The 63,116-nt window shown below is 41.2% G+C and overlaps 5 protein-coding genes across 6 annotated transcripts; 3 read left to right on the plus strand and 2 right to left on the minus strand.

The window, feature by feature from the left end:
• Window positions 1–8,854: 8,854 nt before the first annotated feature.
• Window positions 8,855–10,348, plus strand: LOC310986490 (potassium voltage-gated channel subfamily A member 2; the record flags this gene model as incomplete). The annotated part of the gene is made up of 1 exon (XM_083972419.1): window positions 8,855–10,348. The coding sequence occupies one exon, from the start codon at window positions 8,855–8,857 to the stop codon at window positions 10,346–10,348; it is 1,494 nt and encodes a 497-aa protein (XP_083828545.1).
• Window positions 10,349–31,116: 20,768 nt separating this feature from the next.
• LOC310986489 (potassium voltage-gated channel subfamily A member 10-like) lies at window positions 31,117–32,805 on the plus strand (the record flags this gene model as incomplete). Its single annotated transcript, XM_083972418.1, has 1 exon — window positions 31,117–32,805. One exon carries the CDS (start codon window positions 31,117–31,119, stop codon window positions 32,803–32,805), a length of 1,689 nt encoding a protein of 562 aa, XP_083828544.1.
• Window positions 32,806–41,838: 9,033 nt separating this feature from the next.
• LOC310985868 (uncharacterized protein) lies at window positions 41,839–45,753 on the plus strand. Of its 2 annotated transcripts, none has more exons than XM_083971529.1 (6): window positions 41,839–42,036; window positions 42,955–43,562; window positions 43,702–43,812; window positions 44,060–44,121; window positions 44,918–45,178; window positions 45,328–45,753. In XM_083971529.1, exons 2-6 carry the CDS (start codon window positions 42,965–42,967, stop codon window positions 45,364–45,366), a joined length of 1,071 nt encoding a protein of 356 aa, XP_083827655.1. In that variant the 5' UTR covers window positions 41,839–42,036; window positions 42,955–42,964; the 3' UTR covers window positions 45,367–45,753. The 2 variants fall into 2 exon arrangements, with proteins under 2 accessions (XP_083827655.1, XP_083827654.1); XM_083971528.1 differs by having other exon boundaries at window positions 41,839–42,032.
• A 2,572-nt stretch (window positions 45,754–48,325) lies between these two features.
• On the minus strand, window positions 48,326–50,908 carry rplp2 (ribosomal protein, large P2). Its single transcript, XM_083971047.1, has 5 exons — window positions 50,792–50,908; window positions 49,051–49,174; window positions 48,895–48,943; window positions 48,699–48,803; window positions 48,326–48,457 (listed from the first exon to the last, which is right to left on the minus strand). Exons 2-5 carry the CDS (start codon window positions 49,171–49,173, stop codon window positions 48,381–48,383), a joined length of 354 nt encoding a protein of 117 aa, XP_083827173.1. The 5' UTR covers window position 49,174; window positions 50,792–50,908; the 3' UTR covers window positions 48,326–48,380.
• Window positions 50,909–54,200: 3,292 nt separating this feature from the next.
• Window positions 54,201–57,712, minus strand: LOC310985803 (adenosine receptor A1). Its single transcript, XM_083971466.1, has 2 exons — window positions 56,239–57,712; window positions 54,201–55,199 (listed from the first exon to the last, which is right to left on the minus strand). The coding sequence occupies exons 1-2, from the start codon at window positions 56,592–56,594 to the stop codon at window positions 54,563–54,565; spliced, it is 993 nt and encodes a 330-aa protein (XP_083827592.1). The 5' UTR covers window positions 56,595–57,712; the 3' UTR covers window positions 54,201–54,562.
• Window positions 57,713–63,116: the final 5,404 nt, after the last annotated feature.

The following is a 63,116-nucleotide window of genomic DNA, read 5'->3' on the forward strand; positions in this document are numbered from 1 at the left end:
GCTGTAAGACAGTCACAGCTGGTGTGCCTGAATGCATCATAGTCCTGGGGAGGACGTGTGCACACTCTGCACCGAGTCCGAGGCAGAAGGCTCCCACATATACAAGCTCACATGTGTGATACACAAACACACACACACCGAAGCAGCAGACAACTGCAAGCAGTCAGCTCCGCAGCTGGTCCTCTGTGACACTGCTGCTCCAGGCAGACCAGGGGATCGGAGTCTAGGATTGTGCTCGATTGTGTCTGGGTGGAGTGGGTGGGGGGTTGGGGTGGGGGAAGGGAGCCGGTTGGAGGAGACCCCGGGCTTCCCCCCCTTCGCGTCGTCTCCTCGCTGTCCTCACCATACCATCGCTCCCTGCATGAGAAGAACGATGCCTGGCAGCAGCCAGCTACCTCTAATGATACCCAGCATGCTAACACGGAGAGCGTGTGCCAGGAGAGGTGCCGCTCGTCGTCTCTGAACTTTACCAGAGCGCGTTTATGACACGCCGGTGGGGGGTGGGTGGGAGTGGAAGGTAGTGGCTGCATCCGGTGCAATTATTCACAGCGTTGCACATTTTTCTTCCTGCTCTGATGATATTTTTATGTGGTACAGTATTTGCCCTAAAACTGTAACTCACCGCTGCCAAAAATAGAAACCAGGAGACATATTGCCATTATTTCTCTGGGTGCCATTCATCCATCTGCTCTTTGGAGAACATGTAATGGCACTCTGGGGGGTATTCATAAAGTTCACTTTTCTGCATCAAGACTCACTGTTCAGGGCTTTCAGTGAGACAAAGGAAAGCCCAGAGAGCATGTCACAGACAGCATATAGCCCCCCTCCCCATCCCCTCCCCCCCAGAGGGCAGACATACTAAAGCTTGACAGCGAAACCCAGTCTCATATAGGCAGCTGTGGGATATGGTGGAGAACACGTCCCAGGTGTCTGGCTTTGGATACAAGGAAAACCAATAATCTACACATTGGACACGTTTTCTAATCCATCTTTAACCAGAGCAGCTGACTGCAGGGGAATGAAAAGTGCTTTGTCATCGTGCTGCTGTAACTTTACCTGAAATATCCCAGAGGCACCAGAGACGCTGTAGGCGTGATGTCACCACCCAGCCTCCTCCCACTGCTGCCCCCAGAAACGGTCTCCATAGCAACCAAATGAGGCTGAGCAAAAGATTCGCCCAACTACAGTAGCAATGCTGACCTCGAACAATTTCTTTTGAAGCTGTGTTTTTTTTAATTTTTTTTTTTAAAGGCGCTTTCCAGGAGTGTGTTTGTCTTAACCTTGACAGATGACATTAAAATTGTTAGCTGGTCGTGGGGGTCAGATGCTTTGTCAGGACCTTGTGACCCTGGAAACTGTGTAACCCTGGCTCGTCCCTCAGGTGTCCTGTGAGTCAGAGTGGCGGCCGGGCCCAGCAGCAGCAGCAGCAGCAGCAGCAGCAGCAGCAGCAGTGTTGAATGCAGATGAGACTGCTGCATGACGCTGAGGCAAATATTTTGGTGCCTTGAATCACTGGCGAACAAACAAACAAACAAAAAAAACCTCAAATCCCGGCTTTGCATCATCACAGTGACACAGTTGCTGTCACTGTAAATGCCACAATGTGCATCAGTGCCGCAGCAAACAAACACAGCATATCACAAGCAAACCTTAAAGCAGAGCTGAGTATGTTTTGACGATTGTGCTTTCATGCCAGATTATTTCATTTACATTCCAGCAAGTAAAAGTGAAGCAAAAGCACTGATAAGCTAAAATATTCAAAGTCAATGCTGTATACGATGCAAGTGAACCACCACCTCTTTCACAGCTTTGCCCTCTATGTAAAAAGCTTAAGACGCACAAACAATCGGCTTTATTTTTATTCTCTCGCCCTCACACAGAAGGGATCTTGTTTCTGGTGTGACCTTGGTGTAATGTAACCCTCTGTTCCTGAAGCAAGCACTTACCTTGACTTGAATTTCACTCACTCTTCCAGACACATGGTATAATGCAGCATAGGGGTATCCCTGCAACATTGACACTGACTCACTCACTCACTCACTGACTCACAGTCTCTTCAGCATCAGCATGGCACACTGCATTGACTGTAGCCAAGTTTTTTTCTTTCAGTTCTATTCATTTTTTTTTTGGCTGTCAGTGCAAATGACAGATGAAGCAGCTGAATGCACTACAGTGTGACTGCCTGTGTGTTCATGTCAGCCAAATGTTGCATGCTGTAACTTCAGGACATCCAGAGCAGCACCGTGTGTCAATGCAGTAAACTGCTGTCGTGAGGGGGAAACGTCTACAGGCAGCGACCAGCGATCTACAAACCCACAGGTTTGGATCTTAAGCTGGTGCGGTGGGCGTGTGTGCAGATTTCTGAGAGGTTATCAGTCTTAAGTGAGCCACAGCTTGGCAGTATACTGCAGTGGACCAGTCTCCTTGTGTCTCTCCCCTAGTTTCTGGCTCTTTTCCAGCGTCTGCCCTCATCCTGCTGGGCCTCAATCTGACGCGCCCAACTCTCTCTCCTTTCCCTCCCTTTTTCTTCTCCCCCCTCTCTTTTCACAGTGCTCTCTCTTCCATATCCTTCTCTTGTTCACCTCTATCTCTTTTTGTCTCTACCTCAGATGTACTGTACTGTTAGCTCCAGGACAGCACAGGGAGCTGAATTGCTACATATTTACCTGATCCACTTTTCTATTTCTTTTCTTTTTTTTTTATTGCCTCCACTTTACCAGCCCGCTCCAATAGCTGTGTGTAACCTGGCCTCTTTTACAGGGCAATGATGCTGGAATGACTCATCTTCCAGAGGGTTAAATAAATTGAGTCTCAGTGAAGATACATTTTGGGGGGAGTGTTTAGCAGCAAGGTTACAGGATTGCATGATGTTTTCATCCAGCTGGGAAAAAAACAGAAAAAAGAAAATTGTCAAATATATATGAGATAATTTTAGCATAAGATTCTCATTAAATATGGTGATGATTTTGCTACTGAGGAGTTATACACAGGAGAGTGTTGCATCATCATATCTAGAAGCAGAAAACCTTTTTTTAATGCAGCAGCAAATCCAAAGTGATGCAGAGTTCATCAGTTCCATCTTACTGCATTTCCTTGACTGTTTGACTGTGAGCTTGTTATAGGCAGAACAGGGTCCTGAGGTTGAATCATGCTGGAATTTTGACCTTTTTGTGTGCATCCCATTTCATACTGTGTCTCTCTGTGTGTGTAGTGGAAACCTGTGGCTGCTGCAATGCAGTATCACAGAGCAAGGAGGTACAATAGACCTCTAGCCTCTATAAAAACAGTGCTGCACTCTAGAGACAAGGCTTAACAGCACTGACACCTGCCACTGAGAAACACACAAGTCAAACATATACATTGAAACTTTAGGCACAGGTAATGTTCTGGTAATTTTGTGATGCTAAAATGTACAAAATAGATTCTGATCCGCTGCAGGTCGTCAGTAGGACTCAGTATCGAACCTCAGTACAGTTGGGAAAGGAAAATGTTCTTCAGACACTTACCGCTAAATCAAGGAGAGCATATATATTAAGCCTTTCTATAGTCAGCCATATTGATTTAAACCACTGACCTCAGAGGACCTTCATCTGGATGGAAATACTAAAAGCAGATTGATTACACATCAAATTCTTCTACAAATAGACAGTACACTATAAATAAACATTCGCTGCTCCATCGCAAAATGTTATGTTTTTGGTACAGACTGAAAATTTGCATTGCATTATTCACCTGTCCAAAAGTTGGCATTAATGTCTGCCAACTTGCTTTCTAATCAGATAACTCTTGATCAAACACGGCTTTAATGGGAACGAGCGCCATAAAGAGCACAGTAGAAACTGGACTAACAAAGCTTTTTAATTTGGCGTAATATCTCACTGTAAGGCATGCCCTACAAAAGCAGCTACTAATGGAGCACCAGCCGTAGTATTTCAATGGTACAAAATTTCAATCAATCCAATTACCATAATCAACTATAGCATGCAGAAAACTGGGACTTTTGATCTCCTTTGGGGTCTAATGACCTCAAGGCATTTGTCCGCTTGACCCAGTTGGTAATGGAACTTTGGTACGGCATTAGAAATATTTCAAATGAAAGCTGTTGTCAGATGTCTGGTCAAATTTAAGTCTTGTTAATTTGCTTTTCAGCCCGTGATCTGATTCTGATTCTTACTCATTTGTGGTTTGTGGTTTATGGAGCCATTATGCTGTTGCTATGCATTAGTAAAAATGGTCTAATACCAGTAGTGTCCAGCAGTAATATTTGTCTCTATCACATCTTTTCTTCTATTGAAGTTGGCATGCTAACTAGTAGAGATGCACAATAATTATCGGTGGTGTTTGTGGAAAAATACACAATTTTTATTGCTCTGATAATGTAGCACTATGTTATGGCTAAATCATGGAAAATGAGTCTCAGTCATCCGGAGGAAAAAAGACAGCAAGTGTCAACACGACAAATCTTATTAATCACCCTAAAAGGTTGTCATCGCAGTGAAGCTGTGTGTATCGTTGTGGTGCTCTATTCATTAACAAATTAATTGATATTTGAAGAGCCAGGACTGCTGTTTGCTGTTACAATTTGGTCAAAATTGATTGGCATATTTGTACTGGCACGACCTCTCATGTTTAGTCGACTTATAATGTTTGGAGTCTGTTTACAGCGTGCAAGCTTTCCACTCTTATTCTCAGTCATTTTTTCGGTAATATGCACACCTGAATATTTGCTTATTTATCGCAAGTCATATATCGTCATCGCAATATTGAACAGTAGTCATACTCTTCTCTTCTCTTCTCGTTATCAGTTATATTGGACATCAGAGGCAGTTATCAGTATCGGGTTGAAATTTTTCATCCTACTAACTTGCTAGCTCTGGACTGTCTTTGTTTGCCCTGAAGACGTATTATAACCTTGTAAATGAAACAATGGCCGGAGCTCTCTTTAAGTGATGATCAGCAGCACCAAATGCCCCCAACAAGAAGCCAATTAAACTTGCAAATAGCCCCTTTAGGACTTGCACCATTTGATTTGCATATACCTTTAATACATATTCTTCTTTTGCAACACACTGTTTTTCTGTTTCCTCACTATCACCTATCCAATTAAAAAAAGAAACAAACAATATAATCTGAATAATATTTTTACCAGTTTCAGAATTTCCCAGCAGAGTTGAGGCATTGAGCTTCTGTAGCTTTTGTACAAAAGCATCTTAACCTCAAACGAAGGCAGTGTGTGCAAATGTGTGTCATTGTTGTGCAGCTTAATTTCCGATGAGACACAGCATTGTGTTTGATCAACAAAAGACACTCATATAAGTAAAACTGCAGCAGGAAAAAACCTCAGTGTTGGGTGAAGAAATGACCTGTCACTCTGCATTAATGAACTTTCAGCTTCATCAAGTTCATCATCTCTGCTCCTTCTCTTTGTGCCAAAACAACTCCTGAAATCAATACCTCTTGGAAACAAATTCACCATTGACGCCCTCACCTGCCAACTTACACAACCAACCATTTTTACGTCCCGCAAATGACTTAAGCACGCACACCATTTACAGTGGTGGGACTCTTCGCTTTTAATTAAAGCAAGCCAGATAATGCAAAGTGAACTGAGCTTGAGAGCCTGCATTAACAGTCTTTGTAACGGGCCCCCAGCTCATAAATAATGGCTGTGCTGTCATGAGGAACCTGGGAAAGCCATTAAGAGATAGTGAAAGAGGTATCCTGCATGTGTGGCAGCCGGCAGGCAGCCAGACAGGAGGGACATCGCTGGGAGCCGTGCTGGTCTCAGGTCTGGCGGGAGTAACCTTGGCAAAGCCGAGTCGCACACAAATCAACCTGCTGGCCTACCCAACCCCCTTCCTTTCTCCTCATTCACCTCGCACCCTTCCATGGCCAAGGGATTCCCGCTGACCTTTGTACTCTCCGGAGGTCACTTCTTGGCCGCCGCTCTTTCATTCCCACCTCCAATGATGATAATAGGGACAGGAATCGCTATCGATCAGTCCTTTCTTCATTCTGAATCCAGCAGCCCACCATGATGGAGGGTTCGCTCTATTTTAGTCACCCTGCCATCTATTATTAATGAAGCTTGTTGCCAGGAAAGGTTACAAATATAACCGCTGTGCACAGAAAGCAAAAAGAAATGAGAATTACAGGGCAGATGGCGAATGGAAGATTATTATAAGAGAATTGCCTCTGTATATAGTAATAATTCCAACATTTAATCTCAGACTAAAAAACCTGAATGAGAAATGGGGTTCATTGTTTGTGGGACAATTGAATGAGCAAATTGCAGCCCCTGTCTAAAATAATGATGCTTTCACTTATCGTAATGCAATGTGGGGTGGGGGGGTGTAATAGGCTGGGGGGGGGGGGGGGGGGGGCTGTTAATCTGGAGTTGGGGATTTATAAACGTGAAACCAATTGACCCACAGCACTGCTGCTGAACAATGCAAGAGAAGTGTACCCCTTTAAATTGCCCACACTGCAGATAAGGTAAGGAGTGGTTGGCTACAGTGCGGATGGAGAGCGCGTTTTTTCTCCGCCGTAGCCTTCTTCTCCATCACCAGCACGTCTCTTGGTATGCATAGCAATGCCCGACTGCAGGTTTGACTAAGCTTTCTACATCAGCCCAGCGGCCACTGCTGACTACAGAGATATCCCAACCAGAAATGTGTCTTTCACAAACACCAACCAAAAAAAACAAACTCCCACCTCCTGCCCAGCTGAGACCAGGCAGGTCCAATACAAGCCGCTTTATGTGTTTGTGTGTAATGTGTGAACACGTCGCGGGGCTGTGGCTCGGTGAAATTGCATAATCTCCCAGCCCCACCACGTAGGGCGATTCTTTCATCCATGTCGCGTCAAGTCAGTGTCTGAAGACGCGGCTCTGCTCACCATGTAGGCTATTAGAAAGACTCACACTGCTGTGTCTGTGCAGGAAACGCAGGGACGCACTTGACTCTACAGCTCACACTCTGGAGTCTTTTGCCTTGACGAGATGCTGTGCTGTGATTAAATTAGAAAATTAAAGGAAAATGCAAATTGGCGGAGTGACGCATGAATACATTTAAATTCTCTGCGCGCGGCAGACTTATTCTCATTTTGAGATGAAGAGAGGATTCATTATTGATGCATACGTCTCCGAGCGGGTCTAATTATTAAATCTTGGTAATAAGATGATCTGTTTTAAGCTCTCGCTCTCCCACCCCCTCGCCTCACTTTACCCAACCACCCGCCCCTCTTTGCAGATGTTGCCTCTCTGAGCACTTCTCAGGACTATTTACCTTTGCGGCTGTCTGCAGCCGCGGCTCGTCACACAGTCACACAGGCGTTGGAGGGGAACAGTGGAGGCAGATCATTCTGCTGATCCCAGCACCTTTGGTTATTAAGGGAAGCACCAGCACCTCCTTGATCGGTTCCCTCCTCCCTTTTTTTGTTGCCAATCGCCATCCCACGACAGCCTACCCGGAGTAAAGGAGTCGGGGAGGGGAAAGCGAGGACACACCCGCACATACTGTACCGGTGTAGGCGGCGAGGATGCTGCAGACAACATGAGGTGAATATCATCGACTGTCCCACATTGGAAATTTCAATTTTTTTTTTTTTTTTACCCCTGACTGAGAACTGAAGACCCGATTGTCGCAGCTGGTTTTTCACCTGCCTGATACCAGTGTCCAGCAGGAGCCTACACTCACATCCAGATATGAAGACGATGTCAGCAGGTATGTATGGACCAGAGATACGGCAGCTGAGGATTACCTATCATCTCTTAATTTCGATTGAATGTGTTTTATTCAAGTCGTGGCCTTTCATAGCTGATGCATTGATTAACTCCTCAGGAGAGATCGTGATAATGATCAGTAAACATGCAGTTACATATTTGTTGTATGCTTCATGAGGATTTTTCTTTTCTTTTTCCTTTTCTCTGAAACTGTGCGCCCACTCTGAGTGGAGATGATGCAGACAAGAGATACAGTTTTTTCTCTTGGAACCTATTTCCTTCTATGGATAAATTATTTATAGATGTTTTTGAATATTTCAGAGACAGGCACCATTTCAAGACTAAAATGCTCCAGCAAAACTAAAACCGAAGTCAGTTAATATGATGTGTCGGTGTGTTTGTGTGGCAGTGGCACAGCAGTAAATCTTAAAAGTGCCTGGTACGTTTTATGTGTTTAGACTGCAGTGGTTATCCATGATATTCTAGACAGGATGCTGTCTGTATGAATTTGATGCCTGCTGCATTGCCATATTCATGCATGGCTTCACTGTGAAAGGTATTCCCATTCATTTCATTGGATATTGTCCATTGCAGCAGATCAGTGTCCTAATGTATGAGCTTCTGTATGGGTTCAATGCCAGTTAGCCTCTGAGTGTACCTGCATTGAAGCAATTCATATGCAAGGCGGATTGTTATTTGCATATTAATTTTCCCAAGTCAGGAGCAGTAGTTTCCATGAGCTGATTCATTTTGGTATCGACTGGCTCCTCACGACAGTGTAACTTTACATAACGCATATCTAATGATCAAATGACAATGACAATGACAATGACAATGTTCTAGACGGTGGCTCTATTTTCATCTGTTTTGAGCTGTTTGATCTTCAAGCTAGAGCAAAGTGCTGTTGTCTGTGGATTCAGTATTGAGTGCTGAATCATGTTTCAGGTTTACCTGACCTTGTTGTCTGTCTTTGCTTTATCTGTCCTACATGCAGTCAGATCCTAGGTGACATCCTGTGGCCGTCAGGTCTTTACGGTGTTGAGCCCCCTCCCTCTCCTGGCCCCTGCCTGCAGTTCTCCAGGCTGCAGGACCCAGACTCACTGAAAAGTGCAGGCCTCCTCCTCCTGCAGAATGACTGTTGCCACAGGCGACCCCTCTGATGAGGCGGCTGCACACCCGGGGCACCCGCAGGACTATGACCCAGAGGCCGACCATGAGTGTTGTGAGAGGGTGGTCATCAACATCTCAGGGCTGCGCTTTGAGACACAACTCAAAACCCTCTCCCAGTTCCCAGAGACTCTGCTGGGGGACCCCAAAAAGAGAATGCGGTACTTTGACCCGCTGAGGAACGAGTACTTTTTCGACAGGAACAGACCCAGCTTTGACGCCATATTGTATTATTACCAATCAGGAGGCCGGCTAAGAAGGCCGGTCAACGTCACCCTCGATATTTTCTCAGAGGAGATTCGCTTCTACGAGTTGGGTGATGAGGCCATTGAGATCTTCAGAGAAGACGAGGGTTTCATCAAAGAGGAGGAGCGGCCCCTTCCTGACAACGAGTTTCAGAGACAGGTGTGGCTGCTGTTCGAGTACCCTGAGAGCTCAGGTCCTGCTAGGATTATTGCCATAATCTCTGTCATGGTCATCCTGATATCTATAGTCAGTTTCTGCTTGGAGACCCTCCCCATATTCCGCAATGATGAGGATGACATGCACAAGTCTCACTCGGAGGTCTATTCACCCGAGACCAACACCACAATCATCAGCTACACTAACACCTACTTCACCGACCCCTTCTTTATCCTGGAGACTCTTTGCATTATATGGTTCTCCTTTGAGTTCCTGGTGCGCTTCTTCGCCTGCCCCAGCAAAGCAGGCTTTTTTGGTAATATAATGAACATTATTGATATTGTTGCCATCATCCCTTACTTCATCACTCTCGGCACAGAGCTGGCAGACACGCCAGAGGATGGTCAAGCGGGTCAGCAAGCCATGTCTTTAGCCATTCTCAGGGTCATCCGCTTAGTACGAGTCTTCAGAATTTTCAAGCTCTCGCGTCACTCCAAGGGGCTTCAGATTTTGGGTCAGACCCTGAAAGCCAGCATGAGAGAGCTCGGCCTGCTCATCTTCTTCCTCTTCATAGGGGTCATCCTCTTCTCCAGTGCCGTCTACTTTGCTGAAGCGGATGAGCCCGAGTCACAGTTCGAAAGCATCCCAGACGCCTTTTGGTGGGCTGTGGTGTCCATGACAACAGTCGGCTATGGTGATATGGTCCCGACTACCATCGGTGGTAAGATCGTGGGCTCCCTCTGTGCCATTGCAGGTGTGCTGACCATTGCCTTGCCTGTGCCTGTCATTGTGTCCAACTTCAACTACTTCTACCACCGTGAGACGGAGGGAGAGGAGCAGGCGCAGTATCTGCAGGTCACACCCAAAGCCGATTCAGCGGAGGAGCTAAAGAAGAGCCGGAGCGGCTCTACCATCAGTAAATCGGACTATATGGAGATCCAGGAGGCTGTGAACAACAGCAATGAGGACTTTCAGGAGGAGAACCTCAAGACGGCTAACTGCACGCTGGCCAACACAAACTATGTAAACATCACCAAAATGCTCACAGACGTGTAGTCTGCTGTTTTACTTCCCGTGACAGCGGGAAATGTGGAGCTGAGCAACTGGACGGGACAGGTGTACAGCCTCCCACCTCACGTGTGCTGGAAAAATCAAGGCAATAGAATTCTGGATGTTGATGATGATGATGAAAGACAGTGAAAAAAAAATTACATAGACCATTCGCTCACTCTGCGCTCATCTTGTCTTCACTTCTCACAGCCTGCCCCTTAAAACTTCTGGTCACTGTCAAACAGAGTAAAATTTCAAATTATGTATTTCTGCATGGAGTTGGCTTTGTCTGTGTGGCTGTTAAAAAAAAAAAGGAAAAAAAAGTTAATAACGATACGTAAAAAAAAGATCCTGCTCACAACAGTAGCCAACAGTAGTGCACAAAAAGAAAAGAAAAAGGGAGAAACACTGCAAGATAAAAAAAAGAAAAAAAGAAAAAGTTAATTATTGCTGAAAGAAAGCAACACAACACAAGCTCTGCTTTAGTCTCCCTGTCCCCTGGTCCCTCATTTTACAAGGCACACTACTCTGCCATGCGCTTTCTGAAGAGCCCTACTCGCGCACTACATATGCTGCTTCCTGGAGCCAATGAAACAAAACTGTCTTATGCTACACCATTTAGTGATAAGAGGATGTGTGAGCATAACACAAGCCCACTCCAGTGCTGATGTGGCCTGTGGGTGACTTGTGACGAGGTTCGTGGTTAAGTACACCACGCTATTTCAAGGATGTATGACAGCCATCAGCGCTAAGCTTATGGTTCGACGCCTTTTTTTTCCCAGTAGACATCAGTATCTGATGAATGACTGAGAATGGCCTTGACTTTTCACTGCTTTGGTCTTACATGTACTGTATGTATTGCAATGCAAGCTTTCCCCCTTCCATTCACCCAAACTGGTCTTACTGCAGAGCTTTGAGGACAGCTTGAATGTCTCTTCTTGTTTTTTTTTTGTTTTTTTTCACGGTTTCACACATACGGTACTTATTCATATAGATAGGTATAGGTTAACTGTGACTTAACTGATAGCCGGTAGGTAGGTAGGTAGGTGCTGTTAGTAGTAAATGTAGTCAATAGATTATTGCATGACATTTTTACTGAATGAGAATTTCCACGTGTTTCTCGACTGCCACTTGCTTCATCACACCACTGTATATTTGTCTGTACACTGCCTTCTATACAAATTCACAGTTTTAAGAGTATGCCTGCAGGTAGCTGTTTCAAAAACCTAAAGCTGTATGTTAGAGGATTTCTTAAGGAATAATCACAAGCTCAAATCCTACGCTTACCAGGATACGACGTCCCCGTCAATAATAACATTCCATGTAGGAGTCATTGCTGTTCAACCTTTTTGCTGTAGCTGAGCGGTGATTTCAGGCAGAAACTCACACTCCAGTTTTGGACGTTAATCCCAGCTGCAGATACGATAGACTTGCAGTGCTGTCTCCTTCACGGGTTTGTCACATGATCACATCCTCCTGATCAAAATAGTAACTTTTAAGGACTCATGTATAGAACAATGCTTCCCCTGAACTGCCTTTTTATCTGGGTTTACGCTACTCTCCTAGTGTTGCATGACCTCAAAAACATTCCTAGAAGCATGCGTTTAAACTCAAAGAAGAAGCCTCTGAGACAAAAAATAATTCTATACAATAGATATATTTATTTCTTATATATATATATATATATAATATATATATTAAAAAGATATATGTATACAGACAGAACACATATACACATACTTTATCAGACAATTAAAAAAAACTAAAACTAAAAAGAAAGGGAGCACCTTTCCACAGGTCATCGCCATGTTTTTACTTCTAATAGTAACTGTTCTGAGCACTGTTCTACGTTCTCCTGTTTCAGAGCCTATTCGGAGTGCCAAAGAAACACTCTTACTAGCCATTTAAAAAAAAAAATTACCTTATTGGTGAGTTTCCCAGCAAACCTGACACATGTCCTGGATTTATATACCGAAAGTTTGCTTCACTTATTTCTGTACTGCCTTCTGTGAAGTAGTTGTTGAGAGCCACGGCACTGTTTAAAACTGTATCATCCCTAAACCAGAATCTTACATCAGAAAAGCTTTTTATTGGCATTAAAGTGGTCAGAATTTAAACAGAGTCTGGCCGTCCTCTGGGAAGTCTTTGATGCCAGAAGCTCAATCTGTCTTTTAAAAGTTGGCATCAAACGTGAATTAGGTTCTGATTCTAGGATTGTATCCAGCTGAGATTTCCCTTCGTTCGCTCAACACTGCCAAGGTAACAGTCAAAGGCAGTAACGTCAATATGGGAAGTGATAATTAGCAGCAGTGTAGCAGATATTGGCTAGGGGTCCCGTGACTTCAGTCCTGAGTCTCTTGCCTTTCTCCATCTTTTCATGGATGTCCTCAGTAATTAGAAAGGTGACGGATTAGGAAGAGGTCTGTAGCACGAACTGTCCAAATGAATTCTGTCATGCCAGGATGTACATATTTATTCTTAGGGTTTCATTCTGCTCACTACAGTCTCGAACCTGCAGTAGCAAAATGTTTTTACACAACATTGCTGCCAATATGTGCTCAGGATGCCTCGTCCACCTGCCTGACATGAGGCTTCTGAGGTCGTCTCTCTGTCCAGATCCCTGTTTGTCTTCATGCATCTTGAAAGGATTTCTTTTTCTTTTTTTAAGAGAGAATTGTGGTAGTACAGGAACTGGAGCGGTTTTATTTGTTGCGTTCCCAAGAGAAGCATGAAAAGTGGATTGACACGATAAAATGGTCAGTAATCTGATGTAGGACCATAATAAGTAGTTTAGCAATATTCCAACAATCCTTTGGTGGTCTGTGTAGAACATGGATGTTTTTTTTGTTTTGTTTTTTAAGAATGAACCTTTATGGACTTCCACAGTCTAACCTGGAACTTGTTTATCATCAATTGGGTATTGATGTGTTTGAGTTGATGCAGAGCTATGTATGGTGTGTGTGTGTGTGTGTGTGTGTGTGTGTGTGTGTGTGTATTAACGAGAGAGAGAGAGAGAGAGAGAGAACCACTGAATGTCAGTGTCTTAGCCTGGTTGTACAGCTGCATTTATGCAACAGCCATTTGCATATCTGTCTATGTGGGGGGAAAAAAACCACACTCACAGTCTGACCAAAAATATTTGTCTATGCATGCTTTTGTCTTCATTCCACTCTTTTTTTTCCTTTCGGATAAATGTTGCAGATACGTGTCAACATTTATCCGTTAACCTTTTTAAATAGTGAACGTTACTGTACCTCAGCCAAATTCACTGTAGCAACTCGTACACTAGAAAAACTCAATGTTGTAGTTGACGAGTATTTCTGCTTAAAGCACAAATACGAGTAGAATCATCCTCATCTGTTCGCAGATCTGAACCTGTACAATGTTTTTATCCGGTGGAAACAAAGTCAATTAATAACAACAATCTTGTATTGCTTTATAGGGAGCACCACAGCCTCTAAAAAATATCATCTCTCACCTGCTGAGGGACCCACCAGCAAATTCACTCCATGAGAAGGGTGCCCAACAGTGAATACACTGAGAAATCTATGCAGAGAACGATTATTAGCCGGTAGTTCATTGGGGAGGGGGAAACAGTTTAAGCACAGATTTTTTTTGTTTTTATCTGGCACTAATTATACGTTGATCCTGAGAGCTGACAGAGCATTTGAACTAAACCTTGAAGCAAAAGTGAAACACTTTGCAATATTCTGCTGCTGCATGTCAAACACTCACACGTTAGCTGAATGTGAATATGAGCTTTCTGAACTTTGGGTTTGTTTGAACTGCGCTGTCAGCTCTTTGAGACAAGACAAGGCTCCTACATGAAAAAAAACTCATACATACGGGAAACAAGATGATCAATATGCAATCTGTATGCATGTGTGTGTTTGAGAAAGAACTTTGTTTTTTTCTGTTTTTTCTTTTTCATTTGACCCCAGAGCCTGATAGTGTGGCATCCACTGAAACAATATGTACAGTTGTTCACCCCACCTCCCCTTCCCCTTTGTCCCTCCCTCCCATATCATAGAGGCCTGAAAACATCCATCAACATTGGTACAGTGGATAATTGATTTTCTTTCTATGAAATGAAATGTGAGAGAATAATGTAAATACTAACCAGTGGATGATGGAGCAAAAACCATGTACTATATACTGTATGTGAAGTCTGGATTTAAAACATAGTATTATCTGCACTTTACAAGACAAAAAGGACAATCTATGGACAAGAAAAACATGTGAAAATTATGAAAAAAAAATGCATATAATCCTTCCAAATGCTCATAACCCTGACAAAGTAATATCAATAATGAAGCCAATAATAATTCAACTGAAATGGTTCTCAGTGTGTTTATTGTGTGTCTTTAATTCTGAAATGTGGAAGAAGCACGGCTCGGTGAAAACATGTGAGAGGTGTTTTTTTATTTTTAATGTTTTTCCAGCCCTTTTTTCCCTTCACATCACATTGTTTGCAAGGTATTTAATCTGCAAATGATTTGAGGAGCTAAATTTAGTCGAACGAGCATCTGTGCTGATACCAAATGCCACGAATCGATCAGAGGCTCTTTGTTGTTATTCTTAGGACATCCAGCGTCTTTGTAGCCTCGGGCAGTGTGGAGGACATTTTCAAACGCCTCCTGGTATCTCAAGCTTCTTCCTCCCTTTAAGTGCACAATATATGCTCCCTGCAGTTTAAAAAGAGAGCGCAGGATGTTCTATTAATAGCCTTTTTGTTGAAGAAAGAGATAGGAGGAGGAGGAGGAGGAGGAGGAGGGGGAGGAGGAGGAGGAGGAGAAACGTGAGCAGAGGAGACGGAGAGAAGGGTGGAAAGGAGATGGCAGATGAGGAGAAATGGAAAAATTCTTGATGAAATGCTTCATCGTGAACTTTCAGTGGCACTGCAGATCTGACACATGTGTCGCAAGACACACTCAGAGAAATAGACCCATTCATAGTTTCTTTTTCTTTTTCTCTGGTGATGCTTTTTGTTTGAGAAAAATGCAGATGTTTCTTTTTCCAGATTCACAAAATTCTACTGCTGCAGTCTATGGATGTGGACTTGTGGATGTAAACATGTCACAGCTATAGCCGTTAACGTGATGTTCTAGTCCGCTTGAATGAGTCCCTTCTCCTCACCTGTCACATCTACACCAGAGAGCACATTTTTTTTTCAGAGTTGGCAGAAGACAAGACGGCAGCTATCTGCTATCTTTAGTCCACTTGTGGTTTAACTGCAGCTCTGCATCGCAAGCGGGAACACTTGGGGCCTCGGTGCTGTAGCTACATCTCTGCTGTAGTCATTAGTCTTGCTTTGATCCAGCAATGCAGTGCAGCACTCTGCAGCTCGCTCTGCTGAAACCAGGGCAAACAGGGGAGAGGCGGGCGGGCGGGATGGAGCAGCCCAGCCAAGGACACAGGCGGCAGGGACACAGGCCTGCTGCAGGTGGCCACGGCTGCCACGGCACCGCTGCTGTTGTTAGGGAGAGTCTTAGGAGTGAGAGAGTCTGTGTGTTGTTTGTCAGGTGTGGTATAGCATGCCCACAGGAGCAAGGTTGAGCAGTCACACAGGCTTGCACTGCGCTCACCAGCTTGTAATTAGGAGACGAGCGCTGTGGGACTTGCTGCTAATCCAACAGGGCTGCCCTGGCACCGGACCACACCCCGCTATTAGGAGGTGTTCAGCTTTTACACTCATTAACTCCTGTCCTGATATATGCCAGTGAAGCTGCTCTGTCCTCACCTGAAAGGCATCACAGCCGCAGTCTTAAGGGAGTTCACATGGTCGTTTCTTCAGGATATACTGTAGCAGTCGCTGGGCTGTAGTTGTTTGGCTTGAAATGGAGATGATTTTGGTAGATGTTCAGTTTCACTTGGAACCTGGTTTGTTTGGTGATAAATGAAGGAGAAAACACATTAGTGCCCTCTAGAGGTGTTTTTGAAGAAATGACAATGTTTGTCCTGCAATTTCTCTGACACAGAGCAATGAGTTGAAATAATCAGTCAAAAATATCCTACAGAAAATTAATATGGCATAGCTTCTCTCTCGAGCCATGAATCATGTCACGCCTTAGATTTATATTGTAATCCTGTGGGAGAGGTGACCCATGGACTAAGCTACATAATAGAAATTAGATGAATTTAGGACCGACCTGACCTGCTACAATGATAAACTGCTGCTAACGCATTGATTTATCAAGTTATAAATAGATAAAGTTATATAATGACACTGTATGTTGCTCAAAGGAGACATACTTTTATCTTTTTCTTACAGATATAGTTCAGTTCACAACTGTGATTTTTGAATGCTGTTTCATCCAGTGGACTGTTTTTATATCAATATATTGGTACCTTGCATAAGTGAAGGATCTGAATCCTTCTTCTTCATTGGTCTGACAAGTAATTAAGTCTGTGGCGTATAGATAAGTAACAGTAGCATTGGATTTCCTAGCACAATAGGGCACATGTCTGTCCCCGCACCCTCCGCACACATATGGAGGATCAATAAACTCATATTGTGTGATGGCCCCATTGAGTGGGTATGAGAACAAATACACACTAGTGCACACACCCTTCTCCTACCCCCTCTGGGGTTGACAAATGGGCTGGATCAGCCAACCATGCATCCCATCTCACAGGGGACGGTGAACCTGTCAGAGCACACCGCACATCCGACAGACAGATGCTCCGTAGCTCATGAGCGCACACAAAACCAGGAGACATGAAGTGATATGAAAGACACGAGCAGTATGGAAACTGGAGAAAATCCTCTTTAGCATAGCGACAAGGTGGGCCGAGTAAACAAGGAGGGCGAGAGGTCACAGGGAAAACCAGTGATTATCCGGCTGCAGGGCTCGATAAGAGTCACTATAGGTGTCAGTGTGGTGTTTGTGCTGTACAGAGCGGCCCTCTGACCTGAGTTGTGGAGGGATTGATATAAACACTGGGCGCCATCCTTGTGGGGAGTGAGTTTAATCTGAGTAACGGTGGTGTGTTTGGCAATCCTGTGTCATCTGAGGCGACGACATATAGAGTCCAAATGAAGCAAGTTCATGTTCAGGAGCCTCAGAGCTGTTTGTGCCTCAAGGTTAGAGGGTTAGTCTGGAGAGCAGCAATATTTATGAATGAAAGGACAACAGCATCAGTGTGAAAACAAAACCCCCTCCACATATGTTGATGTAGAGCTTATAGTGCTGGAGGCACTTTTTTAAAAGGCACCCTCACGAATGGTAGTATCAAGAATTTCTATGTCAAATTATGTTGGACATGTTTAAAAAATTTGAACTAAAAATGTAACAGTTTATCAAAAAATACAGGACAGGCAGACAGAAGAAACAACGACCGTCAGAACAATAAATACATAAAAATGAAACGATACATAAAATTCCATCAGAGTGATCAGAGTACATGCCTGTCAATCATAGGTGGTTACACTTTTGTGTTTCTTTTAGCCAGAGCTTTAGGCTGGACTTAAATTCTACTAGGCTTCCTGAGTCTCTTATGTGTGTAGGTATAGAATTCCACCTCCCTATGACTTTAATGGAGAAAGCAGATTGTCCAAAAGCTGTTCTTCTGAACTGTGGCACCCAGTCACCCCAAATAGATGCTCTAGTCTATGAAGTATTAGCAAAATGTTTTTTTTTTTAGCACTAATAAATCCATTAGTAACAGTTTATAAAGGGTACATTATGAGAAAATTGTACCAAATTACTTCTTTATCATTTTATTAACTCTGTAAATACTGAAAGCAGTAAGAATAACTCCTGACCATGAACATAAAACATTCATGAATGTTTATGAAAGCGTAGAAGAGAAGTCAATAGATATTGTGATACCCTACAGATACATGTAGTGAGGATGGATTCAAACAGTACAAATGTACAGTCAGTTCACACTTGTGCTCTACAGTGCAGACAGTGACCGTCCTGCCACTAAAATGTGTTATAATAAGTCAGCGTGGTAAATCTTTGATCAGGATCATTTGATCACTTGGCTGAGAGTGAAATCTGCATCCCTGCTGCGTGCTACATACACATCTCATGGAGGCCATTTCCAACACACGCCAACCAGGGAAAGAATGTCAGAGGCTTTAAATATCCTGTGTGAGTTAATATTTTATCAACATCTCAGTCCCAAGGCCTCTTCCCCGTCTTACATCCCACTTCCAACTCTGAGATTGTGCACAGAGTAGGAACGGGAAAATCTGAAATGCTTCCACTCTGCTGCATTTTGTGTAGACCTACTGGCTCTGTTTTTGCCTCCACACCCACCTCCTCTCAGCTCATATATGTAGAATTGGCATTTCCCCTATGAAAGGTTGATATTAATGCTATCAAATATATATATTTTTATATCACAAAGAGCAGAGCGGAGAGATTGAAATTAATGAAGTAAAGACATTTGAATGTGCTTTATCAGCAGGTGGACAGAAAATTAGCTCAGTAGCAGAAGGACAGCAACATCTTCATATGTAGCTGTGTGTGTTGGGGGTGGGTGGGTTGCGTAGATGCTGCTGCTTGTGGTCTTCTGGGCTAAAGGTTAGAGTTGGTATGAGCTCATGGATGTGTAGCCTGCTGATGCATCAGTCATCAAACAAAAGACAGGCTGACAAAACTCATTTGGAACAACCAAACTAAATAGTTTGTTCATTAACATCAAACCGTTTAATATGTTACATTTCCCCAATAATCTTTGACCAGTCCAACTGGTTGTAGTTTTCTGTGCCATGAGGGACTTCAGTTTGAGATTCCTTTCTGCTCATTTCTTATATTTCCTATTTTCTCCCATTCCCATTTTGTTCTTACACTACAGTGGCAGCAGATGGGAAGATGGACTAAACAAACCACAAACTGCGAAGTTAGTCAGTTGGCCCTGTATGTTAAAATATTCCCTTTAGGCAACCCCACCTTCTTGACCCACTTCCAGCCCAAGCATAAAATCGTATTAAAACTTATGCTAATTCCTAGTTCACAGGTTTGGTCATTAATTCATTGGTCCACCCAACTCATTTAACAAATTCCTGCTACCACCAGCAGGGTATCAAGGGTAAACTGAAACACAATTGGAAGTGACACCCAGGTGAATAGGTACTGTAAAGACAACACTAACATAATATCCCTTTTATAAAGTTGTAATGGTAAACATGTTACCCAGCAGTTGCCTATTTATACACCCATGTGAAGTACTCCTGACAAGTATTTTATTCAGACCACTCACTGAACCCCTGAGAAAATTGAAAATGAGAAGATCTGTATCTGCTGTACATCTATCTCTTTAGCTGCTAAATGCTTCACTGTGACCGATTCCTTGACATTTACTCATGCATCTTAAAATGCAATACAGTCAAATATACACTATGCTACCTGTCTCTAAAATAAAATGATATAAAGTACCTAAATGTCTGTATTGTTATGTAAGAAACTGCAGCTGGCTGAGTTTCTGGGTGGAGCGTTAAAAAATAAAAAACAGGAGGAGAGATGGTGAAGGAGGTTAAAACTCTGCCTTCGTTCATTATGCATGCTTGATCAACTGGAGTGATCCAGTAGAGGCAGCAGGTAGTGTCTTAATACAGTGGAAGAAATATTTCTTTATCATGTAAAGTAAATATTTCGACCACAGCATAGCAGGTTTTCATTCATCTACACAGTAATCCAAGTGGCTGTAAATGGAAAAATATCACTGTTTATTAATAAAGATATCATTAGCCTATTTATTTTGATTTGTTTTTGTTTCATTTTTTACAATTACTTTTCAGTGTACCCACACATATGTGCGTGAAAACCAGTGCCATCACTTGTGTGTCCTTAAAGATTCATAGCTGCTCCATTGTCCCGGAGCAGCCGCCCATGCAGCCACACCATGGCAACAATAGCCAACAATGCTCTACTGGATAAGAAGATACCCGGTGTTTGGACTTGAATACCTGTCCATCTGTAACCTGTCCCAGCAACATGGCAGCGACCAGGGCTTTTTCAGCACCTTTGTGACACACATGCCGGGATATCTAATTCCCGCACATACCAGCACACTGAGGCTCCGCCAGGCAACCAGAGACCTCACAAGGATTCACCACACGGGTTTGCTGCAGAAATATTTTATAAGCCGCGAAGAAATGTTGTTCCAGGGAAGTATAGTAGAGGCAGGGAAATGCATGATGGGTATTGTGTGGGTTTTAGAGCTGCACATTGGTGATAAGGCCCATACTGACCTCAGATGTCAAGTGGCTGCATTATGTGTGACATAGATGCTGAACATAAATCATTTTTATTAGGAATAAAAGATTTTATTAGTCTGCCATGGTCACATTTTAATGGCTATTGGATATTCAATATGAAGCGTATATACAAGCAGTGGCAGCAAGAGTCCTGCAGAGAAATTGTTTTACAGTAAGAATTTTATTTGAATCGTTTGATTTCCCTGTCATGTTTTTGGATTAGCACTTAACACAAAGTAGCATATGTTTCAGGCCGATTGAGAGAGTGATTTAAAAAGAAAAAAATTCTGATCTGAACTAATGATGGTTCTCGATGGAAGTTTAAGGGGTCCCTCAAGTTATTGTAATAAATCCTGAGAGGAGCATGAATGTGAGTAAAAAAAAAAAAATCATGATTCACTATGCAAAAGTTGATGTTTTGATTAAAAATATTGAAAAAAAAAAAAAAACTTCTTGTCAGACTAAAAACTAACCAGCAGGATGCATGCTCTCCCCAGTTACTGGATGTGAACAGGAAAAAAGTTTAGTGGTAAAAAGGAATGGTTCAACCAAACTACACTGAAAAAATGTGAATCTCTGTTTTGTTTTAAGTATCTTTTTTTGGCATTTTTTGCCTTTTTATTTGATAGCATAGTTGAGACAGACAGGAAATGGGAAGGCAGAGAGAGGGGGAATGACTTGCAGTAAAGGGCCGCCCGATGCAGGATTCGAACCACGGCTGACTGTAGCATGGACTAGAAGAGCCTCTGCATATGGGGCACATGCTTAACCCACTGCGCCACACGGCGCCCCAAATTTCTGGTTTTCTAAAGTTTTAGTTCAGTGGGATGATATTAAGATTTACTTATTATATCTCACTGCTGAAATAAAGCACTCTTCATTTGTGATGTGTCTTATGGGTTCAGCCTCAGTGTGGACATAAACGTGTTTCAGAAGGGAAAAGATGGATAAAGAAACATGATCAGAATTTTGTGAAACATAAACATTTTTTCTTCTTTATTATGCCTTCAGTCATCCCATGATCCCCAGATTGCGAACAACCTTTACCACACTTTTTTTTGTCAATGTCAGCACAAAATACACTGCTTACACTCAAGCATTAATTAAATCACAGCAGTGTGTCAGATTATCCCTGGTGTTTTAAACTGTCTTCTGTGTCCCAACTAGGAATATGTGAGAGATTTTAAATCGTACATTTTTGAATGGCCTCTGTGGGTACGGGCAGGTGTCAGGAATGGAAATTTGTGCTAACAAATGTATGAATTTATCTAAATCGTTTTTGTAATTTCAATTGCCTGACCTTTTTGTTACTGTATCTACCTGACCAGTGAAGAATTGAACTGTTCTGATATACAGTATGTCTATGTCTAAAGCACTGGCACTTACAGTGGCCCTGAGACCTCAACATGCTGCACATTTGTATTTATTTATATTTATATGTGCTTTCTTTAAGTTGGAGTGTGTTGAGCCCTCAAGGCCACCATACTGGCCTTAAGAAGATCAGTATCATACAGTTGTAGAGCTGAGTGTAGAGTAGCTCTCTCTGTCTCTCAGTTTAATTAGATTTAATCCCAATAAAACAAAAACATGCAGTTGCCAAAGCAGTTTACAGAACATTAAAACATGCAGTATAATAATTAACTATTTTCAATTTTCTTATAATACAACAAATACAATTTACTGGCAGGTGTCTCACTGGACAGACTCTACTGTACTCTATATCCTACAAGCTCTCAGAGCTGCCATCTCTGTCTGTATAACATAATACAGTAATTAAGTATAATTTGGGTTTTGGTTAAATTTTTCCTATGTCTTCCATATTGATCTTTTTCTGATTCATTACAACTTTTATTCTGTTGTGTTGTTTGGAAGCAGTGCTGATGTGAGCTCAGCTGGCTGACATCACCATCTGCTGATTCCCTCTCTTTCAATCTATCAGCTGCCACTGACTTTCAACAAAGACTAAACGGACGCAAGCGAGAGGGCAGAGAGGTGAACACAGAGACACAAACTGGCGCGTGACCAGTGAATCCTATGCACAAGTGTGAAATATGATAGAGAGCCAAGCAAGAGCACCTGGCAAGCAGACGAACAGGTTCAGGACATTACTAGCAATGAGAAAAATGAGCCCCGTGCTGCACAAACAAAAGTTCACTTCAGTTTCTGGCTTGTTACACTGATGGGGGACAGATGGACGGACGAGCCAACAAGGGAGAAAAACATGGCTCCTGTTGAGAAAAGACATAATTTTAGAGGTTTCAGGTGACTGAGCCTTTGACTTGATGTGAAGGTTTTGTAGATATTCTGACTGTTGTTGCATTATCAAAGTATCACAGTCACTATAAGTATCTAAAACCAAGGCAGCGTCACGTGTTCCCCTGCACAAAAGCTTAAAATACCACAACCAGAACAGACATTTGCGTGCCACTGCAGGCCGATCGAATCGATTGAAATCAAGTTGTCGTTGAAAACATCTGTCTTGTTTGTGTTGCGTTTAAGTGTGGCTGCCCTGCCTTCTGTCAAAACCACACGCTTTGGGGAGATTTACAACTGCTCCTTAAGACTCTGACATTGCCTGGGCACATGCTTAATCTGAGAGGATGCGTGAGTGAGTTTAGACAAGCTCCTTTCACCACTGGATAACAAGGTAAACTTAATTTAATGCTTCTCATTTTATGACTAATTCAGTGTGAGAATAATGCAATGTGTGTTAATGGTTCAGTAAAGACGCTCAGGGAGAAACTGATACACCCTGATCATTTATACAGCTTTTAAATATTAATAGTGTTACATTAAAGCAGTAAAACTAATTTAAGATGCTGCTGTGATTTTTTGTGTCGTATTATAATCTCTGTTTTTCTTATTAGTAGCAATAGCGCAGGCACCTTTAAAATTATTATGCTTAAGACTGTAATTTTGCATTAATTTTCACTGTGAAACATTTTTTTTTGTGTGTGATCTTCATAGTTAAATGTTAATAAATGACATTTGGATTCGCTGTCGTGAGTCACACTAACCATGTCTCCTTATGGTAACTCTAGCAGACCATATGGGGACACGAGGAGGTAACTCAGGAGGGTTTGGACGAGCTTGGAGCGCCTGCAGGCATGGATCCTCCCCGTCCAATGGTGAGTAATGCTGGGATCAAAATAGTGGGACTCCCTGTGTGGCTGGTAAATGTTAAATGGCTTTTCCCACTGCATGTGATAGAAATTCTTAGTGTGAAGTTCATGAGTTGACACTAAATTGGTTTTGTGCTTTAATATCAGATAAAGTCAGGATATATATAGTATATAAAAATACAACAAACGAACAGTTGTTTGCAAAAGAAAAGTGTTATTTAATCAGTGTGTTTATAAAACCACTGAGGATTGTGGTGTTAAATGTGGCTGCACTCTGGTTGGTTGGTTGTGAACACGCGCCTCCTCCCCTTCTGTGTGTTGGGTCCAAGGAGTCATCCAAGATTAGCGCTTGTCTTTTGATTAGTGAGGCTGGAAACAATCCAGACATTTCAATTAAGTCTGTAGCATTTAGTCCACACTGTTCATCTATGAGGGTGATTCTCCAGGCTGATCTCCTGTGTTGCATAATCTCCTTAGTGTGGGTAACAGTGCGCTACAGGAGTCAGCGCCGGCATCTTTATCAACTGTGTGTGTGTGTGTGTGTGTGTGTGTGTGTGTGTGCGTGTGTGTGTGCGTGTGTGTGTGTGTGTGTAAACACGTACTGATAGACAGGCTAATGTAAAATCTCTTCTCTCAAATATGTGTTTCGCTTATTGCTTCACTTTGACCTTTTGACCTTTGCTGTGCAGAGTTTGACTCGACAACAGCTTTGTTTGAGTTTAAGACATTACAACTAGTCTGGAAGTTGATTACAGTCCGACATATAATTTAAACATGAAATTATGTAAATGTATATAAATAACACACATTAGCAACAGTTAATATTTTTTTAAAGGAACCCTAATCATGAACAAGTTACATTTTTTATTTATCTGTTCTGTCCTGTTGTCCAGCCTTTTGAATTTACAATCATAACTTTGAATTTACACCCACAATGTCATAAGAGATTAAAGCAGAAGTGAGTGGTCCGGTCGTTTTCGCTAATGCTGCGTTCCAGGCAGGCTTTTGAAATCGTAAATTACAGCTTCAAGTCACAACTTACGACTTTGTAGCGTTTCAGGCAACCCACTCGTGTTTTTCCGACCTGTTTTACCGGTGAAAGTCACTATAACGGCCACTCGTAACTTCCGACCGGTGAACTCGTACCAGATCGAACTGGTACGACTTCACGGTCGGAAAAATACGAGTTTCCTTGAACGCACCATAACAGTCCTCGTCCCTACGTCACCACATTCACGGCGTTCCTTGGCTGCACACACAGCCCTGCATGCCGTTCTCTCTCCTCATTGGATAAAAACTGTAGGATACGATAAATGTTTTCTCTTCGGCTCAGAGCAGAGCAGAGGGACTGAGAGACCCGTGTTTCAGTCCAAACACTCTATGTAAGTGATTGCTGTCGGAAGATATAACTATTTAAGACTTATATTAACACAAATATATCACTTACTTCTGCTTTAACTAAAGTTGTATAGGAACATACGATATATATAGTTGTGCAGCAAACACTTGGGGCCATAAAGGCCAATCTGAACCAGTTCTGTGTCAATAAGGATCCTGTGTGTAGTGTGAATTACAGCTTCCAAACAACATATAATTTGTCAGAACTGTGAGACAACTGGGCAGGTTCAGACAAACACACATTTAACGTCAGAGAGTCACTGAGGCTCAAGTCTTCCCCAGGCATGATTAAAAACCTTGATATAACAAGGACATGTTGTTACTTTATTTTTTATTTTTTTCAAATTCTTAAAATGTATCTTCAAACCTATGAAAAAGCAGCACTTTGAATATTGTTCATACTGGAGTAGTTGCATTATAGTATTGTCTTATCACATGTTTGGATGGGCCCTTTAAGGGTTTGTAACATGTGACCAGCTATGCCGCATTGAGGCTTATTTACATTTATGGCATTGTGGTGAATTGTGAATAGTATACTGGAGGTAACACATTGTTGAAGGGCTTGTGGTGAAAATCAGGAGATGAGGCAGAGCTGCAGTGCTGGATTTGTCTTTCCGGACATTATGAACTGTGTTTCACAGTGGTTGTAAAGAGGTGACAGGAAATGAGGGGATAGAGCAGAGGGATGACATGAGGCAGAGCTCCTCTGTCTGTATCGTCCGTAGAGATTTTATTTCTACTGATGTCTGATTAAGTTTTAGAGTGTTTTCAGTCAGTTTGCAGCCTTAAGATTGGGTCAGACAGCTATTGTGTTGTTTCATCTTGACATTTATTGAATTGTGATTTTGAGGCATATTTTGTGATATTTGTATAAAGTTGTAACTCATCGTCTCATCTTGGTCAAAGCACACTTGCTCTTTACTTGCACTTTAATCTGAGACTTTCCTGGTTAAATAAAGATTGACCCCCTCCTCAAAAATCAAAAAACTTGAGACTCAAAAGACTCAAACTGGGACACAGCAGCTTCCTATTTTATAGATAAAAAAGCTCTCAAAGAATAAAAAATAGAAATGATAATAAACTTAAAACCCATCTTTTATTAAACATTATCACTCTCTCTGTTCCCATGTGGATATCAAGTGAACCCACGTAGATCCCAAACCCGTGACTGAGAAACCCTGATCATGACGGCTGAGTCACTAACACTGAATCCGAGTGAACTTGTGGCACTCTGAGGTGTTCACTGGCCGCACCACTTTATCTTACCTAACTGTTTGTGTGGAGCTACGTGGCGGTTTTATAAACTGTAGCTGTCGATGCCCTTGCATGTTCCTGAGCCAACCTTATATGTTATTTGCAATGAGAGGAACCTTTGCCACAATATGCAGGATTACTACACTGGAATAACCAGCTGCCTTTACAACAGTTATAAGATTACTAGGCTGGAATATCTAATCCTTGCTACCTGACATGCACTTTGAAATCCTGTCACCCTTAATGGATGAGCATATGGGCTTTTGAGATAGAATGGCTGAGGTCATGTGCACATGTAGAGTGGCTTTGGGCTTTTGTTACTGCCATCCACACACAGCTACTGTTGAAAATATGTTTTTCATTTCTGTTTATGTTAGTATTTACTGTGTTATGACAGATTTTATTTGAATGAAAGTTGAAAATAAGTACAACAAGATCCATGAGAGTGAGACTGCTTCCCCCAACTTACACTTTTCAGCAAATACATGAAGATCAGGGCTGTTTCAGTAATTATTGAGCTAGCAATAGTGAAATGTAACTTTACTTTTAGGTAAATTCACATAAGTGCTGTAGTTTAATGGCTATGATCCATTGGCGCCGCTGCAGCGCACAACTGTTTTCAACCTAAAAAAAAAAATCTTTTCAGCTCAGCTCCAAATCAAAAGCAAGACGCAGTGAACGACGAGCAGCTAAAGAGTCGGTTATTACTGTCTGTAGTCAGCTGAGATCAAGACAAAGCTAAAACAGGGTGAATGTTAGACATAGATTTGACATCCGCACATTCATCAACTCAAAATAAATGATACATTATAAAAGATGATATTTTTAGTTACCTGCAATTGACTCCTTCTTTCCTTGGTGCCTTTCCTTTCCACAGAGAAGAATTGTGCTTTTTACTCTACAATATATATTTTTTTGGCAGTAGCTAATGAAGGAGTTGATGTAGCAGGTGTAACCAGGTAGTTCAGATCATTTATGAAGTTGCATAAATGTGTCCTCCCATGTGGGAGTCCAGGCAACAGACATTGGTTCTTCTTCACCCTCATTTACTGTCACCTTTTTACTGCTCCTGTCGAATAAAAACAAAAACTGGCTCAACTTGCAATAATAGTCCAAAACTTTAAGCTTAATTCCTTAATTTTCTTTATTTATTGATTTATTTAACAGGACAGTTCACAGTCCATGGGGAAGCTTGTGAAGTCTTTTATAAGCAGGGCAATATCGAAATATAGAGGGAATATTGATGAAGGTACAGTATAGGACAGGACAGGTGTGATACGAACATACAGACTGTCATTAAAGTAGCAAGTAGAGAGCAGCAGTAGACCCCACACTGATAAAGTTGAGTCACTCCAGTGTTGCAGATGTAGTTCTGTCTTCTCAGCAGATGTTGCTTTTCCCTACCCGGCGACCACGGCTCAAAGTCGAGCTATATAAAGGTGCGCAGTTGGTGTTTATACCTGTGCAGTGTCAGTAGTTCACACACGAGCATACTGATGGAGAAAGAAGAAATTGCTTTGTCAACACAGTCTGTTAACGGGTAAGGTGACAGTGTCACCGGGGGGATAGGCAGAGTGGGAGGGAGGGAGGGCTGGACAGGACTGGATGCAGGAAGGGAGGGGAGATGGATGATGGATGAAGACTTGTATGGAAGGACAAAGGGAGGGACGTTATCCCTCCGGACCCCTGTCAGGACTCTGGAGACGAGTGACACTGCAGCAGCTCCAATCCACCTCCTCCCGTAGCTCATATCTCACTCATTTACCTCCCCTCTCCCACTTTTACTGACACAAATCGTTTTGTAGGGGAATGGATCGATTATTTACCCTCTGACTTGTGCAGTCTATGGCCGCCCTCTTCACTGTCCATCTTCCTCTCTCTCTCTGCCTGCAGCATATCCTATTATGAAGTGTTTAAGTGAAAGGTCGCGCCTCAGCTGACTGCTTTCTCAATGACATGTCCAGGATAGTGCAGGATGCAAGGAAAAAGATCCCTCTACATCGAGGGTGTCGAGTCAGTGTGGTGTTTTTTCATGTGTGCACGTGCACATGCACGTCCTACTGCGTACCTACTTAGTGCTTTATATGCGTGGGCATTGCTGAATTTATATCTCGGGTACAAACATGTCAAGTTTATATTCATGGATGCACATGTGCGCGACGTTCTCGTGAGCACACATAATGAGACTCGGGGAGGTGACAGCATGTGGTGATGTATAGAAAAGGGCAGGATGTAAAGTCTGAGACACAGTTTTCTGTGACCTTGAAGCCGTGTGCCTGAGCCTGCAGTGGTGCTGCTTGCGCCGCAATGTAACAGAGGACCAGCAGACAGCCAAGTCCTGGCTGCAGCAGGACGAGGGTGAGATGAGGGACTGATTTCTGACTTCAGACAACTGGTTCTCTATCAGGTAACACAATACTCAACCCGGGCTGCCAAATTGGCCGCCCTTCTGAAAAAGTACAAGATTAACTTTGATTAAAGTTTTAGTTCCTCACAGGAATTCAGCAAATCTAAAGAAAAAAAATGAAGTATAGCCTTCCTCTGATTTGAATTTAACATTTTAATTAGGCTTCTCAATTTTTTTTTCAAAGCCCACAAAGCTACTTTATTAATCTGACAGACCTTCAATTGCTGGCAGGCGCAGAGGTGCTGGAGTTGGCAGGGACAACAAAAATGTGGGGAAAAAAACACTAACATTTCTGCCTTGGAAATTGGCTGTTGTTACTCTCAACCCCAGTTCTATTAAGCCTCATACAAATCTATATTTAACACCTTCAGGGGAAATGTGTTCCCAGAAAAAAAAAAAAATACCCCAGTGAAGCATTCAAGTATTTATCAATAACATTGATTCCAGAGCTTTCTAATTCTTGTCTTTCCAAAGAGGAAGTGGCATATGTGGATAGATTAAAACTAGATATGTTTAGAAAGAGTTTGGAGAACATCTGTGACAGTTTAATATCAATAGACTTTCACTGGATACGGATGTCAGATAGAATAACAGCTCACGTCAGCATGTATCACGAAGGATGTAAACAAGTGAGTGCTGAGCCCCCACCCTCCCACCCCACCCCGGGGCAGATGTGCACTCCTGCAGGCACTGAGGGCTGTGACAGGGGCTGTAACAGGGGGAAGAATACAGTATAATCCCCAAGGTGAGGGTGGATTGGATGATCCTGCATGTGTGGATGCTTACTCTGCAGGAAAGGGGGGAAAGAGCGGGTCCCCACTCTGCCTTCGTCAAGTCAAACAGTGATTGGCTCCTGCAGAGTAAATCACCTATCAGAGAGCCACCTATCACGTCCTCACTTGTCCCACTGACGGAGGAGGGAGCAGGCAGAACAAAGCCAGGTGACCCCCACATTCAAAAAACAGTGAGTTGCAAGCGTATGAGTGTTGGTGTGTGTGTGTGTGTGTGTGTGTGTTTTCTGAGTTTGTGCGCGGGAACATTTGTATGTTTGCGAATGTACGTGTGTGTGTGGGTACCTCTGGCATCTCTGGTTTCGTATAGGGTATCCGATTACCCAATGGGAGCTTTAATAGAGCTAGACACACTCTTGATAGTGAGTCTGAAAGAGGGAGAGGGTGAAGGGAGGAAGGGGGAGCAGAGCGGAGCTGCCGGGCTGGACAACTTCTGCAGAGCTGGGGACACGGGTGAGTGGTGCGGATATCTGCACACAGCTGGATTTCAACTGAACTATTCTTTACTAACTGGATATTTTTGCATGTGTGCATCTATTTGTGGACATTCAGATATATATAGATTGATTCAATGAAGGTTGTTCTGGCTTGATCTGTTTTGTTTTTTTCAATGTCAGCTCAATGTGAGAGAGGACAAAGTTAATTCACCAGTGAGATTTTAGCAGCAAAAAGTTATTTTGGAAATAATTAAAAGTGTCTGAGATGCAGGGATGTGACGCTAACTGTACTTTTCTGTTCTCTGCATCATTAGTTGTCCTTTCGCCTGTACCCAGTAATCCCTCTGTGCTGACACGGCACAATCAATACACTTATTCTTTGCATAAGCGCGATCATGATATCCTTACATAAGGAGATTCAATTCTGTATCCTGGACTGTTACGCTATCTGCTGCAATGCAAGTGGAAATAGAGTCAGACGTGGGCCCTCGGTGTCAAGTGGACACAGAGGTTGCAGGTTAAAAGCGTGTGTCAGGATTTGGTTACCTGTCCGAACCAGACAATGACAAACAGCAACTTAGAGATAAAGCAAATGTGATGCTGACAGACTGCCCTGATCAGGACTGGGTTTAATTAACAAGGAAACTGTCACAGGAGCAGTTGAATATTCAGAGGAATAAATATGTTTAGTTTTGACGAGTCGCTTTCAGGCTTAAATGAGCTCTTTCTTTTCTCCATAAATAAAAGGAAACATGTTCAGTTTTGAAGCATACGATCAGCAACAATACAATCCATACTCATTGTAAGCACTTTCAGAGCCGAACCTGCCGAGTTTGTGTTTTCCTTTAGGTCTTGGGAGAGAGTTTGGGAGGGAAAAAAGAACAGTACAAGCACAGTATCAGATGGCAGCTTCTCTGCTGATGCAAACAGGAGCTGACAGAAAAATCTCTTAACCAGGAAAACAATATTGCACCATTTAACAAAATTTAACATAACTTTACCCCCCACCTCTTTTACAGACTACACAAAGGGCTGAATCTGAAAGACGTACAGCTGCCTGAATGATAACCAGGAGGAGACAGGCCCTGCCAGGATCTTCGGTGTGGCACTACTGGTAGTGTCTCTGAGACAGACAGCCTGATAGACGGACCTGCAATGGAGGTGCCGCTTGTCAATTTTGAGAACATGGACGATGTCGGCATCAATCTGGGTGACCCCAATGACTCCGGGTACCCGACCTCACCCCCCTCAGAGGCCCCTGATCAAAATCTGCTCCCCCGCCGCCTGGCTTCTCCCCAGCAGTCGCCGCACAGAGGACGACGTGGGCAGCCGTCCGTTCAAGAGGGGCTGTCGCCATCCTCGCCCCCGACTCTGACTGCAAAAGGGAACTCCAGCAGTGGCAGCTTGATCTCTAACCTGAAGCTCCTGATCAACAGCGAGTCTCCCACTGACAGTGTCTTCAGTAAAATGGCGAAGGATTGCTATGAGAATGAAGATTTGTTCGAAAGGCATTGCATGGAAGAAAAAGACGAGAAAGTCGTCATCAATATTTCAGGCCTGATGTTCGAGACCCAGCTCAGCACTCTGAATAAGTTCCCAGAGACGCTGCTTGGCGACCCCATGAAGCGGATTAGCTATTTTGACCCAATGAGAAATGAATACTTCTTTGACAGGAACCGTCCGTCCTTTGATGGAATTCTGTACTACTACCAGTCCGGGGGGAGAATCCGCAGACCAGCCAACGTTCCCTTAGATGTTTTTGCGAACGAAATTGTTTTCTACGAGTTGGGTCACGAGGCGATGGAGCAGTTCCGTGAAGACGAAGGGTTTATCAAAGAGCCAGAGGTCCTTTTACCCACCAATGAACTCCAACGACAGTTCTGGCTCTTGTTTGAATATCCTGAGAGCTCCAGCGCAGCCAAATCTGTGGCTCTGGTCTCTGTGTTTGTCATCGTCATTTCCATCTTCATCTTCTGCCTGGAGACTCTGCCAGAGTTCAGGGATGACACTGACTTAGTCCAGGGTTTAACCCGTACCATCAATGGCACCCAAGATTCTGCCCCGCATCCCGCCACTAAAGACGTCATTGCTTATATCACAGACCCCTTTTTCATCGTGGAGACTATTTGCATTATTTGGTTCTGCTTTGAAGTTGGCGTTCGCTTTGTGGTTTGTCCCAGCAAAAGTGATTTCTTCAATAACATCATGAATATCATTGATATAGTGTCTATAATCCCCTACTTTGTGACCCTGGGCACAGAGCTGGCTACGACCCCTGACGACGACATGAACTCTGGTCAGAACATGTCCCTGGCGATCCTACGAATCATACGACTGGTGAGAGTGTTCAGAATTTTTAAGCTCTCCCGGCACTCGAAAGGCCTTCAGATCTTAGGTCAGACCTTGAAAGCCAGTATGAGAGAACTGGGGCTGCTCATTTTCTTCCTTTTCATAGGAGTCATCCTGTTCTCAAGTGCCATCTACTTTGCAGAAGTGGATGAGCCCCAGACACAGTTTGTCAGCATCCCTGATGGCTTCTGGTGGGCCGTGGTGACAATGACCACCGTGGGGTACGGGGACATGTGCCCCATCACAATTGGAGGCAAAATGGTCGGCACCCTCTGTGCCATTGCAGGTGTCCTGACCATTGCCCTGCCCGTGCCCGTTATCGTCTCCAACTTCAACTATTTTTACCACCGGGAGACGGAGCAGGAGGAAAAGCAGGTGATGGATGCAGCAGCAGAGGCTGCCCAGAAAATGTCAGCTGCTAACAAGTATGGAAGTACACCCTCACTGAACAAAAGCAACGGCACCTGGCAAAATGAGAAGAATGGCATGCACTGATATAGAGACTGAAGTCCGTATCCATATAAAGGACGTGACAAACACATGGACAAATCAAACATACAGTATCTGTTGGTCGGATATGCTGGATGACAACAGTTTATCTTCCTCACTATTTTGTACTCCAAACATGGCAGCGTTTGTGCATACTACAGTATTATGAGGCACTGTGTGGTGGTGGGACAGTCTTTACACAAGTTGTCTGTCTGCTTGTGGATGTGTCAAAGTGCAATTAACACAACTCAGCAACTACTATGTCAGTTAAGTTTGACAAGAATATGTAAAAGGTAGAATTATTATCTTTCATCCAGTGCAATTTAAAGGGATGTCTCATTTGTACTAAAGTCAAATGTTTCACCTTGAAAATGTAGATTGTTAGAGTAAATGTAAACACGCAAGGCAAAGTAAGTTGTAAATTGTCGTTCTGGTTTGTATTACAGTTGTATTACCCCACAAAAAGAAAAGGAATCAACAGCAGTATTGGTAATTGTAGCATTTAATGGCGGATGTTGTGTAGTTTATATCACATCACCTTCGCCTGCACTTCCTCATATTCAGCTAAATCTAGATAGAACTTGGCATGATTTTCAAGGACGGTGTCCAGTGTAAGGCAAGAGGACGTCAGCGCACACATCGTCTTATCAGCAGATCTATAGCTGTGAACGCTCAGCCTGGCACTTAGCACTTCTCCATACAGCACTGCAGAACAATATCTGTGTGATAAATAGTTGGCATGTTTGCTATTAATCTTGTAGACACAATAGGCTGCAAAATATTAACCACAAACCAAACTGTGAAAAACTGCTTAACCTTCACTTTATTACAGTACATGCAGCAGTTGCATGCAGCCTTTTTACAAGGTTATTTTTTATCGCCATGCTTCCATTTGAACTAATTGGCATTTTGCATATTTAGCTGTATATGCAGTCACCCTCTAATGTGTCATTATAATGTGAATTTACCCTTTAAAAACCATATCAATTCTTTGCACTGAGAGTTTTTTTCCCCACGTGTCTCTAAACTACTTTTTGAGCTTTTCATTATCAGCTGTTGGCAAGGAAAACGCATTTCTGTGACTGTATAGACACCTGAGATGAGATGTATATTTGTGATCTAAATAAGTGAGGAGGGGAGAGGGCAAAGGGAAAAAAATCTCAATTTATCTGTTCTCATTTGTATTGCATGGCATAGTGTGCCCAAATGAGGTTTAACTGTTATTGTCAGTAACTGAAGTTTGACATATTTATTGTAGCTGAACATACATACTATAGCATTTTAATCATAGTGATGATAAATGTATTCCACGTTTTAGGGAAAGCCAATATTTCAAGTGGATTTGAAAATCTTGTGACAACAGATGACGGCGTTGTGTCTCATCAGGGTATATGAATCGGTACTATGTTGTGTATGCATGCCACATTTCAATCTTGAAAATGTACTGTATGTGATTTATTATGAATATAAATACAGCTTGTATTGAAACGGCCGTGGATGTAGTTGTAACTCAGATGAATGCCTTTCTAATAATCCTACGATATGCAACTGTGATGACGTGTGGGTGGAAAACAAACGTGTTGTATCTCTCACTCGCGGAAAGAGCAATACATGTAATTAAAAATGAAATGCAATAAGGTGGCTTCAGTCAGTCACGTTGGTACTCAGCACTTTACTATGTCATGAAGCACTTAATATTTGAGGACTGTTACTGTATGTGTCAGCATTGTACAGTTAACAATGTCATAATTTGCTATGTTCAATTGATCCTGTAAAAGAGTGCCTTTCATTAAACATGTATCCAAACTGTGTGAAGTTACCGTGGGTGATTTGATTTCTGGGTTAAATTTGAACCTTTGACATTTTGACACGGAGCAGATGTAAAGATCTCCAACTTTTTTTTTTTCCTGTGTTCAATAATAATGGTGATGAATAGAGGTGTAAATGTCAGTTATGGCTGCAGGGCTGAATACTCATTATCACCTCATGTTAGCCGTTATTAACGCCTTCTCACTGCTGGTTCTCAGCACTGATATTATGATGGCATCCCCCTCTCTGTCTCTCTCGCTCTCTCTCTCTCTCTCTCCCCCTTTGTCTCTCTACCACTCTCTACCCAAAACTTTTCCCCTGCGTATCCTGCCTGAGAGTGTGTTACATCACAAGATGGAAAATAGGAAAAGAAAACATATTTATGTATCTACTGTATATGGCAGACTTGAGGAACAGACGTTTCTCGCTGTGTGTTCTGTAACAAACTCGTTTGTAGTGAAATGATGCAGCCTGGCTAAAAATAGGTGGTAAAATCAAATGAAATGATTATGAAATCATGCAGAAATGCAACAGATGGACATATTGAGTTTTTGTTGCTAATCAAAAAAAAAGAGAAAAGAAGTGAGGTAAAAACATATTTATATTTTCTTTCCCGTGGCACAAGTCTTAAGTAGATGAAGAAATTCTAGTGTTGTGGGCTAGACAATGTATTTGACTGGGATAGCTTCAAAAGCAAAAGCACCTAATTAAATATGCAGACCAAATGAATCATTTATTAGATTATCTATCTTGGCCTTGGAGCTGAGGAACTGGCTGTTTCACTTGATGCTTTATGTCCCATGCAGTCACATCAACGACGCAGTATGGTAGAACATTGCATCTCTTTTGATCTGTGCGTGTTTTCTATTATAATGATTGTAATTTTATATTTTTTGTGTTGATTCCTCACTAAGATGAAGCTGCTGAAGACGCTTCCTGCTACATCATGCTCGCTGTGTTTTTTGCCGTGTGCTCTGTTGATCTAATCACTAGTTAACGGCAGCCCTTCTGCCCTGCTGGTCACTGATCGTACAGTGATATCCCAAAGACGAGGCCTGAGAGCATTTTAGCATTTAACAGGCAGGTGGCTCCTGCAAGGTCAAAGCCAATGTGACTCTGTCATTTATAATTCATCATGTGTTTTCCACAAAGAGATCACATCCATCCTGGCTTTGATAAATATTCACCCCAAGAAATCCATTCACACACCAGCACCTAGTCCAGTCACTGTGACACAGCAGACTGTACCGCAGTCCTTAATGGATCTAAAAATATCATCCTCGCATGACTCTGTTCTTCCTAGTCGGTGACAAGCTGTGTCTTTAAGGGACACAATGGACAGATCTCACGCGAAAGCACTGCTGTGAGTCTCATATTGTTAGATTGGGTTACTGTTTTGTCAGCAGACACGTTATAAGCCAATTTCAGAGCTGCACCGGCAGCAGCAGCCTGCGTACTGTAGCTTCTCGCCTTCCAGAGGGCAAAGTCACTTCGAGCTGTGCAGCTTGTGTTTGTTTCAAATCCTTCCAAAAGTCTCCAGTTTCTTCCCCTGACAGTAACTCTTCTGGAGGTAGGACAGAGCACACAGTGGCATCAGGCTACTTCACCTCTGCAGTGACCTTGCCCTTACGTTTTTGATCAAAGTGCCGCTTTGGACCACAGCAGGTGTAATATTGAATGGCAAAGCAATCCTCATGGGTCAGATATTGATTTTAGTTCAGCCGCGCTCACCTACAGTATTACTTGAGTAATTGATTCTTTGCCCCTGACTTTGCTGACCGAGAATGTTCAGACATGGGTTTTGCATTACTTTTATAACTTCTTCATTGACTGTATTGGGCTAATATGATTAAATTAAAGAGCAGAATCACTGTTATAATACAGTGCACATCACAAATGAGCAGGCTGCTTTTGACATGAGATGAAGTCATCATATGAGGTCTCTCATATCCAGGAAGCACGGTCAGGTGGGCACACCCTGATTTTTACTGGGCAAGATGGAGGTCATCGTGTCACCCTGTGATAACACAGCAGTACTCATGCTCATGTGAGGGAAGTGCTTCTGCTAATCATTTATAGTTTCATTTGTTTCACATGCACTGGAAATCCCTGATTCACCTTACATAACATTTTCAGTTTCCTTTTAACTCATAGCATGGTAGTACAATTTTTCCATGAAGAAAACTAAACCATGGCTCTGTGAGCCATAGACCTACTTTTTCCACATAATTAACACATTAATGAGCCACACTGTGCTGGATGACACTGTAGCTGTCTGAGTAGGTTCATCTTGCTGCTGTAAATATTCAATGGAGCATCACATGTGTAGAAGGCCATTACTGTAAATAGTTCCCAACCAGTGGGGAAAAAAAAAAAAAAATCACAGTTCTTTAAAGTGGGCCTGAAGGGTAATTTCTTTTCTTACCACAGGCACAAAGCATTTTAAGAAGGGATTTTTAAAAAGTTAGAGGTAAGCCCATAGTGTTGAGGTCCTAATAGCAAATGCACGGTCACCTTTGGTCACAAGCTTTTGCAAACATTTTTAAAAATGATCTCAGAGCAATGCTTCGTCGTCAGGGCGGGATTGATCAGAAAATAAACAGCTGCTAATGCTAATGTGAGCTATGAAGCAACAACAAGCTCCTTTAATTGATTGATTGATTGATTGATTATACTTTATTTATCCCCGAGGGGAAATTTGTTCATGACAGCAGCCTTAAAAAGAAGAAAAAGCAGGACAAGGAAACTAGTCTTTTCTGAAATGAATGTTTATGATTTTGACTTGGTTTAAAAGGTGTATGTCTTCAGCAGGAATGATTGAGCCCAGAGGCTTGAAAAGTGGAGAACCACTGACAGTTGGACAAACACAACGCTAGCTTCGTTTTTTCATGAGATTTGCTGCCAATAACAAAAGTGTAGAATCTGGTCATACTCATCTTTTAATGCAAATATTTAAATAGGACGGATATTAACATAAACTTCCTTACAAATGTCTGACCCCTCAACGTTTAAAGTTAAGGTTAAACATTTAAGCGTCGAAATATAAACGTTGGACATTGAGAAATTCTGTCTGACAGTGTCCCTCCAGTGATATGACAAGAAACTGCTGTGATCCTAAGTGAGAGTTCACAGCAGAAACCAAAAAACTTCTCAATTATTCAAATGACATCTTAGTCTACTTTAATAATTGAGGGTGGCTCAGAGAGATGTTTATGATGACCAGCTCTCAGTATATCAAGTAAGACATAATAATTGATGTAATACTAAATCGATTAAGCATTTAGGGTATAAAGTAAATGTTTGCATCAGGTGATTAATGATTTTGTATGTAGATATTAATGGAGCTGTTTCTCTCCTGTATCTGTTTAAAAATGCTTCGTGAGCTGACTACAACTGATTCCTATCTGTCATTTTAAGATCAGGGAGTGGCGTTCCCAAATGGAAAAGGGCAAGTAATGACTCAGGGAGATAAAGATATACGACAGGTAACTGTACTGCGAGTGCTCCGCAGCAGTGTGACAGATAGACCTCGAGGTCAACGACCAGACCTTGTGGGACGAAACGTGAGTCTCACATTTGTCCTGCTTAGCACCCATGAAAAATGAAGAAGGTGACCTGAAGTATCACCCGGGATCAGACAGTAGACGACGTGTTGCCTTCAGAGGCGGCTTTTTCCACATCCAGGAATATTTACACACTGAATACTGGTCATTGAACCACACAGAAGTCCAACATCAAGATGAATCTGGATAACATGAAACAATGGATGACCTTAATTATTAAGACAATGGAGAAAAAAAGAACTTTTACATTAACCAAAGGGAAAGTGGATAGAATAGAATATCTATATCAATCCTGACAATCAATACTCTCTGAAATAATAACTTTCAAAACTCAAAATGTATGCACATCTACAGGCAGACAGGTGCGTTGGAGAGGACCAGTACGGCCAACAAACTGCAACAGAGGAAACTCCCACACACTGTCTTAATTTGCATATAGTATTTAATAAGAGTACAACGTTTCGAGATCGAGGATGAATCTTGGGATGAAGTTTAACTAACATTAAGTCTTGCTCGATTGCTCCAACTGATCCAGTACATGGTAGTTCATAGATTACATTATTCTAAAACCAGATTAAACAAAACATTCCCTAATCTCTCTCGTAATGCTGCAGAAAGGACTCTTGCACATGTCTTCTGGACCTGCCTGAAATTACACAACTTTTGGTCTCTCATTTTACAATGGTTTTCCTCTGCCTTTAACATCATTGTAACACCTGACCCTGAAACTGCGATGTTAGGACACTCAAATTCTTCTCCTATAAAAGGAAAAGAAGACACAACTTAATCAGACATTACATATACTGCATTTTATGGTGATATTGAATTCACTGATGAGAATATTCAAGCATTTGTAAATAACTTTTTTTTCGTCAACAGCACAGATGCATCTCTTCTTTCTATTCAACCTTTTTGTCCAATTAGTCATCCCATAGTCATTGGTTTATATTTATCTGTGAACGTATCTCTATTGGACCTATCCAGGGTGTCAGTCAGCCCTAATCCTAACATTAATTACCAAAGGAAAGGTGGTATTTTGGTGGTACTTGATTTACATTTCAATAACATGGTATATGTATCATAGATAGGGTGACCAATGTCCTCTTTTGCCTGGACATGTCCACTTTTTATGTCCTGTCTGTGGGGCAGGGATGGTGGTGGAGGTAGGTCAACGTTGGGGCAGTATTTCCACTCATTACAAACTGCTAAAAAGTGGGGCTTTATACAATACCGTTTCCATTATTAATTAAATTGCAGAGGGCTTATTTTATTTTATTTTTGTACCATAAGTAACCCCTGAGAAGCCTATCTAAATTTGTTTCTTTGGTAGAGTGATATTATTTTGTTGTATAGCTGAATTTTCTATCCATACAGACAAGGCATAGTTATTTATATATGTATTATATATACAACTTATAAGGCATCTTTGTGTAAACTTTAAGTATTTGAAGGTGGAGTGTCCTCTTTTTTTGGAAATCTAAATATGGTCATCGGTCACCCTACCATAGAGAAAGTGGACAGTAACTGTTTCTCAGTGTCTAGCCTGACACCCTGTGGCTTGTCTCTGTTACTACACCAAAGGGACACGTCTGTCTTCTGTAAAATAGTTGAAGGGTGGATTTTAATACTCTAGGATGATTGTAAATCAAGTAACTTTTCTGACAACCAAACAAATGTGGTTTTCCCTGTAAGAAAATTTAAGCTTGAAGAACCATCTCACTCCACAACCATACTATTTAAGATCCAAATGAATCATCAGTATGACAAAATAAGATGTCTTTCTAACTCTAAAACCAGTTCCACCACTGCTCAGCACTGCTTCTCAGTTAAGTTGTTTTTAATGTTGCAGAGGAGGCTTCATGTTTCCAGTAAACAAGTCTGATAAGAGATTACTCACCAGGTCAAATGTTTAGGTCATAAAAATGACTGGTTGTTAAGGAAATAGGCTTCTATGAGAATCGTTTCACTATGGTCTCTATCACTTCCTGGAAATCTTTGACTTCACCTACTGTATACATGTGGGTGTACATACTGTATTTGAAGAGTTCATTTGCAAAAGCAGATAACTCCGTTTTAAAAAAAATTCTAGAATCTTCATTTTTTATTTTTTATTTACATAAGGTGATATCAGTCAAACCAAAGTTGAGTGACTTTGAGATGTAACAAAACAGACATATCTAAAAAAATAAAATAAAATAAAGTTTTATTGAAAACAACACTTTGCAAAGAATAATTACAAAGCCTCAGCTCATTTTTTTTCAAAATGGCACTTATCTGCTTTTGCAAATTAACTCTTCATTTGTACAAACAAACCCAACTCCTCAAAGTCTGCAAACTGTAGCGCAAAAAATGTAGTGATTACAAAACCTGCAGCAGCTATCTGAGATGAAGTCATAATAGCATGAACCATAAACATGAGTTTACTGGCATGTTGCGTGCAGTCAATGATTAACAACATGGCAAAGGTGAAAACACTGATGACATGTGTACTAAAAATAGCCACGCCAAAACTGTGAAATTCATTAATCACCAAAGTGTATGGAAATTGAGTGAAATTAAAGGATAGTGAAACACAACTGAGTAACAAACTATAAATGGACAGAAAACTAGTCAGCAACAATTATTATGGTTTATTAGTCAATGTAACATCTCTTTGTATGAAAATGTGTTGCTTTCATTGTAAATTTTACTTTAAACTTCAATATGTGAAGCTCACAGCGGATACTATGGGTGCTACTAAGGGCACTTTTTAAAAATATTTTTGAAAGTAAATTAGATTAGATAAGATTACATGTACCTACTTTATTAATTCCAGACTGGGAAATGACTGCGTAATAGTAGCAGACAAAGAGAGCAGTATGACGATGAAAATATATACATTATATTAAGAATAACACTGTGGAATATCTGCAAATATAAACGTGGTATACACAGTGCTGAGTGTGAATGTTTAAATTGAAGATTAACCTAAGTGACAATAACTGCATTATTGTTATTAGATCTCATCAGTATCATGTTACCTACATGTACTGTTCTGCTACCTGCATGGTGTAAATTATTTTCATTCATTTTCATTTATTTGTTTATTTGTAACGGGACTCTGCGTATTCATGAACATAATATGTAAATACACCAGATTTAGCTCTAGGCTCATTTCTAGTCCTGCAGTTCACACAACAACAATTAGGCCTATACAAGGACGAGAATAAGAACAACATGGTACAAATACCATATCACAAAAACAACAGCTATCAACTAGCAAAAAGGCCATGAGATAATTAAATAGAAGTGAAAGAAAAAAAGTGTTGTTTTTTTCCACCTTTTCCCCAATAATTTATTGGAATAAAAAAGATATTTATTTTTTTTTAACGAAAAGCTATTGGGTAATAGTGTAAAGCAGACAGTAATAACATCTTTAATGTTTAAACTTTGAAAGACGGGTGTCTCAAAATGAAGATAGATAGATAGATTAGTCGGATAGCTAAATAAACTGTTGCCTCTGATATGAATTGAACTGTGACTTCCTGTAAACGTGCTCGTGACAGTCCTGCGGAAGGAGAACCAAGAGAGGGCGAAACCGTAAACAAGTGTAAACCTGGTCATGATAACCAGGAACGCAGGTGAAAAATCCCCTTGTTCCGCCCCCTCACCCCCCTCCTCCCGGTGCAGCTGAGTGTAGACGGCTTCAGGTGAGGGAGGAGGGCGGCGCCGTGTCCAAAAATGGAAGAAGTATGTGCACGCGAGCAGGTAAAGACTAGATAGACGGACGACGCAGTTTTCGAGAGAAGCAGCTGCTACTAACACACATTCAGCGACTCTCTACAAACCAACACGGATCTGTGGACACTGTAAGGAGACGAGGTGAGTCCACGCACACACACGCATTCTAGCATGATATAACCACACATCAGATGCTTCCTGGTCTTTTTACACTGTTGTAAAACCATCGTTTCTGCACATACTCAGAAGTAGAATAAAACAGAATAAGACTCTTTGAGGGTCCACCTCATAAACAATTGTACAGTATAGTAATCAAGTATTTCTGTTCATGACTCAATAAGTAAATAAGCTGAAAATGAAAACATTTTATCAACTGGCACTGTTAACTATTTTAAAGCCAGAATTGTCAACGGTGAAGAAAAAACCCCAGATGGTTTCTTGTTTTCTCATGTTAAAGTTTCTGTCACCTGACATCTTGTGAATAACTTTCGGTTTGTGACTGTTGGTCAGACAAACATCCAATTTGACTAAGTCAACATGGGCTTTGCAGAAACTGTGGTGAATGTTTTTTTGTTTGTCATCAAAAGGAATACATTTTGTCTTGATTAGACAAGAAACAGTCAGCAGATTAACAAATAAAGAAAGTAAATGCAGGTTACAAACATGATAGATTCCAGGGCTGCCACTCATGGTTATATATATATATACTATTTTTTTTTTTTTTTACCACTGATTAACCTAGTAACCTAAATGTTCTCCCTAAATGATCTGATAGTTGAAAAATACTCAGTCCCATTTCCTCAAAACCTTATCTGACACATTTAGGTTGCTTTTTTTGTCCAACCTACACTTTCAAACCTAAATATACAGTATTCACTTTAATGTCACTGAAACGCAACAAATCCTTACAGTTATGAAGCTGGGACTAAACACTGATAAAGATATTTGCTCAAACACTTATTGATCTGTTGACCAACCATCTGAATGATCAACTGACTGTTTCAGGTCTACTTAAAGTGCAATAACAGTCCAATAATCTGTTGTATTTATTGTCCACTCACAGCCATCCTACCATGGAAACAAAGACAGAAAACCAAAGGCCCAACAATGGGCAGCTGATTTCGGTGCCTCACAGAGACACAGTCCGTCTGCTGGAGGTCTACGTCAAGCGCAGCCTCAGTCTGAACGATGGAGCACTGGGAAATAAGACCCCCGAGAAGAAAGAAAAATGGGTGACCAAAAGGCAAAGACGACATTCCAGCGACCCCTCCCTCTACCAGGCTGATGGACTAGGGGAATCTGATCCGCTTCCTGTGGACGAGCCTCCTGCAGACAAGATTAAACCACATCCCGAAGAACCAGTCTCAGAGAAATCGACCAAGAAATCAAAGAAGATCAAGAAACCCTCATTTTGGAAGGCTATATCTGGCTTTTTTTCTCGGAAGAGTATCAACAACAACAACAACAACAATGAAGAGCAGGACAGTCCCTCGGAGACAGCGAAGGACACCGCAACTGACTCGTCTGATGCTGGGACCGCCTGTTTGCCCACAACCCCAGTCGCCCCGCAGAAGAAGAAGTCGATGAGGAGAAAGTCCATAAAAAGAAGGTTCTCCAAGAAACGCCTGTCCTTTGTCAAACCAAACAAACCTGACATCACTGAAATTGAAGGTAAATTTTGGGTTTGAATTTCCAAATTACGCGTCTATGTGCTACAATTGTATCATGTAATCCAAATAAGCAGAAATCTGCTGTACTGTTGCACAAATGCTCCCTATGCACCTACAAATAACTGAATGTCACTTTGCAGCTGTCGTCAGCGTGGAACCGACGAACTGTTACTATGAGAAGATGTCGGAGGAACTGCAGAAAATCGTCCACGAGGTCAAAGAAAAAGAGGAAGAGAAGCCTCTCTCTGATGGTGAGAAACAGCTTCTCTTCATGCTCATTTAAGCTGCGTTCAGGCGTGAAAACCGTGTGTCAACCACACGCGCCTGTCGTTCAGCAATTTAAAAATTACAGGCATCAAATGTATACCTCTGTCTGTTCAGCACCTATGTGCGTGACACATTGTTCTCCTCAAAATGAGGTTAATATCCACCCTGTACAATGTGATGTCATTTAGTGGTTCTCCATGTTGAGCATGCCTTCTCTTGCTTTTTTTTCAGAGGAAGTGATTAACAGAATCATTGCTTTGACAAAGGAACAGGGCGACGCCATAGACTACAAGGTTGGTATTCATTCCTATTATGGATTCAAAAAAAGAATTCAGATGAAAGCACGGTGTAGTTGTTCCATCAAGTTAATCATCAAAGAATTAAAGAGGCAAAGTGTTTTTAACTAGCAGGTGCCTCTCTAAAAGCACATCAATAAACCATAAAAAGCACCATAAAGAGAAGCAATAGAAAGTACAAACTCCACAGTGCAGCTTCATAATAAAGGAAGATCCTGCCCCTTTATCTCTACGGTTACACAATATCAATATGTGGTATTTGGTGACTTGCTTTTAAATTTTCTGGTTTCACTTTCAATATATTCTGTTCTTAAAAAAGCATCATGACAGGGTATAAAGAGAGGGTTTGTAGTTTTGAGAACAGCAGCAAAAGTATTAAAAGAAGAAGTGAGAAAAAGTTGTGACTGCTCTGTTTTAAAGCTACAGTGTCAGAAACAACTGATGATTATACCATAGACTGTAAAGGATTATACACTTTTCAATGTGTGTAGGCTGCATCCAGATTGATAATCCTTGGTGTGTGCAGTGAAAATACAGTAACATTCAACTTAAATATGAGGATTTACAATCAGTTTATGGAGAAAATGATTTGCAGACCAAGCAATAATGGATAAAAAGTATTTAAATTGTAAGGATGTTACACACTGCTGCAAAACGACACAATACTAGAGCTAAATTGATCTCGGAATCACTTGTTTCCTGCTAGAATAATGTCACAAAAATGTATTTTATCGATTGTAAACATTTATCAGAGTGTGCTGTAGTTACTGAGAGCTGTCTTCACCTCCTCCAGCTCAAAGACAACCCCACCCTCAGCTGCTTCTTCCAGCGGATGTCGTACTCCTCGTTCCAGAGGCTGGCCGACGCTTATCTAGAGACGGAGGCCACGCCGACAAACAATCCTCCCACCATCCCGCCAACGGCTCCTGAGCTGGTCAAGCTGGCCTTTACACTGGACTTCACAGCCAGGATCGCCGGGCTCTCCAAGCAGAACGTGGGCCACATCACCGGCCTAGGGAACCGTTATCTAACAGACCGATTTGAATACAGACAGGTGAGAGTCAAGTGTGAAGAAATAAAGCTGAGAAAGTAAACAGCTCTATATTGTTCACTTAAATGCCACAGGATTTATGTCAGTATATATCTACCAAAAACAACCACACCAAGACATTTGGTTTTAAACTCTGTTGTTGTGTTTTACAGGCTTGTACAGATCATCCCTGGTCTGACAGTGATGACTGAGACTCAGGAACAAAACCACTACGAGTGAAACCTCTGTTCTTCAACTTCTCTGTGCAGCACAGATGTGGCCAAGGATGTGTCGCAAGCATCAGTTCCCTCTACAAACATCTCTTCTTGAAGAACAGGAGGAGCTGCCTGACGCAACAACACCCACTCCACATACATGCACAGAATTGTTGCCATTTTCTTTTTTAAACTAAAACGTTTTTTCCCCAAGTTAGAAAAATTGTGTAGTTCTGTTGCAACACGGCGCCGACTGTGAGAGCTTCTCTGAAGCAACTCTAAAACACGTGGCGACATTTCAAAATCACAAAGGACACTAAACTGAGATATTTTCTGCACATTGATTTGTAATAACATGGTAAGAACCATGCCATAATGTATATAAGCTAGACAACTGTGCAATATGTTAGTTTTTTACATTTCTAGAATTGAAATAGAGTAAAATCTATTTGATAGAAGCTAAACTAAAAATGTGAAATGATATTAATGTTTGTTGATATGAGTGCTGGCATTCATATGCATACATATGCAAATAAAATATATTTAATTTACTACAGAATCAGTTGTTTTTATGTCAGTACGAGACCATACGTCACATTTGGTCTGTAATAACTGGATTTATCTCCACAACCATGCAACTCCTCCTCCACATCTGGAGGAGGGGGTGAATTTTAATGGAATGAGTCAGACAGCTGCAGCCAGATGTGTTCATTTCTTAAGCTTGTTAGGGAAGTGAAAACACTTGTGGAAGTGAGTATTTCTCTTTATGACTGGTGGTGATTTTAAAGCAGTGTCCCCCCCCCCTCTGATGTGGTCTGGACACACAAAAACAGAAAAAACCTTTTCAGACTTGCAGCAGAAGTCAACATTTTGGCATCTAAATGCTTAGTTAGCACTGCTCCAATAGATATAATGTATGGTTGAAGGCCTAGAGGGGTGCAACAATTAACCAGACTTGACTCTCCCACACTTGTGCAGTCTTACATAATCTCACAACAGCCTGCAGCATGGGAAGATGAATTCCTGCAGCCACTTGGGCTGAAATTAACATGTCATGACAACAACTGCTGCTGCTGCACAGTATGAGCTGATCAATCACCAACATGAAGTAGAAATAGCTTTACATTGATATTAACATATGCGTAAGAAACATAGATGTTGTTGACAGCACAGGCCCCATCTCATTGGCTCCCCTCACAGAGTTTACCGGGTGATAATGAGATGGAATGTGACAGTCTGTCAGCTGTGTGCTTGAAGCGTGCGGTGATGGCTCTCACCTGTGGAACAGGTTCCCCCAAAGGCAGAAGACCTTTCCAACAACACAAAGAACCAGCCTTGATATCCTGCCACAACTAATGGGCTCACAGGGGATCGGTGTGCAGCTCAGCGCTACGCAACACATGTATCACACACACCAGAGAGCAGAGGACGGCAGACAGGTAGGGGACAAAGACGGGGGAACACCTCGGTGAAGCACAGCAGCACCGCTGACACATAAAAAGTCATGCTGTAGCCGTGAAGCCAAATGAATCATTATAAGGTTTTGTTTTCCTCTCGGTAACGGTGATGCATAAAGCTTGACCTGACCTGCTTATTGTGTTGACTCAAATTCAGGTGACCATCAGGTGACAGAAAAACAAGTGCAAGGAGACAGGCAGTGGAAAAATTCAGGTTGCATTTCTCAGAAGATTTTTTGAATGTGTTGACGAGTTCAGTGACTCAGAATGCTGTCACGCAATCAAAAGCCCAATTAAGAGTTCAAATAACAACAAATATTTTTTATGTAATTGTTGACTCACGCCTTTTATGCACACCAAGTAGAAAAACAAGTGCAATATGAAAATATCTTGGTCCATAACAGAAGACACTGACAACATTAATGACAACACTGGTATCCCAGACAGCAGCTACTGTATCATCATTATTATTACTTCAAGCTGTCTGATGTTTACCATGAGAAATGTCTTCTGCAAACACAGGAAGTTGCACATGTACTTTTGAAATATTTGCATCTGTGACTGCATAATGTCACCCTTGGTTATTCACTCTTTATTAACATGTAATATTTAGAACGAGAGGCTTTTAGTTGATTTTATATTGTGGGGTATTTATGAGTGAGTTTGTGGTGTGTAAAAAGTATTAGAATTGTGATGCATATTTTGTATCATATTTGTTCTTTGTGCTGTATTATTGCTATCATCTTGTGCAAAGCCTCCTATCTCAGTAAGATCAATGTTTTTTTTCTACATGTCTGATCAAAAAGAGCAATCCGTGCCAAAAAACTTTGGGCAGGTGCTTTTTCCGGAAACATACAAAAGTTAAAAAGAAAATAGAACGGCTCGCACACCACAGGGCTCCAAAATGCAATTAATAAGGCAAATGTTAACTTAAGTCTTGTCTTTGCTGAGCCTGGAATATTGTTACATTTGTAGACTGACAACAGAATGTAGGTTGTGACAAACACTCAACTGAAAACAAAAGGTTTTAAATTGCGACTGATCTGTGTATTTTTTGACTGAGACGAAACTACACCTATGTGGACCAGCCTTGAACCCTATCACAAAATGTTAGCTCAGCTTTTTCAATTCATGAAATAACTAAAAGTGTATGTCATCTGTGGCATGACAGCCAGCCCCACGTGTGTTTTGAAATTTGCCTGTGCATTTTTGCCTGTGTCTGGATTATTTGCTTGTCTCTTTAAGCCTGTGCTATTATGTGGTTTCAGTTATCTGGACAGCAGCAGGACAGTCTGACCACATGCAGGATCTGGATTGCCTAATGATGATAAGTCGTCCAGTCTTGACTATTTTTAGCCGGCAACAAAATATCTTTCAACATCAAGCCCTGGAAGCCAGACAGTTTCTAGACCACTTAACCCAAATGTCTTCAGGAATACCTGTGTAAGTCATGTTCTGTAGGGTCCATTTTAAAATAATTAAAGGACAAATAGGCAATGTGATTTGTGTAAACCTTTTACATTTTTATTGCTTTTTAAGCACAGAGAAGTTTGATTAATCAAAGAGTCCGAAGCCCATATCTTCGTCTGACTCCTCTGATTCCTCTTTCTTCTCTTCCTTTTTCTCTTCCGCTGAAAATACAGATGAAGACACCAGTCATTGCTACAGCCAAATGTCAGCAAAAATATTCCACAGCACTGATATCCAATGTATTTATTCCCACTGCTTTAGTTTAAGAGGCCATTATATTATTTGTATTGCAATCAAAATCTCTGTATGCTACTGGCATTTAGGACCTCAAGCAATACTACAGCAACTGAAACATTATTTATCAATTCAAGCTATAAATGAGGAGGTATGTACTGTACATACCAGCAGCAGGAGCAGCCCCAGCCCCAGCTCCAGCAGCTCCACCAGCAGCGGCCGCAGGAGCCGCCACAGCACCACCTGCTGGTACGGAGGCTAACTTCGAGAGGCCTGTGGAAAATAGGTAAGAAAAATCATTTATAGCCATCCTGCATGTGCAACATCTTGAAATCTTCAGCTGTGTTTATTCAGGGGCCTTTACCTGAGTTCATGACTTCATTGATGTCTTTTCCGTTCAACTCACTTATGACCTGAAGAGAAATAAATAACATTTACCTTAAGACAGTGCACTTTCACTTGAAATGAATCTGAACAGTTGCTGTAAACGCATGATATACTGCTGTCAAATGTCGTCAACCTTGTTTAAGCGTTCATCGTCGGCCTCAATTCCCACGCTGCCCAGGATGGCTTTGATGTCCTTTGCAGAGGGGCTGGTGTTTCCACCGAGGGCAGCCAGGAGGTAAGCGGCCACGTAACGCATTCTGTATCAACGTAACAGACACAGATTGACAGATGAACAATATGCAAGTTATGCAACACTGGTGTCACACCTTGGAAAGTAAGAACAGAGTGACACTACACCTTTAGATGCGTCAAAACCTGCTACTGGGTTTTTCGCAACCCTCATGTTTAAAAACAACAAAGGCCGACATTACTTTGCTTTGGCATCTTAAAGAACTAATTCACTTAGCCACAGATGAAATGATAAATACATCAGTTGATGGAGCATCTGATTTCAACCAGCAGCTATGCTGATAATAATATAATTGCTCGTCATTTTTCAGGCTAAATAGCCAAACATGCCCCAGTTCCTGCTTTTCAAAGCATCATTAAGTTAATGAGATTTGCTGCTTCCCCTGTTTCTATCACTGTGACACGAATATCTTTGTGTTTTGGACTTGGCTGAAATAAACAAGCAATGTGAATAAGACGACTGGAGCCCTAGTAAATTGTGATGGTCAACTGTCAAGATTTTACTCACCAAATAAACATTCATGAGACTAATTGTGTGATTAATCACTGACTAATCAGCTTGTCAATTGTGTGAAGGTGTATCTATTTCAACAGCTTTGTCAAAAGATGTCTGGATAAACAAAGAAGAGGTGACTCCGTCTTCTGAATACATGAGGGTTTGGTCTCCTTATTGTCTTACTATATGATTTTCTCAATAAATAAATAAAAATAAATCATTTATTACAGCCCTCCTCTTGTTAGTTACTGAGGCTGGAACTAATGATTTTCTTCTCATTGAATCTGCTGATCATTAGCTAACAGTTTAGTTTGTAAAATGTACAAAAATAGCAACATATCATGATGCTTGTTTTGTTTGACCAAACATCCACATAAAATAACATTTGGAAATTCTCTGTATAACGATATTATATAGAGAACACCGTTTGCTTAATTGAAGCTAAATATTTATTTTGACATAATACTATATGACTCGGACACAAATAATGTGTTTATAGAGATGAGGGCCCACATGCAGGAGTATTCTGTTGTTTATAAATAACCTGTTTTAGCACCACTAGAAGGGCAACGTGCTTTCTTTCTCCACTAGGTTAAGTGTAATTTTACCACATACGCGCCACTGTGTCGTAGCCACATACAGTAAGCATCTTCTTTACACATTAATCGTTGATAAAAAAATAAATAAAAAAAGACAGGAAGTAGGCTACTTTAATCTGTTGTAACAACTCTCGACACTGCCTGGGAGGAGCCCAGTCTAAATTCAGTTTAGCTAACGTTAGGTAGTAGTTGGTTATAGTACAAAACTTGTATCACACGCGTCCAGGAAGAAAATAATAAGACGACGTGTTAGATATTGTAATGTTTCTCTGTCTGTAGCTGCTCTATTAGCCTCAGCAGCAGCGATACACTGTCAGCTGTGCTACATGTGAGACTGAGCTAACGGAGGCAGCATGGCGGACAGTGTTTGTCTGCTCGTCCTCCATTAGCGCCGAGATACTACTCCGGCAGCGTCCCGTTTCATTTGTCCGTTATTTGAAACGACTGTACAGACCGCATCGTCTTGTAAACACAAAAAACACATCATACTCGACCCACACACTGTTTATAATGTTGAAATTCTGACTTACTTTAAGTCTAGTAAGACACGAAACGTCGGTCACGCTAGGGAATCCGGGAGAAGGAGGGGGCGGAGATAGAGCGTGTGGAACAATGTAGGGCGTCGATTTCATTGGTCCATGTGGATGACAGACTCCTGCGTCACCCTATCAATGCTTCCGCGGTGACGGAAACAGTATTTATAATAATAAATTTAACATAATTAATCTTTTCATATTACTAGGTAAATTCCATATTCATAAAGCCAAAAATGTCTAATACAACCACATCATTCCCATTATTTTCAGTCGAATTAAAAATTCATTTTGAGTCTGTATTACATGTTGAATCAAACAAGAAATGTAGTAGGCGATTGAATTTTATTCAAATTATATTAAGTAATCTTGTCTGCCTTTATAACTTGTTCTATGTCTTTAATTTCATTTTTTTAAGGTCTCTCTTTTTTTAAATAATTTATTTCTTTTATTAGACATATTTATTTATTTTATTTATTTACTTATTGTTTTATCATCTCTATATTTCTTACATTATTTATATATATTAGTTCTTTAAATGTTTTGATAATGTTTGCCTTTGTCATGTCTTGGAATGTCTGTCGCTTTGTTTTTTTGTTCCTTGTTCAATTGGTGATGTTATTTGATGATAAATAAATATTATTAAAAAAAAAAAAAAAGGAAACTAGGAAACAGTATTTATATGAATGAAAATAATTCTGTAACATTTTGGCGTGGCAAAAATTATTGTTTTCTTGTCTGTAACAACATCTATTGCACGTCTGTCCGTCCTGGGTGAGGGCTCCCTCCTCTGTTGCTCACCCTGAGGTTTCTCCTGTTTTTCCCTGTTAAAAGGGTTTCCATGGAGTTTTTCCTCAGTCGATGTGAGGGTCTAAGGACAGAGGATGTTGCTACGATGCCATGTAAAGCCCTTTGAGACAAACTGTTTGTAAAAACGGGCTATACAAATAAAATTGCCTTGCCTTGCCTTGCCTAAATTGATTGAGGATAAAGTAATTGGCTATTATTTGGTCATCTGAAGTTACTGATTCCAGCTATTCAAATGGGAAAGCATTGCTTTTTCTTTTTTGGTGTACCAAATTGAATTCTGGTAGTAGCCTACTGTTTCTTCAGAAGACTAGCTAATGGTCACTTGCACTGTCTGTGATGTTTTGACGTTTGATTGACAAATCAAGAAAATAATCAGATTAATCAATAATGAAAAAGATTGTTAGTTCTAGCCCAACATCAGGCTACTACCAATGCTAGTAGAAAACAAATTATAATTTGTGAACACTTCTTATTGAAATATTGTGTTAGGCTATTTATTTTTCATTAGGCTAGTTGTCTTGACCTACTATTGATTGTGTATATCAGGACATGAACAATGACTCAGTTCATTGCGTACATCATTTATTTCCATGAAGTCACCATCAAAAATAAAGTTCATAAATCATTCATACATCACTGTATCACAAGTCAAGATGTAGCAATAAATTAATTCTTTACATGCACCTAAAACATTATAATACAAAACAAAATTGAGTCATCACCATCACACACAGCAGTGCCAGGTATAGGCTACTCAAGAGATTAACAGTTGCTCTGTTTGCACACTACAATTCAGCCAGCTGCCTCCGTCTCTCCTGTGTAAAGAGCCAATGTGACAGAGACTCCATGATCTTATTCCCGTTCATCACATACCACATTTTATAGGCAAACTCTCCCACGAGCAGTAAGAAAAAAATGCCCAAAAGCCCCAGGAAGATGCGGTCTATGCAATAGTTTGCCTTCTCTTTCAAGGTCCACTGCTCCCATGGCCGCGCTTGCCGGACTTCGCTGTATTTACCGAAGTGCTGTAGGGCTTGCTCGTGTGCGTCATCCACCTCTTCTTCTGGAGCCTCCAGGTCTTGGCCTTCCTCTGTTTCATATGCCTCAGCCATTTTACAGTGGTTGTTGCTGCAAATTAAAGTTTCCTTTAGTCCTCTGAGAATTTTTAAATGATATAACTATTTTAATTCCTGCCAGAGTTTACAATGCAGTGTCTCTTACACATTTCCTGCAGCTGTCTTGAATGTGAAATATCTTACCTCAAAGAAGATGAACACAAAAAATAGAGACTCTCTCATGCCTCTTTAGCATTCGGTAGGCCACCAGCCACAGCGGTGCGTGGTATGAAGGTAGTAAATGCCAGATTGGTGATGCAGCACCTACCTTGCTAAGACGAGGGCTGAGGATTAGACCATACTCAGCAGTTTCAAATCCCTCAATAAGGATGAAGGTTAGGTGACAGATGGTAAAATACGCACTGATATGATAGTGATTGAGGAATAATCAGAGGCAGAACAATTAGAGGGTGACATTTTTGTATGTTAATGTGAAATTATTCCACTTCATACGTCTCATGTTGTCAGAATATCTCACAGGTAAGTGTGTGTATACTGTACATCAGAGTGAAATAAATGTCTGTGTTACAGAAATGAAAAATAATTTGAATCTCTGTGGTCTTCCTGATTAGACCTTTTCTGTGTATGTTAGTGGAAAGTGTGACTGAAACCATGCGGAAATCAAACTGATGACAGAGCAGAGCCCACACAGCTTTAACAGAAGCTTTGGACTTTAGCGGAGGAATAAATCACTCCAGCATAATGCTCTGTTGGTAATTTAGCCAAATGCTTCAGAGCCTTTTCAACAATGTGACATAGCTATTGAAATATGGCTTAAACTAGCTGAATTAGCTAAAGAGGTGCCTGCATCCTGTGATAAAGAGTTATGGCTGAATTGCTTTGATGTTGCCAGAGTTTTTGTTTCATTAGGTTTAGTGACTTCCTGCTTAATTTGCATTCCTGGCAGGTCCTTTCCCCCCCTTCCCTGTATATTGGATGGTCTTCTGTGAAACATTGTACACACTGTACTGCTGTCTATTGATCTTAACTCAATAAGTATTCTCATTCGGGCTGGTGCTTTTTTCATGTGACCACTCAAATATTCAAGCTTAGCATTTCCATATTATTCTTATGGCTAAATCTAATCTCATTTGTATGTCCAATGTTGGTTGGGCAGTCTACTTTTGTCCTGACCAAAATATCACAACAATGGGCTTTATGCACAGTTCCACTACTTCCTGAAACATTATTGGACAAACTGATTAATCCAGGTGTGTCTGACCATTGTTGTGAGGTCAGACACACCTGGATTAATCAGTTGGTCCAATAATGTAAGACAGGAAATAAAGGAGCTGGCTTATTTCAGGAAGTATGTGGAGCTGTGCATAAAGCCCATTGTCATTGCCGTGAAATTTTGCATAGGCAATTGTTAACTGCTAATGATAAAATATTAGCATGCTAACAGCAACTTAGCATCAGCATGATAATACAGCAATTTTAGCATGTAAGCATTTAGCAATGAGGGAGTTGGTGCAGTGACTTTCAGTCTTTTAATTCACTTGAATTGTTGTAGTGATATAAGGAATGTAAAATAGGTGTTTTAAATGCAGTAGCTTTGTGTGTTGATTTGGACCAAGATAAGAAGCTTTTTGAACATGTAACATTTGTTGTTTTACTGGCTATGTTGACATATATATTTCATAATTCAATATGAATCAATCAAGAAAGCACTGAGTGAAAACAAAATAATGCAGAATGATGGGATATTACTTTTCTTGGTTTCTTAAGGTAAAAAAAACGCAGGAAGTGCTTTGTTGTCTCTAAATGGTTGAGATTCCATAACATAATCCCACAAGTCTCATCGCTGCACCATCTCACCGAATACACCGTACTTCAGTCCTTGTTACAATTTCCCATCCATTTTCTCCGTCACAGCTGGTGTACTGGTCGGACAGGGGGTGGGCTCTGTTGGTTTACATAACATGCAACGCCGAGTGATCTGGACCAGTGTGGCGCGGAACCGCTTTATCCTGAATGCATAAACTAGTGGGTTGAGGGCAGAGTTCACATGGGACATGAAAATCCCTATGTATGTTGCAAACTTGGGTGTATGACAATTTGAGCAGAAGAAGTCGATACAGTTCATAATGTGTATCGGCAGCCAACACACGGTAAAGAGGAAGACCACCAAGGCCAGGGATTTGGCCAGCTTCAGCTCCTTCCGATAATACCTCTCCCCATCGCAGGTGGCCTCGGCGCGTCGGTTAAGCTGCCGCCGGATCACTCTGAAGATCTCTGCATACAGAGCGATCATTATGGACAGCGGTACCACCACCCAGCCAAAGAAATTGAAGTACACCATGTAGTCCATCCTTATGACGGAGGTGAATTTGCAGACAATCTCACCGGAGCTGCTGAGGTTTGCTTGGGCATCACGGTTATTCCAGCCAAACATTGGAACCAGTCCAGTGAGGAAGGAAAGGATCCAGCAGAGACAAACTGCTACATATGCCCTCCCCTGGGTCACTATGGTGGTGTACCTGAAGATGGATGTTGGACAAAGAATGAAGACAAGGGTTTTCAATCAATCACTGAAATGAACACGAGCAAAGTTCTGTAATTGTGTCACTTTGAACAAATGCCAGTCGATAGATTACTGCCCAGAAGCATCTTTCTCAAGTGCCAGCTAAGCTCGGGCTCCACCTGCTAAACAAAAAGTAGTAGGCTATGGGAAACTGCCAAATGTCTTGACAAACTGCATCAGGATCAGTTATTTAGTCAGAGATGGACATTTTAATCAGCTTAAAAGCTTCTGATGTGCAGCCCATTGATTTGCATTAAACCAGGCCACGATAGATATGTTGCCATGTCAGACCTAAACACTGAGAACCACCTCCTCTTGATTGACTCTCTGGAAGTTAAAAGCATGCATTTGGCTTTCTGATGCTAAAACCAACAAAGACTGACAGTAAAAGGCCAGAGACTAATGGCATGCTACTACTATTAGTATAATTGTTGATAATTAATTAGGATACATTTCTTCTAGAATATTTTGGAGCAACATTTGGGATTTGCATCATAGAATAAGTGGTTTTCACATTAAGAGACTGTGGGTTGGATCTTGATTCTGAAGTCAATGTAAAATAATTTGATATTTTAATATCAATCAAAAAAATGATTTGTGTATGGGCAAAAACACACCACATCAAATGTCTTACACACCACATCAAATGTCATGTGGTGTCAGCTGAGTTGTGAGGAAAATAGATTATTGATATAACACGAGTGGGAAGGGACTAGATCATATCGAGGAGCTTGTAATAGGCTGGAGGAAGTGATGATACCCAGAAAGAGAGAGGATGCTCACATCTTTTTTTTTATTGCACTCAGTTATGAATATTTTATTTGTCCTTACCACAAACAGAGTGCCAATTGAAAACATCAATCAACAGCAATAATCAACTCTCCCTTTGTCTCTCAGTTTTTGTCCAAATCTTGAGTGGACACCATTCAAAGTGTAACAAAGTGATTTTAAACCACTTAGTTACACTTTGAATTGATTTAAAATAAGTTCCTCACCTGGTGGGAATCTTGACTCGGAGATATCGGTCAATGGCGATGGCCAGCAGGGAGAGGATGGAGCTCTGAGTGATGATCAGCAGCAGGCAGGAGAGGAAGAGGCAGGTGTAGAACTGAGTGATAAATCCTAAATTGATGATAATAGCCAGAGGGATAACAAGAAGTCCTACAGCGATGTCAGCCACAGCCAGAGACACGATGAAGCAGAAGGTGGTGTTGCGGAGCGCCCTGTTCACACACACCACCACCACCACCAGCACATTTCCCAGCACAGAGGCCAGGGCAATAGCTGTCTCAATGGAGATGTACACCATGTCCACATGCTCCTGATACTTGATCCCTGGAGAGGATGACATCTTCACTATTCAGTACAGATCCTGTTTACCTTTGCTCAGATTGTGAAAAAAATCAAATCGGTTGTTGAAACTTCTTGTCTCTCCTTTGGGTTTTGCTTCACAGCCTCCATTATGGATATTTTCCTCACAGAAAAGCACCCAGCTTACCACATTTACACAATGAGTGGCACCTGTACCCATGAAAGGATGCTGACAGATGAATCCTCCGTATGTTGTTGAGGCTCTGCACAAGACTTGGAACCAGTGCATCACCACTCCCCTACATCCTTACTCTTGCTCTCTTTTCCTCTCGCTCCCTCACTGTCTGTAAAAACGAGCCATAAAAATTGAGGGGAGGGACTTTGCTTTCTGCAGTACCACGCAGCAATAGTTTTGCTCTCATTTAGTGTGTTTGTGTGTGTTTGTGGGTTTTGAAAGGAACTGCAGTGTTTACGTAATAACTGTAAAGATAATAAGGTTGTGAAATATGACAAGTGCTCAAAGATGGATGAAGATGGATGTGCATTAGCGCTGATTTTATCTTGTGCGACACCAACATTATTGACATGACTTGCATTTATTAGTGCTCTCCAGCAGACAACTCTGACATGTGACAAGTATAAAATGTCCTTCTCGGTCCAAATCACAAATTTTCAATAACCAAATCTGAGAGACCCTTATCAAAAGTATTGTTTGTAACTCATAGTCAACTAAAAAAAGTGTGACCCATTAACTCATCAACTCTTAAAGAAGATCATCCAATTGGGCATGTGATCCACTGGATTAGTTGGGTTTCTTTTACAAGCAAAGGGAACAACAGACAAATTCCATGTTAATCTGTGAGCTTTAGAGGTGCAGTAGATGCTGAATTTATTATCTTTAATTTGGACCAAGCCAGGAAATATTTTGCCTCCATGCTAAACATGCTGATGGTTATATGGTAGGCCTATTTTTATAGCTGAGATCACTTTCTCCATCTGACATCAAACAATGCACAATGTAATACAATGCACAATTTAAAGCAGAAGTAAGCGATCTGGTCGTTTTGGCTAACTTCTTGTCAGCCGATGGAGTTAGCAGTCCCCGCCCTCGTCCCTACGTCACCACATTCACACGCATCCCTTGGCTGCACACACAGAGAGGACCGCCCCTTTATGCCGTTCTCTCTCCTCATTGGATAAAGGTTGTAGGATACAAGGAAAGTTTTCTCCTCGGCTCACAGCAGAGCAGAGTGACTGACAGACCCGTGTTTCGGACCAAACACATATAAGTGATTGCTGCCGGAAGATATAACTATTTAAGACTCATATTCACTGTCTGACCCATCTACCACTCTCCACTTTTTTTTAAATTATTTTTATTTATTTATTTATTTTTTACAATTCTTTATTTTCCTACCTTACCGTTCAGTTTCTTTATTGTCCTATAAACTCTGTCTATGTGCAGCAATGTAACTAAGTCTTTAAATTAGGATTCTGTTCATGTGGTGCATAAACATTTTTTTGTTTGTCATTTTTGAGCATCTGTGATTTACTTCTATATTTACAGGAAGCGTTCCCTCTTTAAAAAGATGATTAATATATGTCTTGTCTGTCTCAGACAGGCTTGCATTTAATTTACATCTCTCATTGTTTATGTTGTTGTCCACACAATTTAAATCATACCTCTCTTTTTTTTTGGACACTTGCAGGTAGGAATTAGATCCAAAAGTTCAATTACTTACAAAAACTTAATTTAATTGTCCATCTGAGGCTGAAAAGACTTTGGCGGCAGGCATCACTGAGCAAGCAATCACTGAGATGGTCTGCAGTTGCTTAAGGAAGCATATTCAATGGCTGCCTGTAAATATATTCAGTCTGATCACTTAACTTTTTTATGTTTTTTTTTTTTCCGTCCCAAAGAAAACGATGACTCAGCTTGCTGTTTTGGGACACTGCCTGATCCCGGGCTCTGGTTTATGCATTAGAGTGTTCATGAGCAGACACTGAATCCGTTTTATTAGGCTTCATTAGCCCAAGTGGAAGAATACATGCATTATCACGTCTGGAGACCTGATTGCCATAATTGTAAAGTGACAAAAAGATATACAATACTTAAGATGTATTGATTCAACACTCAATAATACTTCTTTGTTGCAGTTAGCTTGTTTTCCTCTTTGATCAATACAGTAAAAAAAAGAAAAAAATCTTTTGTGGTTGTGTGGTGATATGTTAACAATTAATGTAACGTGACTGAGAAATTGATGGTCCAAAAGTCAAACTGACATTCGTAACAGTAATGAATTTGATTATGGTCTTGCAGGGATCCGCTTGCGCATTTGCCACAGGGAATACATGACAGTAAAGCTTCTATTACCGGTTCCAATTAACAAAATTATTATCAACGTCCTCACCAAGCATGCAGTTTAATGCAAAATTTGAGTCCACTGCTATTCTGTCTTATGTCTACATTAATTGGTCAACTACAGCAGTTTTCCAAAAGGATATAAATAAATGGGCTTGGCAGCAGGTAATCAAAAATGAACATGTGGTGGCTTTGAATTTCCTGAAAGTGTAGAGACCAATTCCACAGGGCGAGTATTGTATGTACTGTAAGATGAAGCGTGAGAGTGTTTTATGTTGTTTGTTTGGTTCATTTGAATGTAGCATGTTACTCTTATTTTGTCGCCTTCATTGTGAAAAGCAGACTCAACATTTACATGGACCTTTGTCTGGAGACTGTCTCTTAGATTATCCTATCCTGTGCCAAAACTGTGATAGGAAAAACAGATGCAAAAGAGAGCTGGAGAAAAACACAACATGTGCCTGCATTTTCCCATCAAACGTATTGTGCAGATATAGACCATATGCATGAGGGGGGAATTCAGAGGCTCTTTTGCACTCAGTCAAAAAAAAAAAAAAAAAGAGTCAGAGAGGCGTCTTTCTCAAACTGTGAGGGTGTGCTTTCGCTTCTGCTCAAATGGTCAGTCAGCACATCCTGTGTATTACTGCAAAATCAACTATGGCCAAAGTTTTCAGGGTCAAATTGCTGCACAATGCTGCACTATTGTTTTACTTTTGTATAGAAATAAAATGCCTATTGAACAATGCTGGTATATTCAACAAACACTAAGCCACTGTTAAATGGGCACGAATTAGCCTATTGATTTATGAACTAAAACTAATTTGTGCACTAATTTGTTTCTTAAATGTGTGTGCCACCAGGGCAATCAAGGCAAGCAGTGCTTTTTCAGTTAAAGTTAAAAATAGACATAGGGTTAGGGTTAGGGTAGGAAGTTGAATGATGAATAATGAGTGGAAGTTGTTGTGTTTGATGTCACAGTGACCTGTTCATGATAGGAAAATGTTCCATTGATAGGTTTGGAGCTTGTCACGCAAAGGGTAAAGTAGGCTACATATGCATTGAAGATAACTGTTACATATTTTACAGGTGAGTAGAAATTATCAAAGTGGGCTTGTGAGGCTGTCCTTCTCTCAGTTTCTACAGTTCTGAGATCAGTTATGAAACTGGACAGAGTAGGCCTTATGCATGTAGCCTACAGACAGGTAGTAGGCTATAGTAGCAAAACTAGCTCATTAAACACTAAAGGGTGTTAGAATGCACAGATAATAACTTTTTACATGAATTTGACAAACATTGACAGAACAATTATCACATGAGCAGCCTATTTTAATTAAGGCCCTAGACCTATTTTGTTGTTTTTTCAGTTGATGAGTGCAGAAAGACCCCAGGAAGTGTTGCCGGTGTTGAAATCTCAGCAGCTAATGGGTATCTAATAAAACACACACAAACTATTATCATGTGGATATTAAAGCTCGAAAAGCACATTTTGTTATTTAGTGGGTCTTTTGACCATTTGGAAATTGGGATCTCCGACTTTCTCGCGGGTCATGAACGTAGCAGTGGACATCCAGTCTACACCTGTATTTTGCCTGATGCCAGCCAGCAGCATTGGTGCGGCGGGTAGCCTACTTTGTTCATGGAGACGGTGGGAAATCAAATGGAGATGAGGAAAACTGTGCTAAATGATGGCAGCTTCTCTGGGTTTGGAGGTTTTTGGAGGAGACAGCCTACCTGACCGGTGCAGATTAGACTTCTGCTGTTGTTGGAGGATTTACCCACTTCAGGTTTTGCCAACTGGTGAGTCGGTTTTTAGTTAATGTGTGTTTTCTGTTGTGTTTGTTTACATGTTATCTTGGCTAGTTTCGCAACATCTTGACCTTAAGTTGCCCCAGCATCTGTAGGCTATTTAAAAAAAAAACCTGTAGACCTACATTAAGGCTACTTAGCTGTTAGCTAGCAGGAGGTCACAACATTAGCCTACTTGCACTCTGTTCCCTGAAAAAACACCTCTTCAGCAGTTGTGTTGTCATTTCGTGGACCTAAATTGATAAAATGAACTATGTGCCCTCATTTGCAATAACATTGTTGTCAGCTATTTGTAAAAAAAAAAAAAAAAAAAAAAAAAAGGTGGCTTGAAATGCAGTAACATGAATTAGCCTATCTTTAGTTATGGTAACATTGTATGGTAACTACATTATACAATGTTCAATGTACAGAGAGAACATAATCAATCTGGTATTTGCTGTGACCCCACTAAGGCCTTGAAGTAATAGCTGTTGACATCTGGATGCATAGTTCTTTTTGTTTGGTTTTTTTGGGTTGTTCCTGGGGAACATTGCCCCATCGTCAGTCTCTGTGTTTTCTGTCTCTTTATATAGCTAGACTTGAGATAAGGGCATTCTGGCAAGATAATTAATTAGTGAATTGTGTCAGCCATCAGTGTTCTCAGAAGTGGTTATGATTTCAGACATGATGGCGATAAACCCTTTCCAAATTGCCATCCATAGTTCTTGCATAACATCAGACCACGTATTGATTGTAAAATGTAAAGCATTTTTGCAACTTAATTGAAGAAGTTTTTGCAAGAGGTCTCAGGACAAGGACCAGTTTGTGATCATTGTGGATTTCGTGGTTTCACATTGTTATGATGAATTTCTCAATAAAACGTGCATAGTAGAACTACCTAGTCACTTGTGAAACTGTGGCTATCACCACTTTCTCATTTTGTTTTCTGTTTGAAAGACAGAGTGTGCGTTGCTTGCGCTTTTTTTTTTTAGTTTCTGTCCTAACTCAGCTCAGGGTTTGCAGCAGGAGGAAGTGAAATTGGTGTTACTAGCCTACACATTAATCACAAAATAGCTACTTGTGTAAAATCCCCATCTCATAAGTGTTTGCAACAACATTTTCAGTGCTGTACGTGTCAGCAATGTTTGTAACATTTCCTGTTCTGGTGAAAGCACAGTACAGTCCTGCACAGAATGATTAGGTACTGTAAATAGATCTTCAGAAAAGCAAATTACATACAAAACCTGGTGCTTTTAAATAAAACAGAAAAACTTAAAGCAGATATCAGTGGAATGTTTTTGTTAATATAAGTCCTAAATAGTCCTATTTTCCGTCAGCAATCACTTACATGAAGTATTTCAGCCTAAACACGAGTCTCTCCGTCACTCTGCTCTGCTGTAACCCGAGGAGAAAATTTTCCTTGTGGGATACAAGTGTTATCCAATGAGGAGAGAGAACGGCATGAAGGGCTGTGTGTGCAGCCAAGGGATGCGCGTGAATGTGGTGACGTAGCACGAGGACCAATTGATGCCTGACAAGGGCGGGGGCTGCTAACTCATGGTGCGTTCAAAGAAACTCATACTTTGTGTTTTTCCTTCCTGTGAAGTCATACCAGTTCGATCTGGTACGAGTTCACGGGTCGGAAGTTACGAGTGGCCGTTATAGGGAACTTTCACAGACAACAGGATGGTAAAAACACGAGCTACGGGTTACCTGGAACGCTACCAAGTCGTAGTTGTGACTTGAAGCTGTAACTTACGGTTTCAAAAGCCTGCCTTGAACGCAGCATTAGCCGAAACGGCCGTGAAGCTGATATCTGCTTTAAAGGTTATAGCTACAACTTTTTCATCAAAACGATTAATTAAAAAAAAAAAATCCATAGAATGTCTAGAGCGGTGTAGAATAAAAGTATTAATTTTATTGCAATTTTTTTATAGTAGCCTATAGAAATAATTGTTGATAAATTTTGACGGGTCCAAAATATATAAATATTTACATCTGGTTACGTTGGCAACGTCGACATTAAATGGTCTCTTCGCCAATAGCATTAGTACGTTGATGCCACGTGAGGCAGAGCTCAGGGGGAGCCAGATACCGTATTTGTGATAGCTCTGTGTAGAAATGGCATCGTGCTAATGCTAATGCTAACTAACAGCTCAGGTACTGTAACGTTTCTGGTGCAGGTGTGATGCTGCAGGTTTGTCTGCAGGTGAGTTAGTGTGAAATGATTCAGATGTGTTTTCAGTCCGCTTTCAACACTGGAGCTGCTGCTCGTTAAATACAGTTAGCGTTAGCTTAGCTTTATCGGCATATCGGCAACCAGTACAATTGAAGGTTGGAGCGAGAGTGGGCGAGTGTGAGTGCGACACATACTGGCCAGGAGGAATTAAACTTGTAGCTAACCCCTTAAGTTAG

This window comes from Trachurus trachurus (genome assembly GCF_905171665.1).
Source record: "Trachurus trachurus genome assembly, chromosome: 5".
NCBI classification, from domain to species: Eukaryota; Metazoa; Chordata; class Actinopteri; order Carangiformes; family Carangidae; genus Trachurus; species Trachurus trachurus.

What these genes read in the sequence shown, in the direction of transcription:
- LOC310985868 (XM_083971529.1), top strand. Translation starts at nt 42,965, where the DNA reads ATGGAAACAAAGACAGAAAACCAAAGGCCCAACAATGGGCAGCTGATT. An exon ending in AGAGAAGCCTCTCTCTGATG is followed by an intron (nt 43,813 to 44,059) that starts GTGAGAAACAGC and finishes CTTTTTTTTCAG; the next exon opens with AGGAAGTGATTAACAGAATC. An exon ending in ACCGATTTGAATACAGACAG is followed by an intron (nt 45,179 to 45,327) that starts GTGAGAGTCAAG and finishes TGTGTTTTACAG; the next exon opens with GCTTGTACAGATCATCCCTG.
- rplp2 (XM_083971047.1), bottom strand. Translation starts at nt 49,173, where the DNA reads ATGCGTTACGTGGCCGCTTACCTCCTGGCTGCCCTCGGTGGAAACACC. An exon ending in ACGATGAACGCTTAAACAAG is followed by an intron (nt 48,944 to 49,050) that starts GTTGACGACATT and finishes ATTTCTCTTCAG; the next exon opens with GTCATAAGTGAGTTGAACGG. An exon ending in TGGGGCTGCTCCTGCTGCTG is followed by an intron (nt 48,458 to 48,698) that starts GTATGTACAGTA and finishes CTGTATTTTCAG; the next exon opens with CGGAAGAGAAAAAGGAAGAG.
- LOC310985803 (XM_083971466.1), bottom strand. Translation starts at nt 56,594, where the DNA reads ATGTCATCCTCTCCAGGGATCAAGTATCAGGAGCATGTGGACATGGTG. An exon ending in CGAGTCAAGATTCCCACCAG is followed by an intron (nt 55,200 to 56,238) that starts GTGAGGAACTTA and finishes ATCCATCTTCAG; the next exon opens with GTACACCACCATAGTGACCC.